Source organism: Lactuca virosa, chromosome 5 (genome assembly GCF_052849685.1).
Source record: "Lactuca virosa cultivar CGN04683 chromosome 5, Lactuca_virosa_CGN04683_v6, whole genome shotgun sequence".
In the NCBI taxonomy this organism is placed as follows: Eukaryota; Viridiplantae; Streptophyta; class Magnoliopsida; order Asterales; family Asteraceae; genus Lactuca; species Lactuca virosa.
This window is the reverse complement of record NC_136430.1, coordinates 288628292-288700380: the sequence shown is the minus strand read 5'-3', so window position 1 is coordinate 288700380 and position 72089 is coordinate 288628292. Positions and strand designations below refer to the sequence as shown.

Here is a 72089-nt window from a genome sequence, read left to right as displayed (position 1 = left end):
CGTGAACTCCAGGTCAAAGTGTTTCAGGCTCGTTCTTTGTACTATAGATTCAGCAGATAAGCCCCGACACTTATCCCTTAAGTGTACAAGGCTCAGAACATTCAAACAGGTTCCAAATTGTGCTAAATGATAGCAGGAATGAGTTTGACTTTCAGAGAAGTGTTAGACTGAACAGGATAGAAAATTTCGGGTTGTCACAATTGGGTATCTCAATATAAAAGATTTTAAGTGGACTTTAAACCCATCCCTACAGCCGCCTTGTGCACAAGATCTCTTGCTAACCCTTTGGTTATATGATCGGCTAAATGCAACTGAGTTCTTACAAACTCCACAGATATCACACTAGTCATGATGAGCTCACGAATCATGTTATGTCTAACACCTAAATGTCTGGACTTTCCATTGTACACTTGACTATAAGCCTTAGCCAAGGTTGCAGCACTATCACATCTAATAGAAATGGTAGATATCAGTTTGGACCATAATGGAATTTCATAAATCAAATTCCTTAGCCACTCAGCTTCTTTACCAGCAGCAGACAATGCAACAAACTCAGACTCCATGGTTGAGTTAGTAATACAAGTCTGTTTCTTAGATGCCCAAGAAATGGCACCTCCTCCAAGAAGAAACACCGAACCACTTATAGAGGAGCGATCCTCTAAGTTGTTAATCCAGCTGGCATCTGAATAGCCTTCCAAAACAGAAGGATATCCACTATAAGTTAAACCATAATTCATGGTCCCTTTCAAATACTTGAATACTCTACTTACAGCTTGCCAATGATGTGAACTAGGATTACTAGTATATCTACTAAGCCTTCCCACATCATATGCTATATCAGGCCTAGTACTAATCATGGCATACATTAGACAACCAATAGCCCTTAAGTATTCAAGTTGAGACACTGGAGATCCTTTATTAGGTAGAAGCTTAAGACTAGAATCTATAGGAGTGCTAACAGGAGAACAATTCTCAGAGTTAAACTTCTTCAATATCTTCTCAATGTAATGAGATTGAGAAATTGAAATCCCATTGTTTCCTTTTCTAATTCTTATACCAAGAATTACTTCAACCTCCCCCATGTCTTTCATTTCAAAACTAGATGATAAGAATTTCTTGGTTTTATCAACTTCACCTTGATCAGTACCAAAGATTAACATATCATCAACATATAGACAAATTATAACTCCTTTACCATAAGAATCAAATTTGCTATATACACATTTGTCAGCCTGGTTTAATACGAAACCATTAGACAATATCACATCATCAAACTTTTGATGCCATTGTTTTGGTGCTTGTTTCAAACCATATAATGATTTCTTCAACTTACACACCTTATGTTCATTACCAGGCAACAAACCCTTCAGGTTGTTTCATGTAAATTTCCTCATCTAAGTCACCATTCAAGAATGCAGTTTTCACATCAATTTGGCGAATCACAAGATTATGTATAGCTGCAAGAGCTAACAATAATCTAATAGTGGAAATTCTAGCAACAGGAGCATAAGTATCAAAAAAGTCAATGCCTTCCTTTTGCCTAAAGCCTTGGATAACCAATCTGGCTTTATATTTATCAATTGTGCCATCCACCTTCATTTTCCTTTTGAGGATCCACTTACTACCCAATGCCTTGCAACCAGGAGGTAAATCCGACAATACCCAAGTATTGTTATGCATGATAGAATCAATCTCATCCTGGATTGCTTCTTTCCAGAAATGAACATCCCTGGAAGCCATAGCTTCACTAAAAGTCTTTGGATCCTCCTCAATATTAAAACAATATTGATGTTGACATATAGTCTCATTCCTTTTTCCTTCAACTAGATAAAGTTGAAAATCAGATCCAAAAGACTTGGCTTTTCTTGCTCTTGTGCTTTTCCTAGGTTCAGGTACAGAACTTGCACCACCAGAAACATCTTCAGCTTGAGTAATACTCTTGCTGGAAGATTGATGAATCATGTCCCTTGGTCTAGGTATAGATGTAAATCTTTCTTCATCAAAGATAGCATCTCTTGACTCTATCATTGTGTTTACAGACACGGAGTCATTAGATTCTAAAACATAGAATCTACATGCTTTGGAATGCTCAACATATCCAATAAAGATACAATCTACACCTCTCTCACCCAATGTTTTTCTTTTGGGTTCAGTGAGCCTTACTACTTCTCTACAACCCCAAACTTTGAGATAACTCAAATTTGGTACCTTTTTACACCAAAGTTCATAAGGAGTATTCTTACTCTTTTTATTTGGAGTTCTGTTCAATATGTAACATGCAGTTAACATTGCCTCACCCCAAAACCCTTCACTTAATCCAGAATAGGACAACATGGAATTAACCATTTCTTTCAAAGTCCTATTCTTCCTTTCAGCTACACCATTTTGTTGTGGTGTATAGGGAGCTGTGGTTTGATGTATTATTCCATTTGATTCAAAATAAATTGGATCATAATACTCACCACCTCTATCAGTATGCAATACCTTTATTAATTCATTTTTATGAAGCTCAACTTGTTGTTTATAAATTTTAAATTTATCAAGTGCTTCATCCTTAGAATGTAGCAAATAGACATAACAATATCTAGATGCATCATCAATAAAAGTAACAACATACTTTTTGTTTCCAAGGGAAGGTGTTGCATTGAAATCACATAAATCACTATGTATAAGATCCAACACCTTGCTTTCCCTAACAACATCTTTGAAAGGTTGTCTAGTGATTTTAGTTAGCATGCATGTTTTACATTTTTCATTATTTTGCATATCAAAAGTAGGAATTAAACTCATTTTAGACATATCTTTTAATCTCTTGTAATAATTGTGTCCTAGTCTAGCATGCCATAATTCATATTTATTAAAATTATTGTTAGTACTAGTAGAAGCCATGAAAACAGAATTATCAATAGAAAGATAATTAATATTAAGCCTAATCATTCCATTACATACATAGCCAAATCCTATAAAAGAACCATGTCTTGACAAGATATACTTGTCACTTTCTAACACTTGTTTGTAACCACAATTATTTAATACAATTTCAGACACGAGATTCTTACGAATCCCTAGAACATATAAAACATTGTTCAAACACAAACATTTCTGAATATATTTAGAATTCTGCATGAAAATAGAAATCTGACCTTGTTGCTTTTCTGGATCCTTGGATCCACTTGGTCCAGCACCATCCTTGTTCACTTTGCGAAGACGACAATCTTTCTTGAAGTGACCCGGTTTGTTACAATTCCAACAAACCAACTTAGCCTTCTTGTTGGAAGACTTGTCATCCTTTCCTTTAAACTTCCTTTTTCCATTAGACTTCTTGGGATTCTTTGAACTTTCTCCTTCCACCATGTTCACAAAAGAGGAACCAACTTGGTTCTTGCCTTTAGCATTGTTGTCAAGTTCTTGAGTCCTTATGGACTCTTCAATCCTTAAATGGCTTCCAAGTTGAGTCAAAGTCAATTCCTCTTTGTTATGTTTCAGATTGTGTTTAAAATCCTTCCAGGAAGGGGGCAGTTTGTCAATGATCACAGCCACAGAAATGGCTTCATCCATTTTCAAATTGTGTTGAGCAAACTATCCCAAAATCCTTAACATTTCATGGAATTGTTCCATAACAGGCCTGGAGTCAATCATCTTGTAACCCATAAAGTTACTAACAAGAAACTTCTTACTAGAAGCATCTTCAGCCATGTACTTGGATTCAAGAGAATCCCACAGTTCTTTTGCAGATTCGAAATTTTGATAGATATCAAAAAGAGAGTCAGACATACCATTGAGAATATGACCACGACATATGTAATCATCATTTTCCCACTTTGATCTTCTTCTTGTTGCCTCCAAAGGTTCATCTTCAACAAATTCTGGTAAGACTGGCATGGGTGTACTCAGAACATACACCACTTTCAGATTGGTAAGGAGAAACTTCATCTTCTTCTACCATCTACGAAAATCTTGCCCTTCAAACTTGTTCAGTTTTTCAAACTTACTTGTCATTTCCTTCACAGAATCACCACTTGCCATGATTACAGAATGCTTTAATCTTTGTTAGAAAATCGGGAATATAGATAATCTTGGATCAGTGAGAGTTGTGAAACACTTTCAGATTAAAGCATTTCGAGGGTACACTCACAATCTCTAATCGGATGAAACTCACTGTTTTTCTAGAATGGAGAATGAAGAAGATGTTATGAAATCTGTACCCAAAATGAACCCCGAAATTGATCATATAACAGAAACTAACTTCATGTCCTAAAACTGTCATATGGTAGTTACAGGAAAACAGCTTCCTTTCCAAAAACGGTCATATTACCTGTCAAAACTAACATAAAACCGGGTTTATAAATGGATCACAAAACCGGGTGTTTTACAAAATTATGGGATTTCATGTCCTAAAACAGCTCGACCACAGCCAGGGGTTGCCGCCCCTTGGACCCCGCTCGCAGGGGCGCTGCCCCCGGGCCCCCGTTAGTTCAAGGGCTTCCCCCCTAAATAGCAGTACACTTTCAACAATGACAAAATCAAACAAATGTGCACTCCGCACCATACTAATTTGTTTAATAATTGTCAAAGTGACATTGATCAACAAATTAACCCCATTACACTTAAATAATATTAGTGATATAAAATCACCAACAACACACATATCACATAACATATCCTGGGCCCCGCCCCAGCTACATCGAGTCAAGCTCGGCATCGGCTATCCCGGCATCGGGCCTCGCCCAGCATCGAACCCTATTCGGCATCGGGCCCCGCCCGGCATCAAGCAGATCTCGGCATACATATACATATCAACATCATATAACATGGCATATATCTTTAACATGAAAACGTTCCTCGGGCCCCGCCCAACATCAGACCGAGATCCGGAACATACTAACATTCTTCGGGAACCGCCCAGGTATCGAACCTAAGCTCGGAACACATAACACATAACAAACACATGCAAGAATCACAAAGACATCAAGCATACAAGCATACGAACGTTCCTCGGGACCGCCCCGGCATCGGATCGAGATCCGGAAAACATATATCCTACTTCGGGCCCCTCCCGGCATCGGACTGTGGTCCGGAACTACTACTATCTAAATGGGCAGGCCTTGGTGCCTTAGACCCATTCCTACTGGAGAAAACTCACCTTGCAAGAGTGGCTGCTGAAGACTCGAGTGAGAAATCCCTGTCTGCTGCTCCGGCGACTCCCCGGCTATCAGTTCCAATTTAACACTTAATCAGAATCTACTAATCCTTTCTTAGGGTAAAATGACCTTTTTACCCCTGACCAAGATCAAAGTCAAAATCAAAGTCAAATTCAACTCCAGTCAACCCTACTCGTCGAGTCTTCTCCCAACTCGGCGAGTTCATGAACAATTCAGACTGTGATCAACTAGGTCAACTCGGCGAGTCCCTTAACAGACTCGTCGAGTTCTTGCTGTCTTAACAATCGGGACAACCCGCTTCTACTCGTCGAGTCCTTCCCTGGACTCGGTGAGTTCCCCTGTCTGATTGAGCCATCTCAATGGATTAAGCTCCTACCATTCAAATCTATGTTCCTAAGTTCGTTTGCTCACTGGAAAGGCCATTCTAAGGGTAAAGTTTCCAACTTTACCCATTCATAACTCTTCTTAAAGGGTTTAGACAAAACCCTAATTCCTTTAGGACATGAATCTTGTCCAAAAAGCCTTAGAATCTCAAATCCACTCATGCAACCCTAGATCTAAGGTCCTAGCATCTGTTGGACACATAAAGCTTCGAACTTCCTTCCATGCATGGTCTTTTAGGGCTAAAAGGACCATAAACTTGCACATATACTTGCATGGGGCTTCCATGGTCATAAAGTTTGCACCTTTATGCCATGGAACCCTTCCTAGATCCTAGATCCTAGATCTGAGATATGAGCCACTTGGGACGTTCCAACCCCAAGGACCAAGGTTCTTGACCCAAAATCATCATAATATGGAGATAACTAGATCTAAGAAAAGAATGATCAAGTTGGGAGCTTGATTACTAGAATATGCAGTAAATGAAGTGTAACTCCTGGATCTACTTCTTCCCCTTTGAGTCTTCACTCTTCTACTTCTTCTACAAGCTTCACAATGCACAAAACCACTCAAAAATGGCAAGAACAAGCTCCAAATCACTCAAGGTGGATTAGGGTTTCGATAATAGGGTTTGGGGGGGTGATGGAGGCTGGGGTGGAGGCCAGTTATGATACTTAAATAGGGTGCAAGTCCTGAAGATTAGGGTTTCCTCCTGATGGACCTACTCGCCGAGTCCAGGATTAGACTCGTCGAGTAGACCATTTAAATATGCGACCAATCTGGCACCTACTTGACGAGTTAGGGCTACCAACTCGCCGAGTAGCTCTTATGAAATGAACATTTTAATAATTTAAATACGTACCAGGAACCAGGCGTTACAATTCTCCCCCACTCCGAACCCTTGCGGTGCTACCATTGCACCTTCACCAACTCCACCTTCTTGTTTCTCAGCTCCTTCGTCTTGCGATCTAAAATCGCCACTGGTCTCTCGATGTAGTTCAAACTGTCATCCACCTGAATATCCTCAAGGGGTACCACTGCTGAATCATCCACCAAGCACTTCCGCAACTGGGAAACATGGAAAGTGCTGTGGATCTGGATGAGTTCTGCAGGAAGGTCTAACCGGTAAGCAACCCGACCCACTCGGTCCAAAACCCTAAACGGACCAATGTACCGGGGGCCCAACTTGCCCCGCTTCCGGAACCGAATGACACCTTTCCAAGGTGACACCTTCAGGAGGACCATGTCGCCCACCTGGAACTCTAAATCCGAACGCCTCTTGTCGGCATAACTCTTCTGCCGAATCTGAGCAGTCTGAAGCCTGCTCCGGACCTGCTGGATCCGCTCTGTAGTCTTGAGTACGACCTCAATACTTCCCATGACTCTCTGACCGATCTCACCCCAACAGATTGGGGTCCTACACTTCCTCCCATAAAGCATCTCGAAGGGAGGTCGGTCTATACTGGCGTGGTAACTGTTGTTATATGAAAATTCCGCTAACGGAAGATACGTATCCCAACTGCCACCGAAATCCAAAACACATGTGCATAGCACGTCCTCGAGAGTCTGTATCGTCCTCTCGCTCTGCCCGTCGGTCTGAGGGTGGAAGCGATACTAAAATGGAGACGAGTACCCATCTCATCGTGAAATCGCTTCCAAAATCTAGAAGTGAAATGGATGTCTCGGTCTGATACCACCGAGACAGGCACTCCATGTCGTGCTACTATCTCACGTACATATATCTCGGCCAACTTCTAGGCCGATATGCTCTCCTGGATCATGATAAAATGAGCGCTCTTGGTTAACCGATCCACGATAACCCATATCGAATCTACTCCATGTGCGGTCCTGGGAAGCTTGGTAATGAAATCCATGGTGATATCCTCCCATTTTCACACGGAAATGTCTAGCGGCTGCATCTTGCCGTGTGGTCTCTGGTGCTCAGCCTTGACCTTCCTGCAGGTCAAGCACCTCTCCACATACCATGCTACGTCCCGCTTCATGCAGGGCCACCAGTAATCAGGGCTAAGATATCTGTACATCTTCGTCACCCCCGGGATAGATGGAGAACCTCAACTTATGGGCCTCATCCATCAAAACCTGCCGTACTCCGCCCCAGTACGTAACCCAGACTCTCCCATGCAGGGTCAGCAACCCTCGGCTGTCATAATCAAACGAGGCCACCCGGCCTACAATCCTCTCACACTTCTGGTGCTCTTCCTTCAGACCCTCAACCTGCGCCTCTCTAATATGCTCCAACAGTGGAGTAATCACCGTCATCCTCAGGCATGTCTCTAATCGGGACCGCTACTACATTGCGGTTTAGGGCGTCGGCCACCACATTGGCCTTGCCCGGGTGGTAAACTGTGACAACCGCAAATTTCTGGTCAAGTCAAAGTCAAATAAAGTCAACGGGTCAAACCGGTTCACTCAACTAGCTCTTGTATGTTAGGGCTTACTTTAAAAATTCTAGTGAACAATCCTTGATGTTAATACAAAATATCATATAGAGGTTTCATATGTTCAGGAAATCTAACCCTAAACAGGGTAACTGGTGTAACGACTCGATAAAACACTATTACATACCCTTCGGGAGCGTATAACACTCATAGCGAGGCATAATGAGGTCTACAAACCTTACATTACGAGGCTAATCACTAACGAAGGTCACAAACAAAGTCTCTCTCAATCTCTCTCTCTCCCAAATCTCTCTCAAAATCTCTTTTTACTTTTTATAATCACTCGGGACATCCCGACCCTTAACTTAATCAAAAACCACTCGAAGCGGGAAGATTACTTGAAAAACAGCCATATAGGGTCGAAGCCCCTCTTAGAGCCGAACCCTCTTAGAGGCGAACCCTCATATTCAGATTCGGCTGATCCATGAGGTACCTCAAACTCTTGTGATCAGTGTATATGGTACATCGGACCCCATAGAGGTAATGCCGCCAAATCTTAAGGGCGAAGATTACAGCCCCCAGCTCTAAATTGTGCGTCGGATAGTTAGCCTCGTGAGGCTTCAACTGTCTCAAGGCATAAGCTATCACATGACCTCGTTGCATCAGTACTGCTCCCATACCTGTGATCGAAGCATCACAATAGACTACAAAGTCATCTACACCTTCTGGTATAGTGAGAATCGGTGCCTCGCACAACCGCTGTCTGAGCGTCTCAAAGGTTGCCTGCTGCTCAAGTCCCCAGCGAAAAACCATCGACTTCTTGGTCATTCGGGTCAACGGGACTGCAATCTTGGAGAAGTCCTGGATAAATCTCTTGTAATACCCTGCCAGACCCATGAAGCTCCGAATCTCGGTTAGAGACCTCGGAATCTCCCACTGCATCACGACCTCTATCTTGGCCGGATCGACCAAAATACCCTTCTGATTGACAAGATGCCCAAGGAACTGCACCTCGCGCAACTAGAACTCACACTTGGAGAACTTTGCATACAGTCTCTCCCTCCTCAGTGTCTCTAGCACCTCCCTCAGGTGCTCCTCGTGCTGCTCCTGAGTCTTGGAGTAAACCAAGATGTCATCAAAGAAAACTATTACAGACCGATCCAACATCGGTCTGCACACGCGGTTCATGAGGTCCATGAACGCGGTTGGAGCATTGGTGAGCCCAAACGACATCACCACAAACTCATAATGACCATAGCGAGTCCTAAAAGCTGTCTTCTGCACATCATCATCCCTGACTCGCATCTGGTGATAACCTGACTGTAGATCAATCTTGGAGAACCAAGATGCTCCCTGTATCTGATCAAACAAATCATTTATCCTCAGGAGTGGGTAACGGTTCTTCACTGTTACCTTTTTCACCCGGTAATCGATACACATGCGATGCGACTCGTCCTTCTTCTTTACAAACAGGATCGGGGATCCCCATGGTGAACTGCTCGGCTTGATGAAACCCTTGTCTAGCAGCTCATGCAGCTGCGTATACAACTCCTGCATCTCGGGAGGAGCCAACCGATATGGTGCCTTGGCTATCGGAGCCGCACCAGGAACCAGGTCAATCCTAAACTCGACCTGTCTCTCCGGAGGTACCCTAGGTAAATCCTCTGGGAATACGTCCGGGTACTCTCGCACTACCGGTACATCATCAACGGTCGCTTTACCCTTATCCCGGGTATCCATGACATAGGCGACATATCCTGCGCAACCCTGCTGGAGGTGGCGCCTCGCCCTTGCTGCTGAGCATAAGATCGGTCCGCGCTGTGGCCTCTCGCCCTGAATCACTAGCTCTCCCTCACTAGGAGTACAAACCCTAACTAACTGTTGCTCACAATCAATCACGGCCCCATTGGGGCTCAACCAATCCATACCCACTATGACCTTATTCCCACGCAGGGGAATAGGGACCAGATCAACTGAAAAAGGCTGATCGAATAACAGTAGTGTACATCCTCTATGAACCCTCGCAACCCTGACTGTCCTATCATCGGCTATCTCTACATCAAGTGGGCAATCCAGCTCCTCCGGAGCTCTACTAAATCGCTTGGTAATTGCGAGCGACACAAAAGATCGAGTAGCCCCCGAATCAAATAGTACCAAAGCTGATATGACGTTCACTAGGAACGATCCTATAAATAAACACATAAAACATGAGCGACAATCAAAATAAATAAAGAGATAAGGAGAGAATACATACCCGTCACAACATCGGGAGCCGCACATGCCTCCTCTGCAGTCAGCTGAAAATCCCTGCTCCTCGTTGTGGGCGCCTCAGCCCGGCCCTGACGGCCATCTGTAATCCTCATCGTGGCAGGAGCTGGTGCCACCACCTGTCCCGCTGCTGCTAAACTCGGGCACTGGGCCTTCTTGTGGACCCTCTGATTGTAATGGAAGCAAATCAGATCTGAAACTGTTGTGGTGGTGGTGCTAGCTATACAATCCCTACTCATATGACCTATTCGGCCGCACTTGAAGCAGCCTGAACTCCCCGCCCTGCACGCCCCCTCGTGCATCTTGTCGCACTTGCCACACCGGTTGCGGCCCTGCTAGCTCCTCGATCTGTGGTCTGACACTCTGGGCTTTTTTCCCGCACTCACTGTCTGCACCCCCTCGGTTTTCCTCTTCCTCTCCATCTCCAAGTCTAGCTCCCTTTCCCAAGCTCTCGCAATCATATCTTCCAGCGTCTTGCAGCTGGAACGGCTCACAAACTGTTGTATGTCGCTCCTCAACATCTCGTGGTATCGGGCCTTTTTCATATCCTCGTCCGCCATGTACTGCGGAACAAGAAGGGCCTTCTCCCTGAACTTGGCGGTGATCTCTGCCCCAGTCTCAGTAGTCTGTTCAAGATCCTGGAACTCCCTCGCTAACTGTTGCACCTCGATAACGGGTGCAAACTCGGACCTAAACCTGGCCGAGAAATCACTCCAGGTCATAGCATCCAGCACTGTATCATCACCAATGGCTCTCCCAACCTCTTCCCACCAATCACGTGCCCTGTCCTTCAAAAGACAAGACACTAATCTGACCTTGTCCCCCTCGGGACATCTGTTGGTACGGAATGCGTTGGCAACATCATCCAACCATCTGCTGCTAGCAATGGGGTCCGGAGCCCCATGATAGTTGGGAGCTCCACATGCTCTGAACTCCCGGAAAGTAAGTGTGCGCGACCCCATCATGGCCGTTATCTCAGTGCGGAAAGCGCTCAGCTTCTCATCTAGAAGCTCCAAAATACCCTCCATGACCGAACCAAAGATCACAGGAGTCTGGTCTAGGATAGTACGTGTGATCTCAGACGAGATGAACTCCCTCGTCTGCTCGTCAAGCTGCCCGGCTCCTGAGCCAGAGCCTGATCCCTCACCAGTGCCTGAAGTGCCAACTGGCCTAGTGCGTAGCGTCACCATACTGAAAATACACCATAACAAACATCAGTATACTCATCATAACTCGAGGGATCTCACATTCTACAAGTTCCCTGGTCTTATCTCAACCTTCCTTGATTCGAGTACTGTGACATCCCCATTTTTCACGGTCAGAAAAGACCGATTTTGTTTATGCTTTATAAAAATCAGAGTACTTCTTTTAATAAAAATGTTGCGGAATTTGTTCTCAGTAAAACATGATAAATACGTTATCAAAGCATTTCTGAAGAAATGTATTTTTATTCATTTTAAAAAATTAGGGACGTCATTGTCAATACAGAAACATAAGCATAAACAGAACTTACATTCATTTACACTAGTGATCTACACCTCTTTAATCTCTCAGTGTAATGTAACTTCGTATCAGCACTTGTGATTCAATTAAGCTTGAGTGGGTCAGGTTGGGAAACCTGGTGAGTACATAGGGTTTTCAACCCACAATAATATAATTATTATGTTTAAACATCAAACAATCAACCCAATCACCCATCCTCATTATCTTCTTTACTCTTAAGGATCTACCCTAAGAATTAGCTATTCCTCATTTATTCATTCCTAAGGATCATCCTAAGGAATCGGCACGAAATCCATCGTTGCCAGGGTTTACTCAACAGGCACTAAGTCGCATAGTCGCCAGGGTTTAGGCACTAAGTCTCATAGTCGCCAGGGTTTATACAACAGGCACTACGTCGCATAGTCGCCAGGGTTTATACAGCAGGCACTAAGTCGCATAGTCGCCAGGGTTTAGGCACTAAGTCTCATAGTCGCCAGGGTTTATACAACAGGCACTAAGTCGCATAGTCGCCAGGGTTTATACAGCGGGCACTAAGTCTCATAGTCTCCAATGTTCACTCATATCATCTTTCATCTCTCATCATTCATTTACCCATGTTTTACCCAACATATTCATAGATATAAAATACATATACAGTTTAAATTATTTAAAACATGTATAAAATCTTTCACTCAGCATAGACAGCAAGTATTCAGACAATATGCACACATAGCACGTAATTTATATTAAAATACTTCATATCTATGTGTAAGATGAAAGTAACTATGCACTCACCTGATAAGGTGGTCACTCGGTACTCGGACAACGCTTCGTTAATCTTAAAACAATTTCCCTCAGATAAAACCTAGTATCATTACCACTAGAGTTTAGCCTAACGTTAACCGCGACTAATTAATAGTCTAGCTATTATTACTATTATATAAGCGTTAAGAAACACTCTTATATAACTCATAATAATAGCCCAAATAATTATTTTAAGGTCCTAATAATGTTACTATATTAAAACATAAGCTATACTAAAGATAGGGTAGGCATAGCTCACTTACAGCGGGTTTTTCGCAAAACCGGGCTTCGCTGGAGCAGCGTTCCCAAGCCGAAAGGCTCTTTTCTCGGGACTCCGGGAGCCTCGGGGCTTCCTTCGGGTGCTAGGGGGTTTACCTAGACTTTAGGGGGCTTAAGGGAGGCTAGAGAGAGAAAGTAGAGAGTGAAAGTGAAGTTGGAAGGTGTGAGAAATAAGGGTTCCCTGACACCCTTTTTATAGGCTGGAAATCACCAAAACTCATCGAGTTGGCCTCCAACTCCTCGAGTTTCATGGCCAGGTGTCACCATCTGGTGGCTAGCCTTGGGGAGGAAGCAACGGCTGTGATCGCGCCACGTCACCCGATTTCGCACAACACCCTTCCGACTTAGAAAAATCATAACCCTTGCATATGAGCTCCGTTTTCGACGTTATTTTTTCCACACGTAGATAAAAACAATATCTACAACTTTCATTTAGACTCCGTCGGCTAATTCTCGACCGATCTTAAATTTAACAGTAGGAGGAGATTAGACTGTTAAATAACCGTGAAAAATTCGTAACTCCTTCATACAGACTCCATTTTCGTATGTCTTTTTACCATTGAATTTCTATTAATGAGATCTTCAACTCTCATTTAGGCCGCGTAAGCCAAAAACCGCTCGAACTAAAATTCGAGTTTCGGGTCGTGCACTGCTAAGCCAAATCTTAGAAAATTCATAACTTCCTCATACGAAGTCAGATTTGGGCGTTCTTTTTTTGTATGTTCTCGATTTAACGTATATTACAACTTTTGTTTAGATCACTAAGGCTAAAAAGTCCTCTATCATAAATTCACTATTTATGTCTCCCGGTGCCGTGCCGATTTTGCCGTAAAACTTCGACGAGCCATAACTTCTTCGTTATAACTCGGATTTCGGCGTTCTTTATATGTACGGAACCCTTGTAACATATACTAAAACTTGGTTAAGATTAATCCTTCTAAATAATATTCCATCAAAAACTCATTTTTGATGCTCATCGTCTCTAAATTGACTAGCCCGGATCTGCGGGCGTTACAAGTACGGATCCTCTGTTTTCAGTAGTACGGGCCCATACTACCTTCCACATCTATCCGTACTTTCCTCAAGAAATGTCTTGACTCCACCAAGTCCCTTATACTACTACTGCTGATCTCATGCAAAACTCATCCTAGGCTTGCCCTAGGGTGATCACCAACCCACTCTCCGCTATCAGCTGCATACGAAGTCCCTGCTTTCTTCCCCTAACTAGCTCGCGAATACTATTACATATCACTCAGACTAGATAATTCTTCGAATGAGAGATCCTACCCCACAACGGTTGGACTCAAACAAGAGTTGCGAAATAGGGCTAGACCTAACCTTCTGAAATTATTTAGTCCTTGCAATATGTAACTTAACATATTCGTTCACTAGTTAGTAAAAGATAGCTAGAACTCCTAAAGCACAAATCAAGCAGCATTCGAGCATTGAGTACACATAATCAAACATATACTAATCAGGCTATCATACTAACTAATATGTACTAGCATACAATTCATAGAGCTGAGATACATATACCAGGCACATAAGGAATCCTTCATAGATCCTTAGTCCTAAACTAGCATACAGTTCTCATAAGCTGATAAACGTAACATAACATGTATGGATAATTTGGGAGTACTTACTTGAGCTCGGCTGATTGCATCCACCACACCCTTTTCTCTTTTCAAAGTTCTTTTCTTTTTCAAAATTATATTCTTATTTCAAAATTATATTCTTATTTCAAAATTCTTTTTATATTATAAAAGTGATTTTCTTTTGAAAATTTTCATACCAAGTCCTTAGTTTGAGTCCAGACACACCCGAGAGTGTGCCCGAATCTCTCAAACCAACGCTCTGATACCCACTTGTAACGTTCCAAAAATACGGTCCAAAAATTTCGTTTTTAATCATCATTAAAGCATAAATCATCCATACTCATAAATAAAACCATGTATCAGGTATCACAAAGTATCATATTATCTGTCACATGTCAAAATCTCATATCAGAATATCAGAGTAAAATTCCCAGGCTGAAGATTGTGGTGTGTGCCATGCTATCATCCTGAGACCTTCCCCTTGCTAGTGGAAGTACCTGAAACCAAAACTGAAAACTATAAGCACGAAGCTTAGTGAGTCTCCCCAACTACTACATACCATACACATATCACATAACATATCCTGGGCCCCGCCCCTGCTACATCGAGTCAAGCTCGGCATCGGCTATCCCGGCATCGAGCCCCGCCCGACATCGAGCAGATCTCGGCATACATATACATATCAACATCATATAACATAGCATATGTCTTTAACATGAAAACATTCCTCGGGCCCCGCCCGACATTGGACTGAGATCCGGAACATACTAACATTCTTCGGGAACCGCCCCGGCATCGAACCTAAGCTTGTGTAACATCCGGATTCCCAGGTATCTTATTTTAAGTATTTATATTGAATTTTAGAAAGGGACTCGGCGAGTAGGCGCTCAGACTCGCCGAGTGGGATCGCGCATTTCTGGTCTGATTTAGTGAAGGACTCGACGAGTCGATGCGTGGACTCGGCGAGTCCGCGCTGTTAAGTGAAACCCTAATTCTCGGGGCCTGTGCCCTATTTAAAGGCCTTTATAGCCTCCATTGCGGCCACTTCCCCCCTGAGAAACCCTAGAGAGAGAGAGCGTTTGTCGTGCTAGAGGAAGGCTAATTCACCATTTCTTGAGTGTTTTAGCAAAAGAGAAGTGGTTTCCAACAAGAGGAGGTCAAGGGAGCTGTGGATCTAGAGTTTTCAAGTTCAGATCTACACTATTGAGGTATCAAATCGAACTTCCCTTCTGTTTTGGGTTAAGATCTATGATTTAGGGTTTTCTATAAACCCTTTTAAGGCTTGGAAGGTTGAGGTTTTGGTCCCTTGCTGGGTTAGACCTCAGATCTGGACCCATAGAGGTCCAGAGAACCTTTCCCATTCTGCTTTAAGCTTGTTCATGGAGGATTGGAGACTAGGTTGCCATTTTTAGAGCTATTTCTCCATTTATGTCTTGATGTGGGTTGCATGCACGTAAAGGTTGCACCTTTACGTGACCTTTGAGCACTTGAAGGCCAGATCTATAGTTTAGAGAAGCAGATCTGACCTCATAAGGTCATTTGAGAGTTGTTATGGGAGCAACTCGCCGAGTCCATAAGTGGACTCGACGAGTCGAGTCGGGGTTGCCCCGCGATTCGTGACAGGTGTAACCCGACGAGTGGAAGGATGACTCGACGGGCCAAGAGAGGCTGAAAGGATTCAGAGGACCAGCATGAACTCGCCGAGTCGCCCTTGTGCACTCGACGAGTCGGGTTAAAGTTTGACCGTTGACTTTCGTTGACCTTAGGGTTCTGGTCAAGACTGATTCAAGAGAGTTCAGGGAAGGGTAGAATGGCCTTCTACCCAATCTGTAAAGATGAGGCTATGAGAGAATATTGATCGGGGATGTTATTTGAATAATAGGAGGAGGCTAAGTCGGGACGTTGAGCACGAGAGTTTATCCGACTTCATTGAGGTGAGTCTTCTCACTATACTGTACCTGGAAGGGTACCTATGTGTGACCGGAAGGTCTTGTATGCTATGATGTATATGCTATATGCGGTTATGTGATATGTGTAACCGGAAGGTCTTGTATGCTATGAGATGTATGTGTTATATGCGGTTAAGTGATATGTATGTGTTATGTATGTTATGTATGGTAAGGACCGGAAGGTCTACCGGGATTCGGGACGGAAGTCCCCTGAGACACATGGATCGGAAGATCCTATAGAGTTATGGCCTGGAAAGGCTTATGTGTGGTATGTGGTATCTTGGGGAACTCACTAAGCATTTATGCTTACAGTTGTTGTGTTATGTGTTTCAGGTACTAGCGAGGATCGCGGGAAGGCGCCGGCATGATCCGTACACACTTATAGAGTTTATGTTATTAAGATTCTGGGGACATGTTTTGTTATGACACAGTGATACATTATGTTTTGTCATTTTCATGTGATTGAAAGTATGATTTAAAAATGAAAAATTGTTTTGAAAATTCACGTTGTTACAGCTTGGAACACATAACACATAACAAACACATGCAAGAATCACAAAGACATCAAGCATACAAGCATACGAACGTTCCTCAGGACCACCCCGGTATCGGATTGAGATCCGGAAAACATATATCCTACTTCGGGCCCCGCCCAGCATCGGACTATGGTCCGAAACTACTACTATCTAAACGGGCAGGCCTTGGTTCCTTAGACTCGTTCCTACTGGAGAAAACTCACCTTGCAAGACTGGCTACTGAAGACTCGAGTGAGAAATCCCTGTCTGCTGCTCCAGCGACTCCCCGGCTATCAATTCCAATATAACACTTAATCAGAATCTACTAATCCTTTCTTAGGGTAAAATGACATTTTTACCCCTGACCAAGATCAACGTCAAAGTCAAAGTCAACTCCCATTCAACCCTACTCGTCGAGTCTTCTCCCAACTCGGCGAGTTCATGAACAATTCAGACCATGATCAACTAGGTCAACTCGTCGAGTCCCTTAACAGACTCGCCGAGTTCTTGCTGTCTTAACAATCGGTACAACCCGCTTCTACTCGTCGAGTCCTTCCCTGGACTCGGCGAGTTCCCCTGTCTGATTGAGCCATCTCAATGGATTAAGCTCCTACCATTCAGATCTATGTTCCTAAGTTCGTTTGCTCACTGGAAAGGCCATTCTAAGGGTAAAGTTTCCAACTTTACCCATTCATAACTCTTCTTAAAGGGTTTAGACAAAACCCTAATTCCTTTAGGACATGAATCTTGTCCAAAAAGCCTTGGAATCTCAAATCCACTCATGCAACCCTAGATCTAAAGTCCTAGCATCTGTTGGACACATAAAGCTTCGAACTTCCTTCCATGCATGGTCTTTTAGGGCTAAAAGGACCATAAACTTGCTCATATACTTGCATGGGGCTTCCATGGTCATAAAGTTTGCACCTTTATGCCATGGAACCCTTCCTAGATCCTAGATCCTAGATCTGAGATATTAGCCACTTGGGACGTTCCAACCCCAAGGACCAAGGTTCTTAACCCAAAATCATCATAATATGGAGATAACTAGATCTAAGAAAAGAATGATCAAGTTGGGAGCTTGATTACCAGAATATGCAGTAAATGAAGTGTAGCTCCTAGATCTACTTCTTCCCCTTTGAGTCTTCACTCTTCTACTTCTTCTACAAGCTTCACAATGCAAAAAAACACTCAAAAATGGCAAGAACAAACTCCAAATCACTCAAGGTGGATTAGGGTTTCGATAATAGGGTTTGGGGGGGGGGGGTGATGGAGGCTAGGGTGGAGGCCAGTTATGATGCTTAAATAGGGTGCAAGTCCTGAAGATTAGGGTTTCCCCCTGATGGACCTACTTGCCGAGTCCAGGATTGGACTCGTCGAGTAGACCATTTAAATTTGCGACTAATCTGGCACCTACTCGACGAGTTAGGGCTACCAACTCGCCGAGTAGCTCTTATAAAATGAACATTTTAATAATTTAAATACGTACCAGGAACCAGACGTTACAATATTAAATAACTAATTTAAAGTAAAAGACATTTTAACCCTTTAACCAACTTTGGGTCGGTATTCAGTATTTACGACTCATAATCCTCACGATGTTTATATGGTTTTCTATTGGTATGTGACTGTTTGCTCAGTTTATTTTCAATCCTTCTAGTTTTGAGTCCAATTGTTGATGATTGGTTGGACTCAAGGAGCATTTGCTTATCTGTCAAACCATATTGTTTATGTATGTGTGTTTGTGTATAAGAGGTGGTAGGGGCATAATAGATAGAAGTGAAAGTAAGTTGATATTTCTTGCATCCCTTTTTTGATGTTAATATTGATTTGTTTGTTATACCAACATACTTTCACTTCCTCTTATTATAGCATTTTACTTTAATAAATTTACTTGATTATAACGTTGTAATCTATATTCATAGTACAAAGCCTTTTTCTGAAATGCCCCAACCATTACTCGTGTATCGCATGAAAAGGAAGGGCACACAGTGATTCTTCATCTACTTTGTATTGTTTTTTCCTACCAGGGGGTATTTACTTCTATTTAGTTTTCTTTAAGTCCTGCGATCCTCATGGTTTAAATATTTATAATAGAGCTCCTATTGCTAAGGATGAATCGAGTACAAAACCACTTGTTTTCCCCTACAAGTTGTTATGGGGTCTGATTAAAAATATACTATTCTGTGGAGCATTTATATCAGCAATATTTGATGGTAAATAGTTATTAATTACTCATACCAAATGAGAAAAATAACTTCAACTTATGGTATATTATGGTTCCTACCAATAGTACAGGGGCATTTCTGTCAATATCTTTTTTCCCTTTTAAATAATGTATTTTTCCCATCTGATTTTGACTAATTAAAAACATATTGTTAAGACATGTTGTTGATTGAAAACAAATCATTTGTATTTTATAATTTTATTGCTTATTTATTTTTATTTTTTCAGATTTATGTCCATGTGTAATAGAATTACATAAATAGTCCATGTGTAACATAACTACATAAACATGCATAGAACATAAAGAAGAGTATGAAGAGAGATAGAAAAATGAAGAGAAAAGTAGAGAAAAGATAAAGACAGAGACAAAGATAGTGTATGTGCAGACTATGGAAAGAGCCTGAGATGAGGCTAAGAAAGAGTACAGTAGAGTATGAGAAGAACTTGAGAAGAGGCTAATAAAGAGTATGAATTGGTATTAGAGCCATAGTTTAAGTTAATTATGTTTGGGTGTAGCCATTCCTAGTCTTTAACTGTGGAAGAAGCAGAGATTATGAGTTGGTTTTATGATAAACCATGCTATGAGATTAAGTACTCGGCAGAAGATATGTGAAGATAAAGAACCTGAAAGTTGAGATAAGAAGATTGACCAACCTTGAAGATTTGGTTCTAGTATGTTCATTTGTGAAATAATTTAAGAATGGGCTCTCTAGTTAAAGAGATGTCAAGAGTATGTAGAAAGAATGATACCATTATATCATGAAAGAAAGATATGTTATAGATGATGTGTCGTTGTAAATGGACAACAAATAGAGTACATATCCCAAAGAAGAAGAGTTGGTGAAGGTTAGATAATGGGGAAAAAAAGAGGGACAGGAAGAGCATAAATAGTAAGAGGGTTGTATACCCAGAGAAAGAAAAGAAAGATAGAGAGATTCTATCTAAGAAAGAGTCAAAGAGTCAAAGAAGTGTACTTATGAGTACAAGAGTAGATTGGCATTGCTTGAGAGAAAGTAGTCATGTAGAGGATAAAGTCCATTGTTAAATGGAAAGTGTATGAAATAAGATGAGTAGAGCTTGCACCATGTCACTGATGCTCTAGTGATAACACTGACCAGAGATAGATTGGAAGAGAAAGAAGATAGATGTGTAGATAGAGAGAAAGTGGTGCAACAAGTGTCATGATGGACACTTAAGTGAAAAAGAATGTTAGTAAGAATGTTCCATTATGCTATGTTAAGAGCTAAGGAACATGAGAAGACGGGTCAAGACTTATGAGGAAGTAAAAGATGTAGAGTAAGAGGACACTTTGTTAGTGTGCCCACAAGAGAGAAAGAAGAGGAGATGTAGCTCCTAGGGTGCGAAAAGTAATTTCAGCCTAATCTCAACTTCTTACCATGACATTTCACTATTTAGCTTACGATTATTAGTTGGTAAGTTTCAGGAGTCTATATGTGTTCTTGTAGCTTATGTGGTATGTGTTCATGTAATATGTTTATATGTTCAGTTTTAGCATCCTTGTTCTCGAAAGGGGTTAGAGGAACCAATTGAATCAATCTTGTTCTCGAAAGGGACAAATGGAATTGGTTTACAGTCATGTGCTTACATCCGTTGATATTTAATATTTTCAGAAACTTCAGAGATAGATAAATGTCGTCATAACAAGAATCGAATAGAATGATATTTTTCTCTTTGAAAACAAACTAATCTTTCATTTAAATTTTAAGATCAAAACAATAGCAGACAAAACGTGAAAATTATGAGCCACAACTTGTCAAATATAGGAGTTTAGAGAAAACTGAAAAAATGAGTTTCTTTTTTAAACAAAATAAAAGAGTAAATGTTTAAAAATAAAATCCAAAAATATATTTTAATCGTTTGGCACACATATTTTATTATTTTCCACGGTTCAAGTAAAATCCCAGCAGAACCTCGACGGCCAGTCGGCCACTGCACTGCAAAGACCCTTTCTCTCTCTTTCTGTTGTCCCCAATCTTTCTTCTTCAATCACCATCCTTGCTAAATTAGGGTTCCAAATCTCAATCCTGTAATTGATTTCTTGGGGTTTGAGGTTTTGAACTCAGCATCAGAATCAAACAGTAACTTCTAGATCTGCATACAATTCTTGGATCGATTCGACTCGCAGTTAGTCAGATCAGGTAATTCACAATCCTTACTGTTCATGAAGTATCATACTGATCATTGCTATCAATCTTAATTGAGAAATTGAAAATTTTCATCCTTAAATCACATCGGAACATTTCCTCTGTAATTTCATAATCCGTATGTTCCTCGTTATACTTGGATTACTAACCATTTTGTTATTCGTTGCAAGTTCATGAACTTAATCATACTGTATACTTTATGATTGTGTTAGATAGGGAATTTGAAAGACTCTGTATTTGTTATTATCAACAATTCGATCGATTTCATATTGCTTATGGTTAAACATGCTAGTGATGATTCATATTTTCAGCATAAAGCTTGTGCTGCTTTTACTTTTATATATGTTCTTTCAAAAAAAAGCAATTTTTATGGTTCTTTTCCCTATAAACACAAGTTCAGGGTATAAAAATCCCGAAATTTACATTTGATAATCATGATCTAAAACCATATTGGTTTGGCTATATTCAGAGATTCTTATAAACATCGGGACATTTGAAATGGAGTTATCAAACAACATTGCTACAGCCTTGATGAATTCCATGAAAAATGCATCTGATTGGGTGACATTTGCATACGATGCGCCTTTTGCTCGAGCTGTTGTTTTTGGAGTCCCCATTGGAGGTAGAGTTTCAAATCAATAAATCACAAAAGCTCTTATTCAAGCAATTAATACTGATCATATATATACTTTTGTTATAGGACATTTGTTTGTGGAAGGTCTATTACTTGTAGTTATTCTCTTCTTACTATCTCAAAAGAGTTACAAGCCACCTAAACGCCCTTTAACAAATAAGGTTTAATTCCATACTTTACAAAGTTGATTTGCAGTTATATGTATTTTGATGAAGACAGACATTTGATAAATGATAAATGTTTGTAGGAAATAGACGAATTATGTGATGAATGGGTACCCGAGTCTCTTATTCCACCTATAAATGAAGAGATGGAAACGGAAGCTCCAGTATTGGAGAGGTACGTATGTATGTATTTTTAAGAGTATATGAAATAAAGTGAGAAATGGTTTGTTTATTATTGGTTATATAAGTTGGATTACATTCAGTGCTGCAGGACCACATACAATAATAAATGGTAAAGAAGTGGTGAATTTTGCTTCTGCGAATTACCTAGGATTGATGGGAGATGACAAGTTACTTGTGAGAAAACAAAACTACCCTTTAACCCTTCTTACTTTATTTTACTATGATTCTTTCATTTTCAATTTCATTTTCATTTTCATTTATGTAAATTTAATAATAATGATTAATCGCAGGAGTCATGTACTTCTGCTCTCGAGAAATACGGTGTTGGTTCCTGTGGTCCTCGTGGATTTTACGGAACAATTGGTACAATTACAAATACCCAAATAAAATAATCTAGGGTTATTTTTGTCTTTCTGACGATGAAGATGAGAAGGGCATTCACGTCTTTTGCACACGTCCCTATCTCATCTTTTTTTGGTGTGATAAAAAGTGTCATTTTTGTTAGAGCCTAATGCATGCCAAACACAGTACAACTTGTTTTGTTCTGTTGTAAATGTAATTTTAGGAAACCACTACAAAAGTGACATTTTTTTTTTTTTTTTGTTATTTATGTAGATGTTCACCTTGATTGTGAAGCAAGAATAGCGAGGTTTCTAGGAACGCCTGATTCCATACTTTATTCTTATGGACTTTCGACTATGTTTAGTGCAATTCCAGCATTTTGCAAGAAAGGAGATGTTGTTATTGTGTGAGTATGAGGTCAAACATGTCATTTCTCATATTTATCCAAGTTCTCGACAAATAGCAAAGTATTATCTAATAGTAAAACTTGGGTTTTTACAGAGATGAAGGTGTTCACTGGGGCATACAGAATGGGTTATATCTATCTAGAAGTACAATCATATACTTTAAGCACAACAACATGGAGTCCTTACAAACTACACTTGAGAAAGTCACCCAAGACAACAAACGAACTAAGAAGTTGAGACGCTACATCGTGGTTGAATCTGTATATCAGGTATTTTTCTATTCTATTTTTATTTTTCTTTTTATTTAAATTTGATATTAGATGAATAATAAAAGCTGGTAAAATCAAATGTTTTACAGAATTCAGGTCAAATCGCACCACTTGATGAGATAATCAGGCTGAAAGAGAAGTACAGATTCCGTGTTTTATTAGATGAAAGCAACTCTTTTGGGGTTCTTGGTGGATCTGGTAGAGGTTTAACTGAACACTACAATGTTCCCGTATGTTCAATCTCTTTCTCTTATAATGAGACTAAATGACCATTTTACCCTTACATGTCAAAGGAAAGTCTTTTTTGTTGTTTATTATTTTGTTGTAGGTTGAGAAGGTGGATATAATAACAGCTGCTATGGGACATGCATTGGCCTCAGAAGGTGGATTCTGTACAGGAAGTAATAGAGTTATCGATCACCAAGTACTTACTATTACTACATCTTAATCCTTCTCTCAAAGGGCAAATCCGTAATTTTAACATGAAATAATCTTGCCACTTATTATGACTTTATCTTTGTGTAGCGGCTGAGCAGCTCTGGTTATGTGTTCTCGGCTTCTCTCCCACCATACTTAGCAAGTGCTGCAATTACTGCGATTGATGTGATAGAAGCAAACCCTAAACTTCTAACAAAGTTAAGGGACAACATCAAGACATTATTTACAGGGTTGTTGGGAATACAAGGATTAAAACTTGCAAGTGATATACTTTCACCTATTGTGTTCCTAGTATTGAAGGAATCTACAGGGTCTATGAAGAGTGATCTTCAGTTGCTTCAGGATATTGCTGATCGGGTAACATCACTTGTACTTATTTGAAATATGAAAATTGAAAAGGTTATTTTTTTTTTTTTTTAATTATTTGTGATGGAAATGGGATTTTGTAGGTATTGAAGGAACATTCGGTTTTTGTGGTACCTTCTAGAAGATCGACACTTGATAAATGCAAGCTGCCTGTTGGGATTAGATTGTTTGTGTCGGCTGCTCACACGGAATCTGATTTAAGGAAAGCATATGAAGCACTGAAGACTGTTGCTGCTTCAGTACTCACGCCTCAAAACTGAATACCAAATTGCAGGAAATTTCTTCTTTTTTCCATTTTTTTTCATAAAAAAAACCATTAATTTATTTGATAGTTTATTGTATCATTCTTGACATATCTAATTGATTTTCTTCATAATTTTGTTTCCTTATTGACACTTAGCTTCTTTTTACGCCAGCTGGAATGAAATCTTAATTTATTCGTTTATATTTGATTGAGAGTTTTGAAGTTATAATTTAATTTTTTTATTTAGTGTAAGTTACAATTTTCGTCCCTGTGGTTTGTTGATTTTCTGGATTTGCTCCATTATTAACCTTTTTTGTCATGCTTTTAGTCACCAAAATAGGAACCCTTAAGAATTAAGAGTTAATAGATAGATGTTAAATAACCATTTTTGTCATGCTTTTAGTCACAAAAAGTACTTAAAATCAAGTGTAATCTTCACAAAAAGAGACCAAAAACACATATTTTAAGTGTCACTAAAACAAAACATGCTGAATAGGGAAAACTCTTTTCATAAAGCTATTGTTTATATTAGAAACCGGCCAGAATGATACCGCAGAAACTTTATTTAGGGAATCAAAATTTTTTTTACACAACTCAAGGAGTTGAAAATATCTCTGTAGAGAATTAAGCAAGAAAACAGATAATGTAAAAAAAAAAAAATTAATCAATAATGTGCGTAGTTATACCCTGTGTGCTGTCCCATGCCATTGAAAGCAGCAGCAACACCACCATTGATCTTGTCCATAGGTCCTTGTACTTGCACTTGCACTTGACCTAGCATCGTATTGTTTCCATATGGTTGTTGCCACACCTGTTGTTCCTGCACAAGAAAACTTTGTTTCTTTTCCAAGTCAGCAAGTTGGACATACGGCGGAGGTGGGACCATAAGAGATGCTGCAAAAGGATCTTGTGGGTCCACTTTCTGTATGGGTTCGCTGGGTGCAGGTAGTGCCAACACTGATGTTGTTATTGCAGGTGTTACAGTTCTCCTCAACCCAGATACAGAACTTCCATTATTATCATATATATCATTCAACATTACCGGATCAATAACACCCGTATCAACCTTGTGATTCGATAAACTACTAGCGGATTCCACCAACGCAAGCTCCCAATCAGATTTTCCATTTTCATTTATCTTTGAAGAACAAGGCTTACTTTCAGAAAACAAAGCAAGTACTAATGTGTTTGTGTTTGTGATTGTGTTTGAGTTTGTGTTTGTGTTTGTGTTTGTGTTTCCATGGTTGTCAACGGGAACAATTTCATCTTTCAGATCCAACAGGTCACCGGTGGTTTGTGGTGGTGTGGTGGTGGATGATGGTCCGTTTTCTATGGCTAAGTTCTTAAGCCTTTTCTTTTTTTCTCTTATAAATCTCTCTAAGGTTACCAAAACTTTATCTGTAATCTTTAGAACTTCGGGAAACTCCGAAGCTCTAGCAACACCTAAATTTTTTGACCATTTGTAAAAGTCAAAAAGCTCGTCGATTGTTTTAGCTGCACTTACGTATTGATCAAAAGTTTTGACACAATTGGCGTATTCCATTTCGGGTAATCGATCAAGTAAAACACCTAAAGCCTCCCATATATCCGCATAAATCCGAAAACTTTCTCTCAAAACGAGGTGAAGTGCAACAAGAATCATTTTGTTGGTTTTCGCACTTCCAGCTGGCCTACACAATAATCCACGATCAATAAGTCGAAGAAGTTTATTCAATCTTTCCAAAACCCTATCGGGTTTCATCTCTTTAACGGGTGTAACTGCTTTTGATTCTTTTCGTGAAATCGATTCGTAGTATAAATCACCATAAGATTTGGATTTATGACTGATTCCATAACTGTGATCATCTCTAAATCCACCATATCTTTCTTCAAAACGCCATTTATCGTTGAAACCACTTAGTTTTCGTTCAAACGCGATGAACTCAAGCTTCTGATCGAGGTACAAAGCGTAATTTTTCACAAAAGCGGAATGATCCCAGTAATTAGAAAGAGCTTCAACGCGAAAATCCGACATGTTCAATACTCGTGTACCTTTTCGGCTTGCGAACATGATCTCTTGACCGAAAAGTGGGGATCCGTCTACTAACAATCTGTGTACAAGCATCAATGCCTTCAATGCCACGACCCAATCGCTTGTTTTGTTCAATCGTTTTGAGATGTTGTAAACACACGCGCTTACGTATCCTCTTGATTGGGATATGAGGTGAAGGATTTCTCTTATGTATTTTTCTTCAGCTGGCTCAATGTCATGACCTGTTGCTTTCACTATCAGCACCTCGAGATTTGGTGCTACATTGCCTGCAACTTTCGCTAGGCTTATACTAGTTTGGTCTTTCACCACACCAATCGCCTTTCTAATTGTGCTTGAAGACATCGAAGCAATAATATCACCTCTTTCCTTGGATTTATCTCACTGATTGTTCTTCTGCTCTTAATTAAACAGCAAGTCTGCAGAGAAATCGAATGAGATATAACATGTTTGCAAATCAAGACAACACTGATTAGGTAAATCGACGCGTTTTTTTTTTTTTTTTTGCAGAGAAACCTAATCGAACAATTTATGGAATTATCAGAAGTCATAACTACATTATTCAATTTGTAGCATCTGTAATCGAGTGAAATACAGTAATCAAAATTAATCAAATTGAACGCGAAGTTATTTGCATCTCTTTGTTCGGGATGGAGAAATTGTGAACACGATCGATTAACAAGATAAGTTACGTTAAAATTAACAAAATGTCAAAACACGAAGCAATTTCTCAAAATTATATACGGTTCTGTACGAAATCAACGTCAAAACTGTGATTTAGGTCTCAGATTACGATCATTCGTGTTAATTTGAGCTACAGGTGATGATCATGATCACTTCTACAACGATTCGCAAATTACGATCTAAAATGATCACATATACTGCATCGTATATACGAAGTGAAAGAGAGAGATGGATGAGAAACTTACCGACAATTGTCAGAGAATTTGATGCTTGATTAAGAATGGTGGAAGAAGCTCCGATCTACGAGAAAAGTGAACGCTTTACAAAACCAAAAATGGCGAATGTATTGTATGGGCAACTTTATGTATGAGTGGTATGACGAGTGTTCCTTTTTTTAAACATCTTAAACTTTTTCAATTCGCCCCTTCAAGTATTCTTGAGTTTCTTAAAACCCCCCTGTGTATTTGACCTTTTCCACCAAAAAGGCAAAAACCGTTATTGCTCATTACTAAAATTTGTGTGGATTCTAATTTTCTTCTGTTTGACGACCAATTTATTTGTATCTCTTTTGAATAAAAACGCGTTTATTCGCGTTTCATTTGCTATTTAATAAAATTAAATTAAAAATAATTTTGAGTTTTGTAAATTTAATGTACGGGTTTAATATTTTTATGTCGAATTTAAATAGAAATATAGTTTTGAATCATTCGAGAGTCCAAGTTTGATTTTAGTCTAACATTTGCGCATGACACTCAAGCTTGTAGCATTACTTTTAGGGTCTGGTTTTTTTCGCTAATGTTAGAGTAAATTTTAAATTTGGTCCCTTTGCTTTACAGTTTTTGAAGGTTTTTTCCAAGTGTAATTTTTGTTGCAAATTTGACATAGTGGTTTTATTTCCAAGTGTTATTTTGTTCATGGAGCAAACCAGGAAAAAGTATACCAAAAGAACCAAATTTGTAATTTAGTCTTAGTGTTGTAATTATCTTTAAAAATATAATTTTCAGATTATTTTACAATTAAGATAGAATATAACCATTTTCTCCTTGGCCTAACGATATTTTCTTGGTTAAGTTTGTAAATAAGTAATGCTTTGAATATGAACATAAAACTATACTATTTTTAAATAAGATTCTACTTATAAAAATAAATTGTTTGGGGAGGTTTAAGTTATTTCAATACAATGTATGCAGAGTATCACTACTCATGTAAAAATGTAATTATTTTTCACATTTTTGTTATATGCTTGAAAACAAAAGTTCAAATTTCATTATCACAATAGTTATATAAATTTTCTTCAAGTTTATTCAATAAACCATTATGGTTGTGATGTTTAAAACTTTACAATCCAATATGTAACATCTTGTATTTCCGTTTTGGATATACCCTAGGGATAGTATTGTAAAGAAATTTAGTTAATAAAATTTATTATTTGGTGTTTAGATAGTTAATTATATAAATTATTTAAAAGATGTAATGGGTGAAATGCGTAATTTAGATGGGCAAAAATTAACAATTTTGTTGGATTTGACTTTTAAAAGTCAAAGAGAATTGACCAAAAGGAAATTAGATAAGAAATATGTCCAACAGTTCAATTAATGAATACTAAATTTACTAATTTAACAGAAAGGGGTTTGTCTATTTGTTGGATTTAATTACTAAATCAATCAATTAAAAGGAGTTGGGAAGTTAAAACTTAAAAATAAAATGGGAATTAACGATATATTATTTATAAAAGATAATTTATTGTTAAAAAAATGTATGTGGTTAAAAGGAATTTTTATGATTAAAGATGAAAGACCTTTTAATATCCAGTACTAAGTTAAATGTTTAACTTTTTTATAAAATAAAATTATAAATAATAAAGGTATGGAATTAAATAATAAAAAGGGCCTAAAGGTGTACGATGAAAAAATAGGAATTTAAAAGCATTTATTAGCATGTGATGGCATCATAATATTAACCAACTTAAATTTAATTAAAAGATGCATTTCAATTTGACAAAAATAATTTGGTTGACGATTAAAAAAAGGGTTAACGGAAGATCAATAAAAATAGAAAAGAAGGACAAATGTAAAACTTAGTTGCTCTCTCAAACTGGAAGTTACATGAGTTAGTTATTTAGAGGCCTTATATGGTATTTTGACTATTCATTTTTATTTTGATTATTTAAATATACTTTTAAACTTTTAAGAATATTTAGAGTTTATTATTCTCCACCCAAACCACCAAATTCTCCACATGGTAATGATAATAATAATAATAATAATAATAATAATAATAATAATAATGAGGATACATCTGATTAAAAACAAGTAATAAAAAGAGTTGATATCAACAAACACAATGTCAATGTCAATGTCAATGTCACCACCAAAACCTTTGTATGTGCTAATAAACTTAAAACACAACCTTCTTGACAACATATCTTCAAAGATTTGCAGTTTCATCGAAAAACTTTACACCATAATTCATCATCATCTTCATCTATAACACCCGATTCTAAATGTCTCACTACAGACCAGGTATCAATCACTGCCTCCTACAACTCCTTCCTGTACCTAAGTAACTCTTTTTTTCCTTTTCCTTTTCCTTTTTAATAATAAGAGGTTTTGGTTTTAACTTTTACCTCTGTGTTTGATCAGTTGTACTTGTTGCGCCAGGTGTCATGCTACTGGGCCCCGCCCCATTCTCAAGTGGAGGCGATGTCCCCCATTTCCCTTCTGACTCTTGCGGCTCCAGCACTATCACACCGCCATCTGTCAATCCTAATGCAAATTGATTCGCTTCTGTCGGATGTGCAGCAATCACAAGCGGATACACCCGTGAACTACAAAACAAATTTACAACCTTTTTAGTCAAAATTTACATTTTTCATCCCTCATTTCTTCTGTTTTCTTCCAAGGGCAAAATGGTCATTTTACGTATAATACTCACTTTGGATTTGAAGGCAAGTAGGCGGTGGAACTGATACGACATCGCAATCTGAGAGTTGAGGCGGTTAGAATACAGACGCTTCCATCTTCAAAGCCCACGTAAATCGATTGGCTATCGCATGAATAAGTAGCATGTGTGATTAAACCACTTGTTTCTTGTGGGACCCACTGTAGTGTTTTATGTAAGTCAACAAGTCAAACCCACTAGCTCAAAAAATTAAAAAAAAAAAAAGTTAAAAAAAAAAAAAAAACAAACCTGCTTGAGGCGTTCAAGTTTAGGTGCTTCATAAATAGCTATTTGAGTTTCATGAACTGCTAGCAAATGTGTTTGATCATTATGGAATTGCACACGTGTGTCCACTATAGGAGCAGCAACTCGTCCAGCTGGAATTTGTAAATGTTTACTTGTTTGTTTCTCCCATCCTTCCGTGCTCCAAACACATAACTTTATATTTTATAATAAAAAAAATCCATTAAAACAAATATATACAAATGGAATGAAAAGAATTTGAAAGTTGTTTTTGTTACCTGAGAATCGGCTCCGGAAGATACTAGAACATTAAGAATGTTAGAGAAGGCCAAGCCTGTTATTCGTTTGTTATGCCCTTTAAGCTTTGTTTTAACCTGTTTGTAACAAACAATCATTAGTTTGTTTTTCAAAAGATTTAAATAAATACGAACTTAGATTTAAATATTTATTAACATAACAAACTACCTCATCGATTCGGACATTGTATATCTGAATAGAAGAATCCTCCATGCCTATTGCTATAATGTTATTGTCTTGTGGATGGAATGCCAGAAATGTGGCGGCAGGTGGTGGTGGCATGAATGTAGTCATTGTCTGCATATACATGAAAGTGGTAAGTAATGCATGAAATAGCAATGTACTTTCAAAAAAGATGAAAGTAGGATGCTATTAAAAAACATGTGACCTTAAATGTCATCATATTGAACAAAGAAATCTTTCCACCAGATGCAGACATAACATAGGAGTCGTTTTTTGAGAGTGCAAAACATGGAACAGCTTCTTCAGGGTTTGTAGCATCACTAATAACATTAGTCATCAAAATACCACTTGTAGGTTGCCATAATTGAGGGACAACATTCGCAGTAGCCTAAAAAATATTTTTTAAAAAATAAGTTATGTTCACAATTTATTTAATTGAGAAAAAATAAAATAAATAAATAAATGAATACCTTCCCAGATGAATTCCGGTCATTTCGTTGCCATTTCCATAGTTTATGAACCGCATTGGCTGCTAGAGCCAATATTGCAAGTCCCGAATTTGTATAAATCAATCTTGAAACCTGTAAAAATATGTATATAAAATAAGAATTGTTGTGAAGAAAAGAAACAGTAGAAGAGATGGAAATGACGAAAATACCCTCATTGCTGAAGATGTTGTATCGGGAAGGCGTAATGATCGACATTGTGCGGGTTCGGTGATTTCTGTTAGTTTCCATATCCGTGATTTGTCCATTGATTCGTCTACAATTCTAGGCTTCACATCAACCAAGCTTCGACTGTCACCACCATTCTACAATTTTGACCAATTTTAAAAAAGTCAAAGTCAACATATCATGATTACAAATATTATAATATATTAATATGTGAAAGTGAAAGTAGGTTGTTATTTAATATTTCTTACCATTGCAACCATTGATGGCATTGGTGGAACTCTATCCATGATGCTTGGTCCAGCAGACGGATTAGCAGCACCAAACGTACTCATCGGGGAAGTCTAACAATTCCACATTTCATCAGTCAGACAAAATGACCATTTTACCCTTTGAAACAAATTTTTTATTTAACAAAAATCTTGATGCCATTTTACATACCTTCACAACAGATGCAGATGCAACTCGTGAAGGGTCAAAAGAACGATTCTCCATGGTTCTTAGCAGCCTAATCCCATCTGGATTTGCTAAAATTTTAATCCCATTTTCGTTTGTTGAAACAGCTAATAAAATCCCTTCTTTGTTAAACCTTATGCAAGGAGAAGCCTGAAGAATGATTTTTTTTAAGATATAAAATTTTATATATAGAAAAAGAAAAAGAATCGGATAGGATAGGATAGGATAATTACAGGTAAACCACCCTCAGCATCAATAGTTGTTAATAAATTAACACTATCCATATCCCAAAATTTAATTAAAAATTCATCACCAGCAGCAAGAAAACGGTTTTTTGTAGTATCAAATTGAACAACACCAACAGATCGTTTTCCAAGACCATTATATGTACGTTTCACAGCTCCTTCACTTTCATTCCATTCCACTATGTATGATTCACCTTCTTTATTTGTCCCACATGAGAATAACCTATTCAATGTTCTAATTTAGCATCGTAGATCAAAAGGGCAAAAAAGGAATTTTAAGAGTTTTAAAAGTTATAAATTAAAACCTAGTTCCATCTGCATTGTATGCCATTGTTGTTGATGAATGACCTGGCGCATCGTAGTCAACTCTTGAACCCATGTTGTCGTATAACCATGCTTTTATTTTTCCATCAGTTGCAGTTGAAAAAATAAACTGGTGTATAAAGAATAAAGAAATTAATTATGTTTTTAAATTTGAGGAAAAAGGAAAAACAATGGAGGATAATTAAAGGAAAGGTTATATTGTATTTATACCTGAATGTTTTCTTTGAAATGTGGACATACGGAATATACAGGGGCTTCATGACCTTCAAATGTGTACTGTTTTGCCCCTGTTACTGCATCCCAGACCTATTATAAAGATGTTAAATTATATATTATTTAATTTTAATTTTAAATAGAAAAGGGTAATCAAAGTTTGTACCTTTATTGACCTGTCTTCTCCACAAGTCACAATGCAAAGTTGTTTGTTTGGATAAGAGAAGGCAAGATCATTGACACTCCCCACATGAGCTTCAATCTGTACAAAAAAACAAGTCAAAAAGATATCTTTATATCATTTATATGAATCTAATATAAAAATATAGGCACCCTTTAATTTAAAAAGAAAAAGAAAATGAGAAGTTATATAATAATAAACCTCCAAGTGGTTTCGAAGATCATCACCACCATGGTAAGAGTATATCTGCACCACATGCTTTGAGTATGCAACACCTGTATCAATTATCAAAGTTCATGATGATGATTAAATCTCTAATTCTCAAGGGCAATTTGGTAATTTGGATATTAAAAAATATATATATATATATATATATATATATATATATATATACCGAAAAGGGTTCCATCAGGGCTCCAAGTTACACGGTTGACTGATGCGGTATAGTCACTAGACAAAGCCGCCTAGCACAGACCAAAGTCAAACAGTCAAGATTTTTATTTTTATACAATGTGTGTTTATTTGTTTCTTATTTTTATAAATTTTAATGAAAGTTAGAATGCAAACCTGCAAAGGCATTGAACAAGCACCAAGATCCCAAACCTTGAAATTTTTATGAGCAAGTTTCTCTCTACTACCTAATTCCCATATCATGACTTCTCCAGTACTTGTTCCAACTGTAGTTAGTTAAAAGAAATTTAAATGATTAACAGAGTAAAAAAAAAAATGGATATTTATTTAACAAATGAGAACTAACCAAGAAGCAAAATTTGCTGAACTGGATGAAAATCCATGCTCTTGACTACTGAACCCTGGTTTAGTGTCATCACTACAGCTTTAGGTAAATCATCAGATGAGTATGAGCTTTGACCATGGCTTTGACCACTGTAGCCAACAGGTAAGATATTCACAGGCAGATGATTCACCTGCAAACAACACATAGATGAGTCAAATATAACTCATATAAGGTAAAAATATAATCTTGAAAGAGGGAAAGAAGCTTACTTCCTCAGATATTCCAAATGTTCTTGTTCTCTTCAATACATGTTCAGAGTCAGCTGTTTGATAGTCAACAGCAGGATTATTGGTTGGAGGCGTTCTGGGGCGCTTTAATAAAGCTGAAAAAAAGGCAACACTATCAGCAACTTGAAGGGCAATTTGGTAATTTGGATAACTGGAGAAAATTATGTACCAGAGTTATTTGGTGGATTGAAACCAAGAGGACCTGCAGAAGCTGATGGATGAGGAACGGGTGAAGGATTTGCCATCCAACCAGCAAGTGATGTTGGTAGGGTTGCTGGTGTAGGCTGAAAAGGCTTCATATACAAACACAAATATATTATAAAAATGAAAACTTTATATAGAAAAAAAAACATCAATAAACTTGTTTAAGTTTTCACTTACACCATGAGCTCCCAAAGGTGGAAAGCCTGCAGGCTTTGGTACAGAGCCCATTAATGGATTATTTACAGGAGATGGAGCTCTTGCACCATTTGGCTGTGATTGACCACAAGAATGGTCAACAAACAGAGTTTTAATGTCTGGATTTGGCTTAGGGTTTTTGCACAGCTGATGTTGCCAATTCAGACTAGAAAACAAAAAAGAAATGTCAAAATGGTCAAGAAAAGTCAACCCCAGATACTGCAAAATGGAAAATTCTGTACCTTTGATTGATAAGTGTACGCAATCTTGAGTTTTTTAAAGTTGGAAAGTTTAGCTTATCACGAAACAGAGGATTTGCTTCAATCAGCTTTTTAAGCTCACCCAACATTATACCTCTGGCTGACTTTGTGTCTCCATATTTTGATAATTGCTCATTGTCCCTGTACATAATGCATTTTTTTTTATTAGAAACCAACAAAGTTTTATAAAAAATATGGAAAGAGGAACTCTTTCATACCTAAAATTCTCAAGAGTCAAAAGCTGTGTGATTTCTTTAAAAAGATCTTCATTAAAAGCTGAAAACACTTTCAAGTCCTTCACTAGAATTTCAACAGCTTTAGCACGATCCTTCCTACAAAATGAATCAATTTTAAGGATTTACACATCATTTCAAGAAATGAAAGTTTTTGGCCTTGTCTGTTATTAATTCTATTTCTGGTTTGTATTGCATAACCATTAACCACTAGCCAAATAAATGCCAAAGTAATGAAAGAACTGAATTTTAATAAAAAATTATACAACATACTTATCTAGAGCTTCTAGGTACTTCTGCTTTCGTATCTCAAAGAAGATCTTCATTGAATATCTGTTATCATCCACTTTTGTGAATCCTGAAAGATACTTTTCCACCTCATCCCACTCGCCATTTGTCACCATTTCTTCAAAGTAACGAATGTTGAAGAAAAAGCCTGATTCTTGCTCTAACCTAAACAATTAAACAAACAAAATAAGTTTTTCTTTAAATTGTATGCATGAATTTAGCAGCAGAGATGTAAAAGAAAAGGGGAAACAGAAACAAGCTAACAAATTCTTAAACCCTTACCTGTGAACAGTCTCCTTAAACTTCTCTTCATCTAAAAACTGAAGTATTAAAAACACAAGCTCTCTACTAAGGGACGACATCGCTTTTCCCTTTTCCCCAAAAGCTGCAGAAAATTAAGATAAAATATGAAGTACATAATTAATATAAAACGACAACCACAAACCCCTCAAAATCGTCATGGATCGAACAACAATAGTTCAACCTTTATTTCCGTGAAATTCAGCTAAATAACTCAACAAGCAAAACCCTAACGAACAGCTCCAATTCTTCGTTCAACAAAACCCGGAATTTCCGTAAACATACAGACTATATATGCATACAAATTCATCTACATCCATGTATGTATAATTAAACATATATAATTATGCATAGATACATAATAACCTACATGTATCGTCACTAGGTTTGTGAAAATTATGCAAGATTAGAGGTTTCTTACCTTCGAATTGGATGATGAAAGATTACTGAAACAGATCTGAGGGTTTGTAGAGAGAGAAACGAATTCCCTTTTACTGAAAATATTTCTTCTCCCTCTTCCTTTAGGGATTTCAAGAGAGAGAAAGCACAGAGAGAGATGTGAATCGGAAAACAAAGACACACGATATAAATAGTGGTGAAGAATACGAGTAGTACGAGATGATAGGGTAAGAGTTGATAAGTAGATTCGCTTATCATAAGAAGCAAGTCATCTTATCAACTGAGAGGTTATACAAATACAAACCTCTATAATAATCATTTCGCTTCTTTATTTTTAATTATAAGTTAATATAATTGTAATGTGTCTAGTTTTTTTTGTGTTTGAAAAGATGACTTTTTTTCGGGAAGAAGTTATTTAAGATATTTCAGATTAAATTTATAAACTGTTATTTAGATTAAAAAGTAAGATCCGGGCAGAAAAAAATTATTATGAAATTTCAAAAACAATTCTTAAATCCGGTAAAAAAAATTCTAAAATTTTAAGAAAAAAACTTTTTTTTACTAAAATATAACAAAAAGCTAAAAAAACATACCAAATGAGAAATAGTACGATGCAAAAGCTTAAAATGTAACTGAAAAATCAATTATATTTGTCCTTTCAAAATGGATATTTGGAACATGGGTAAAGATAGTTTTCACAAACATTTTATGCAAAAAAGGGAAGAAAAAAAAAACATTATATATTACCATTGGGCTTGGAATGCTTTGTTCCCCACTCTGGTTGTTTTTTTAATAAAGTGTAAAAAAAATTGATCAAATATATTTAAGGATAAAAAAAATTGATTAATGTATTTGATAAAATATATTTTATCCAAACTTGTATGTTACCTATGTATTTTTTATCTATTTTTACCAGATACTATATGATTGAATTGGCAAATGTCTCTATATCAACATTGAGTTGGGTTACATTGTGGCAATCCAATTGGCATTTTGGTCATAGTAACAAGTCCATGTGAATAATTCTGTTATAAATCAAATTTCTAAACGTTTAGAACCCTAAAAATGAACTCAACACCATCGTGCATTACCATGAACCAGCAACACCATCCATCTAGGATCCACCCACAAACCAGAAAATAGTAATTGACTACCATGAACCATACATCATTAAACAACTATCATTGTGTCCATCTCAAACCTATGAACCTAAATCAAAATAAAAAAGTATCCACAATAAATCTTCCGTTACCACCATCATAACAACTGATATCAAGAACAAAGTAGATGAACAACACCAACCAATTTCAATAACTAAACATATTAGGAAAAACTATTTGGTTTCAGTTTCGATTAATTCAAATGGATTCAAAGAACACCACCAGAGAACTAGGTCGTCGGAACTCGGCGATTTCACCTTCATCGCTTGTATCCAAACACAAAGCTCGTTTTCTATTATTATAATGACAAATTCAAGTCAAATTGACAACAACGATCGAGATGTATGCAAAGGTGAAGGTGAAAATCGAAAGCCACACGACTAAAAGAGCACATGTTAGGGTTGTTTGTGATGAAATTAAGGCGGTGATTTTTTCCCATTTTTTGCTCACACAAATTGATAGCTTTCTCGGAAAATACAGAAACTGGAGAGAAAGAACAAGATTAAAGTAAGTGAATCGTTTGATTTGGCTGGTCTCAAGGATTTGTAGAGAGAAGTCTAAGAGATTGGAGCATTATATTATATTTCAATAAAGCCGCTAATTTTTTTTTTCAAAAAAGGTTGTCATTATTAAGAAACAACTTTGATAAAAACCGATTTTAATGTTAATATGAAATTTTTTGCCAACTTAATTATGGTGATCGGTAGAACCAGATAAAAAATACATTATTTGTATAATTAACAGGTAAAATATAAGTTTGGTGACATAGACTATCAAAAAAATACAAAAAGAATCTTTAAATTGTAACATATACCATGTTTTAGGTGAATTTTTTTTTTTTGTGTATATATATATATATATATATATATATATATATATATATATATATATATATATATATATATATATATATGAAAATATTATATAAAATAGCAATAAATATTAGTTTTTATGTTTTCAATAACAATTTTTTCTTAAACTTTGTTAGACCGGAGGGTGTGGGTGGGTGGGAAACTCCCCTCACTTTTGTGGACCACAACACCCTTTCATTCACTTTCTTTTCCTTCACCTAAACCCAATGAATAGATGGGAAACTTCCCTCACTATTTTTTTATATTTAAAAAAAATGTATTTCCTACAAATATTATATTCATTTTGTAGAGAATTAAAAACCATAAGTTTTGATATATTTTTTTTTAATTTTTAGTAGGTATATAATTTAATAAATATTAAAAAAGATAAAAAAAAAAGTTGGCCAATAAGAATAGAAAAGAAAATGAGGGAATGAACTCCTCACCTCCTTCCCTCACCATCTTTCCCTCGGTCAAAGTGTGGTGTTCAACTGAGAGGGAAAGCTTCCATCACTCTTTCCCTCGCTCACACCGTCTGACCTTAAGCATACTAATGTAGTATGGAAACGGAAATAGAAAAATTATGATTATTTGGCGATTAAAAATATATGTTTATTTTATATGAAACATAATAAAAATTAAATTATTAAAAATAAATAATTAAATAAAATAAAACTAAAACCAAAATACGTCTTTATTTTATATAGACATATATCGCCTAAAATAAAAATCAACGTGTTGTCCTACTGTTTAAAGTATACAATGCTTGATTCACACTTTGTTAAAAAGCGTATACCGAATAATAGTTACATGTCCAAAATATTTTTATAAAAGATACAAAATATAAAGAATTAACCAAAAGCAAATTCATCACTATCATATGTAATAAATTTAATAAGTGGCTAATAAAAATAAATTTAGACAGACGCCGCAACGAATTAAATACTACTACTATTAGACAATTTAAAAAGAGATACTGAATTTTGGAAAATAAATAATAATCCCTTCAATGAACGTTTAAGAAAAACCATAGCTAGAGGTTCTAATTTCGATTATTTTTGGGTGTTACTAATTTCTATTGTGTCAAGAACGTTTAACTAAAACCATATCTACATGTTCTAATTTCGATTATATTTAGGTGTTACTAATTCCAATTGTGCCATGTTCATTTTTAAAGCAACTTGCTTTATCTTATTTCAAATATAAGGGGGTGAACCAAATCTTATGAAATTATTTTACCAGCTCTCAAAATATTATGATTTTCGAAAAAAAATTCTTAGACAAAATTTCATAATTGGTCTCTGTGGTTTACAAAATATCTCATAAGAACTTTCAATGAACGTTTAACAAAAACCATAGCTAGAGGTTCTAATTTCGATTATTTTTGGGTGTTACTAATTTCTATTGTGTCAAGAACGTTTAACTAAAATCATATCTACATGTTCTAATTTCGATTATATTTAGGTGTTACTAATTCCAATTGTGACATGTTCATTTTTAAAGCAACTTGCTTTATCTTATTTCAAATATAAGGGGGTGAACCAAATCTTATGAAATTATTTTACCAGCTCTCAAAATATTATGATTTTCGAAAAAAAATTCTTAGACAAAATTTCATAATTGGTCTCTGTGGTTTACAAAATATCTCACTTTAAGAACTTTCAATGAATGTTTAACAAAAACCATAGCTAGAGGTTCTAATTTCGATTATTTTTGGGTGTTACTAATTTCTATTGTGTCAAGAACGTTTAACTAAAACCATATCTACATGTTCTAATTTCGATTATATTTAGGTGTTACTAATTCCAATTGTGCCATGTTCATTTTTAAAGCAACTTGCTTTATCTTATTTCAAATATAAGGGGGTGAACCAAATCTTATGAAATTATTTTACCAGCTCTCAAAATATTATGATTTTCGAAAAAAAATTCTTAGACAAAATTTCATAATTGGTCTCTGTGGTTTACAAAATATCTCACTTTAAGAACTTTCAAGGAAAACGTCACGCCATTGGTCCATGTGGTTTGCAAAAGTACATGAAAGGTCATCCTGCCATTAAATCTAACTTTTCAGCTGTTAGATTTTAATGAAAAAGACAAAATGTGTATAATATTTGTTTTGATTCAAATAATTTTAGTTATTTATGGTTTTTTTAATATTTTTATTTATTTTGATTCAAATAAATAAACTTAAATTCGATAAACCATGTCGAAATCGTTTTTTCTTTATTTTTTTCTTATTTGTGAATTGAAACGTTAATGTTTTTTATTTATTTATTTTATGTTGTTACGGTTCATGTTTTTTTTTACTTGGATGCTCCATAGTTAATATCGTTAGCAACTTTATGTTTGCATTTATCATTATCATTATTTCACCTTTTGTTTTCTATTTTTTTTCTTATAATTTTAATTATTTGTTATTCTTCTATTGTTTTTATTTATTTTGATTCAAGTAATGAAAAATAGAGAAACAAAAAACAAAAACTCAAACACCAAAATTGCAATATACTCTATAATATTAATAAATACATATCAACCTAAAGGGTTGTTTGATAGGTGCTGATTGAGTTAGATCTGACCGAGTTAGATCCCCGATTGGGTATGAAGCTCTCTAACTGAATGTGTCTCTGATTAAAACAGGTTATTTGATTACATCTCTTATTGAATGTTCTAAATATTAAATATGAACAATTTACCATTCTGTTATGTAATTGTATCATGAATAATTTTAAATTAATATGTAAAATGGTTTGAAACTTGGTTGGTATTCACATATAAACACACATACATGTTCCATATTTTTTAAAATTTGTTGCTATTTTTCTCCTCACCACCAAAGCTCTTCTTACTATGTATCATGGACCCGTAGACAAAGTTGAGGAATATTTTGATGGTTTAGGAATCATAATACATGAACGTGTAAATACTCCATATCACTTTATAGACATTCTCGAGGGTATAATAAATTCAGGTGACAATGGTAACTATATTAGTTTTATAAATGCTATTGTTGTTGTGGTTGTTGGTTGCTTTGTGGTTGTTGGTTGCTTTGTGGTGTCGGCATCCTAGGACGAGGATGTCCAAACCTGGCATTTGTCCACCAGGTGGAGGGATTTCAAGTCAAGCAGGAGGAAGCGGACCAGACATATGGTAATAAATGAACTACATCTTGGAGCTTTTAGACATCGCCATTTTTTTAGATCTGTTAGGGTATCACAGTTACAACTTACAAGTTACGGAGGTTGAGGTTGAATAGAAAAGCAGAGGTGGTCAATGCTAGAGAGGATGGTGGTGGAGAAGGTGGTCGGAGGCTGAAGCGGATCAAGAGGGCGATGAAGAAGGGGAAGGAGAATGAGAAGGGTAAATAATGGCAAACATGTATTTTTCTCTCAGTCAGCAACATTTTGGGGATGAGTAAGGGCTCTATGGACTGAGTAAGAGCTTTTAGTGGTGTTATCAAACACACTGATTAGAGCGGAGTAAGAAATGCTCTCTTATTAGACTCAGTACTAGGTTTATCAAACAAGTCCTAACAAGTAAATATAAATGAAAGTTAAATCTAAAGACCAAATTTTTTAAAAAAAATAGTTTGACCATCTATATAAATTAAAAGAAAAAAAAAATAAACTTCAACCATAAGACCGAGGTGGAAGCGAATCAAGAGGGTGAGGAAGAAGGGGAAAGAAAATGAAAATGGTAAATAATGGCAACCGTGTATTTTTCTCTCGGTCAGCAACATTTTAGGGATGAGTAAGGACTCTGTGGACCGAGTAAGAGCTTTCAGTGGTGTTATCAAACACACTTGTTAGAACGAAGTAAGAGATTATCTCTTATTAGTCCCAATAATATGTTTATCAAAGAAGACCTAACAAGTAAATATAAATGAAAGTTAAATCTAAAGAACAGATTAAAAAAAAAAAAGTTTGACCATCTATATAAACTAAAAGAAAAAAATAAACTACAATCACAAGTTTTTACAAACAATCGTAAACCAATTTTCTAGGTTACTCTATATTCATTTATCAATGTCTCATTTTTACTTTGATAATTTTTAGAAAAGAAAGACTTTTCTTTTAGATTTAATCTAATTTTAGAGGAATGCTAAGGTGTACACAACCTCACGTCAAAGTGTTTGTTGCAGTGGACCCACCATGCTTTTTTGTCTCAAAAGTTGCGTGGATCCAAAATCTCTCTCATGAATTTAATTTAATCTAGAAATTATTTTATATTTTTTATCGGAAATTTACTTATGGATATATTTCCAATTTTGTCATTTCTTCGGGTTGACGCAGTTAACTAAATTGAACGATATATTAAAATAAATAAATTCTTATGACAATTTGGATTAATCTATTACCACTTTTGTCCATTGTTCTGAATATATGTTAGATAAGTTTCAATAAATACGTAATTTAAATATTATTCATGTAATACAAAAATAGATTATGTACGATAGATCTATATACTTATACGAGTCACGAGTAAGTCGTGATTATAAAACAATCTGTGAAGATGCACAATAAAATGTATCAAGTTCATGAAACGCTTTTTCCATCTAGTTTTAAGTTTTCATTTTTTTTTCCATATAAATATGTTATTTGAGACTATCTTTAACGTATTAATTGCAAAACTATCCGTTATTTGATAAAAAATAATATTTTGTAAAAATATATATTTTTATAATTTTTTAGAATGGTTTTGGTCCTACTCCTAAATCTATTCATTTGTTCACAAAAGACTTGATTACTTGAACCGTTAACCTCTTGGAAATGACTAGAAGTCATTCAATATTATAACTAATTAAAGGTATATTTGGAAAAAAAAAATTAAAAACTCTTAAAAACCAATCTAAATAGCTTTTAAAAAGAGTAAATGAAACGTCTCAAAAATAATGACATAAAATTTTCGTTTTTAAATTAATAAATCGTTAATACATATCATTTCCACAAAATCAAAGTAATCGAGATTTATCAAATCAGAGTAAATTACAGAATGCAGAAACATGTGGTGTGTGCTCTGCAACCATCCCGAACTCTTCCATTTGAAAATCTGAACTACCTGAAACATGAACTGAAAACCGTAAGCACAAAGCTTAGTGAGTTCCCCAAGATACCTCATACCATACATAACTAAGCACATAATAGGCTCCATCCAATGAGTGTAATTGGCCCCGCCCACACTCGCATAACGGGCCCCGCCCACTGGGATACAGGCCTCGCCCAACATACAAACACATAATCCTGCTAACACATGCGATAATCACAAAGATAACAACATACAATACAGTCGTCGGGTTTTGCCCGACATCGAGCCCCGCTCGACATACATACCAATACATACACATGCAAAAGTCACGCAAACAACTAGCATCCTATCATAATAAACCATGGGTCGCATTGGTGCCTTCGACCCGCTAAACACAGTGAGGAGACTCACCTCGCACTGCCGAGTCACACAGATAATCCCTCACTGCTGGCTGACAGGTCCTCGAACTATCAATATCAAATAACATTCAATTAATAATTGGATTCTCATCCAAACCATCAGACCATTACTAGGGTAAATGACCAATTTACCATTTACCTAGTTTGGACCAGGACTTAAGCCCAAACCTAATAATCCAAAAAGGCTCATATACCAAGTTAGCCATCCAAGGCCCAATTTTCCAAATTGGGCACAAATCTCATTATAGGCATTCACAAATAATTATCAGCCCAAAACCTGTCACACCCCCAAACCAGAACGGCGGAAACGTTCGGGGGCGGAGGACGTCATGTACAGTATCGTAACAATGCATAATAGTAAAACAAACAACAACATCATCCATTGCATTAATAATATAATTTAATACAAGTGTGTTCTGTGTATAGTTTGAAAGACACCAAAATATGAATCAAAATAAAAGACGAGTCTCGAATGTGCTCCGTCTTCTCAAAACCTGGTCATCGGTACCAATCTACTGGTGACCTGAGAATACAAGTTATTTTGAAAGAGTAGATCAACATTTAAGCTGGTGAGTTCATAAGTATTTTAGTGTCAATTGTTTGTATAAGTTTGATGAAAGTGTTTGTAAGCATTTGATGTAAATGTTTGTAAGTGTTTGATGTAAATGTTTATATCTCCTAGAAAATCCTATATTTTCTACTTAATGAAATGTAGTCTTCTACCAAGACCCGACTGTTCTGTATGTTTGTTCTTTTGTAAAAGTGAGTGTTTTTCCCAAGTATGACTATCATTACCAGAAAATAGTTTACATTACCGTTTATGTGAGAAGATCACAATATGAATGTAATGGGAAAAATGACGATGTACAGTAGTATTGTATATAGTAACTACAGATGTACTAACTACCTTAAACTAATTGTTTAATTAAGGTAAAATGTGATGAGATTATAACCATACTTGATTGACTAGTAAAACATGACGATCAAAGACGTCGAAATGGTATGACATTCGTCACCCGTAGACCTACAGGTCCCACTGTAGCTAGCAGCAAGGTGTAGGATGGTCAATCCCGTATAGATCTATACACAAATTCACGCTCTCCCTCCAGGAGACTCTGGTTACAAAACGTGACACATCAGTACATTGTCGTGCCATGAAGTAGTGGCTCACATTAATGTTATATTTTCTTGTATTTGTATAGTATGTTCTCTCTGTTCTAGTGTATAGTATGTTCCTTCTGTTCTTGTGTGTAGTATGTTCTTTCTGTTTCTCGTTATAGTATGTTCTTTTTGTTTCTCGTTATAGTATGTTTGAACTGACTCATGTATGAACTGACTCTTGTATGTTTCATTGTTCTAGAAATAGTGAGTAGTAATCCTCTAAACTATACCTATTATAGTTTACTAGTACTGTTGTTTGAATGACTGATCATGTTTGTACACCTTTGCTACCCAAAGGTATTGAACTCATGGAAGAACTTTTATATTTATACACATATACATAATATATAACTAAGATTTAAACGACACTCGGACAAACAACCGATACCCTAAGTCCATAACCAAACAAGGAACAGGAAATAAAGCGAGTTATCAGTCCTAAGCCTTTTCAACCTTATTTATATAACTATATCTATATAGACATGATTTTTACAATATATAAGTTTAAAAGAGTTTGATAAAGAGTTTAGCATATAAAAGAGTTTTAACCATTTGAATGGTTATAGATGACTTGATGTCAGTTTATAAAATGTTTTGAAATAGTTTGTTTGATAACGCAGTTTTGAAGTATAAGAAATCCACTTGTTTGATAGTTATTAATCACATGTGATTGATACAATAACTATAATGTTTTCTACTTGTATCCCCCCCCATAAAAGCATTTAAAATCATTTAAAAGATAAGTTAGGGGTATGAACTCACCTGTAGTGAGTGGTTCGAATGTAAGATCGATATAGGATGCTAAGTGTCAAGTGAAGTCTCGAGCACAAACGGATCCTATTAAGCATATAATGACACATATATGTATATAATTAGTGTATATAACAACTAATAATGATGTTAGATTAGATTTAATAAATTGTTGCTATTCGTCTGAGATGACGAGAAACATTATTTCATTTCATGCATTGTTCAGACAAGGTTTTACATATTCTTTTAATGATTTGAATGGTTCAATTTCTGTTTATAAGAATGGTGTTTTTATGTTTGAAGCTTTGCCTTGTAATGGTGTGTATGAAACAGTGACTTGTGTTGATAGCTTAGAAAATAGTGTACTTAATATTGACTTGTCTAATAGTGTAGACAAGGCATGCTTGTGGCATTGTCGTCTTGGACACATTAACAAGAAACGCATAGCCCAACTCCAAAAGGATGGAGTGTTGGAATCATTTGACCTAAAATCATATGATATGTGTGAATCTTGTCTTTTGGGAAAGATGACAAAATCACCATTCACAGGGTCTTGTGAAAGAGGTGAAGGTCTGTTGGATCTCATACACACAGATGTGTGTGGGCCCTTCAGATCAACTACAAGAGATGCTAATCGATTCTATGTGACTTTCACTGACGATTATAGCAGATATGGATATATCTTCTTGATCAAGCATAAGTCAGAAACTTTTGAAAAGTTCAAAGAGTTTAAGCATGAAGTCGAAAATCAATTGGGCAGAAAGATAAAGATACTTAGATCCGATAGAGGCGGGGAGTATCTTAGTATCGAGTTTAACGACTATCTGAAAGAATGTGGGATAGTCTCACAATTGACTCCTCCTAGGACACCACAGTTAAATGGTGTAGCTGAGAGGCGTAATCGAACCTTGTTAGACATGGTTTGTTCTATGATGAGTCGGGCTTCACTTCCCATTCACTTCTGGGGGTATGCCTTAGAGACAGCCGCCCACATTCTCAATCTTGTCCCTACAAAGAAGGTTGCCAAAACACCTCACGAAATGTGGACAGGGAAAGTTCCCTCGTTAGCACATATTAAAGTCTGGGGTTGTGAAGCTTTCGTAAGACGAGAGACTCACGACAAGCTAGTAGCTAGAAGTGAGAAATGTGTTTTCATTGGTTACCCAAAGCAGTCTTTTGGATATTTGTTCTACAGGCCTAGTGAGAACGTGGTCTTTGTAGCACGAAGAGGAGTCTTTCTTGAAAGAGAGCTCATATTCAAAGAGGACAGTGGGAGCACTATTGACCTTGAAGAAATTTAAGAGTCAGCCAATGAAGGAACCTTAGATGACACTAGCACTCAACCAGAGGAAACAGTTCCTGTTGAACCAATCGATAACTCATTACCTCTTAGAAGATCCACTAGGGTGAGTGTGCCACCTGAGTTGTATGGTTTTCATATTACTTCAGATGGTGACACATTCATAAGTGACAGAACACTGGTAAACTTAGATGAACCAGTCACTTATAAGGAAGCAATGGCAGGCCCAGAGGCTTCCAAGTGGAAAGAGGCAATGGACAGCGAGATTAAGTCCATGTATGACAACCAAGTTTGGAATTTGGTTGATAGTGCACCAGGTATTAAGACAGTTGGGTGCAAATGGATCTTCAAGAAGAAGACAGACATGGATGGAAATGTGCACACATTCAAGGCTCGACTGGTTGCAAAAGGTTTCACTCAAACCCCAGGGGTTGACTATGATGAGACCTTCTCGCCAGTGGCTAAGATTAAATCTATTAGGATATTGCTCGCCATAGCTGCCTTTCATGATTATGAAATCTGGCAGATGGATGTCAAAACTGCTTTCCTTAATGGGAAGTTGGCTGAAGATGTTTACATGAGTCAGCCAGAGGGTTTTGTTGATGCAAAGTTCCCCAATAGAGTGTGCAAGCTTGAGAAATCCATTTATGGATTGAAACAAGCATCTCGCAGTTGGAATCTTTGCTTCCATGAGAAAGTCAAGAGTTTGGTTTCTCTAGAAGTGAAGATGAGTTCTGTGTGTATATCAAGGCTAGTGGGAGCATAGTAACTTTGCTGGTGTTGTATGTCGATGACATATTACTCATTGGTAACGACGTTCCAACCTTGAAAGAAGTTAAGTCTTGGCTTGGAAAGTGTTTTGCCATGAAAGACCTTGGAGAAGCTGCCTATATTCTTGGGATTAGAATATTGAGAGATAGAAAGAAGAGACTAATTGGACTTAGTCAGAGCACATACTTGGATAAGGTACTAAAGAGGTTTAGTATGGAAAATTCCAAGAAGGGAGAGCTACCTATCCAGAGCAAAACCAAATTGAGTAAGACTCAATGCCCGAGTACAGATGTTGAAATAGATGACATGAGTCGTGTACCTTATGCTTCCGCTGTCGGATCGATCATGTACGCTATGTCATGTACTCGCCCTGATGTGGCATTTGCTTTGAGCATGGTCAGTCGCTATCAGGGAAACCCAGGTAGAGCTCATTGGATAGCAGTTAAGAATATACTCAAGTATTTGCGAAGGACAAAGGACTGGGTCCTTGTGCTTGGTGGCAGTGATACTTTGAGAGTAGATGGTTACAGTGATGCCAACTTTCAGACGGATAGAGATAACTTCCGTTCTCAGTCTGGCTGGGTGTTTTTACTGAATGGAGGAGCAGTTACTTAGAAGAGTTCCAAGCAAAATACGGTGGCTGATTCTACTTGTGAATCAGAGTACATAGCAGCAAGTGAAGCGTCGAAAGAAGCAGCTTGGTTAAGGAACTTCATCGGGGATCTCGGAGTTGTTCCAACCATCCAGGAGCCTATGGAACTGTTCTGCGATAATGAAGGAGCGGTTGCCTTGACAAAGGAACCGAGAGATCATGGTAAGACCAGACATATAGACAGAAAGTACAATTTCATCAAACATAGAGTTGAAGAAGGCCATCTTATAGTAAAGAGGGTGTCATCTGAAGATAACCCAGCAGATCCCCTCACAAAGGGTCTGAGTAGGGCTAAGCATATTCAGCACGCTCGGAGCATAGGACTGAAAGATGATATTAGTTTTAGTAGTTAGATTAGTTTTATTCTGAAACTTGTAACAAAGTAAATGTAATTGACTTTTGGTGATTAAATAATAAAGTATTATTTATAAGTTTGGTTTCTGCCTTTTGTCAATTGTTTATTATTGTGTTTCATTTTTTCATGTTTTACTTCCCGAATAATAAGATTATTCAAACTCCACAGTCACTCATACTTTTGGAAGTAAGTAGTGAATTAAGACTGTCATGAACTGGATTGTAGATTGTCTAAGGATAGACATGGCAATAGAATTGCTGCAACGTTCATGAGTACTCAGAAATAGAGATTTGAGTATTGGATAAACCCTCGCTCAGAGTATCACTTCATGGAATTCATCACGAGTAATACTGAGACGATAATATCTTATAATCTTGAAACGAAGATATATGAGTTGCAATTTACAAGTCGGTCATACATTGGTGATACGAAAACGCATCAGTAACTTGGTGTTATAAAACGTATTGTCATGTATAATTTGATGAGTAAAAGATACAAGCATATGAGTCAACGTTTATTCGTTCCTTTTGCCCTAAGCGGAAAAGCGATATATGTGGGCCCCTCGATGATTTGGTGTTGACTTATGTGCTGGGCCCAGCCAGGACTAAATTGATGTGTTCGATTAGAAGTCCTACATCATCACAAATCAGGAATCGGGAAACATAGATTCTGGACAAAGAGATTGATTACATTCCATGTCTTATGTCTAGGGATATCTAGCAGAACGAAGGATTATATGATCACTTATCTTAGGACACGTAACTGATTGGGTCAGAGTTCGGCAGCAGCTTTTTGGAAGCTACAATTTGCTGGTCAAATTTAGAAGGCATACTAGCAATTATAGTTACAGACTTATCCAAGTGGGAGACTGTTGGATTAGGTGTCTAAGCCCATAACTATAATTGGTATGTACTTGAATTGATAGCAGCACAGTCCTTTTGGATTGCCCTCAACCTAGCAACTGGACAAGGAAATTATGAAAGGAGAGATATTAATTTATAAGATTAATAAATTAATATATATATATAAATGATTTATTAATATGTTAATGGATTAATATATTAATTAGAAATCATTATGTTTAATTAATTGTTAGCCAGAAATTAATCAGAATTGATTTTGGGGTTAAAAGAATTAATTATAAAGTGCAGGGACTAGTTTGCAATTAACTGATAGTTGAATGGAAAGATCCAGAACTCCCTTGGAAGGGGGTGGACGAAAACCCTAGGGGAAACCCTAGAGAATTCGTCCAAGGGGTCCAAGATAAGGCCTTGGGTCGTGCTTAGGCCCTAAGCAAAGGATAACTAGGGTTTTCCCTAAACCCTAGTTCCCTCAACTATTTAAGGAGCCTCCTGGCTCACATTTTAGGTGACTCATTCTTTGGAAGAATACCTTGGCCGAAATTGCATACTCTCTCCCCTCTCTCTTCTTCTACTTTCCTTCTTGCTAGTCATTGGGTGTGATTCCATTAGAGGCATTACACTTGTGGTGCTAAAGCTTCCAAGAAGATCAAGATCAAGATCAAGGGAATATCAATTGTTTGCTATAACAATTGAAAGGTATGTAAACCCTAAACCCTAGTTTGTTAATTTCGAAATTAGCCTTTCTCCTCTAGGGTTCTTGTTTTGCAATTCAAAGTTATATGTTCAATAGTTAAAACATAGATCCAAAGTAGGTTGCATGTGAACTTAGGAATTGTTTTCTAGTTTATTTGTTTTACCTAAAACCCATCATGAGTCTTGGTTGTAATCATGTGCTTCTAATGGATAACAAGTATATAGAAATGATACTTACGATTTGGAAGCTTGAAGGGGGTGATTACGGCCCAAAGAACTAGTGTGTGTTCTTGGTGTTCTTGATGATTTGAAGATCTAACCCAAAAGAGATGAATTCACAGATGAAATCATAGGGTTTTACTAGATCAAGAAGGATATCAACTAATAAAGAAAGAATCACTTACAACTTTGTCGAGAAATGGAAGTGATCTTGATGATACTCGAGAGAGAAATGAGAGTTCTTGACTTGGAGATGTGATAAGTGAAGAAAAATGAAGAAAAATCATACTTAATGAGAAGAGTTCACGGCTAGACAAGAGTTTACGGCCATAAACTCTAGTTTGCGGCCGTAAACTCCTTGTGATGGAGTTTTCCGGCTTGAATGCTACACAATGAACTCTAGTAGATACTTCCTAACACCCAATTCTTGAATGTACTAGGCTTAGAACATTCAAACAGACCCTTAACAATGCTAAAAGATAGCAGAAACAAGTCTGACTTTTGATTGAATTGAATGGATTTACAAGATAGAAATTCCGGGTTGTCACATCATCCCCCCGTTAGAGAGAATTTCGTCCCGAAATTAGAGTTTAAGCAATTACATATAATTAAGTAAAAAGATGAGGATATTTCAGTTTCATTTGATCCTCGCGCTCCCAAGCGAATCCAGGTCCCCGCTTGGCATTCCAGCGAACCTTCACTATCAGGATACGGCTCTGCTTCGTTTGCTTGACCTCTCGGTCCATGATCTCTGCTGGTTCTTCCACGAAGTTGAGGCTCTCTTCAATCTCGATCTCGTCGAGTGGGATTACAAGAGTCTCGTCGGACAGACACTTTTTCTAGTTCGAAATGTGGAAAGTAGGGTGTACGTTACTAAGTTCGTGAGGTAGTTTGAGTTTGTAAGCTACAGGGCCGATTCTAAAGATAATCTCGAAAGGCCCTACGTATCTTGGATTTAGCTTCCCACGCTTTCTGAAGCGTATCAAGCCCTTCCAGGGTGAGACCTTCAAAAGAACACGGTCACCAACCTGGAATTCCAAAGGTTTCCTTCTCTTATCTGCGTAGCTTTTCTGTCGGTCTCTAGAGGCTTTCAATCGTTCACGAATCTGAACGATCTTCTCTGTCATTTCCCGTATGATCTCCGGACCTGTGAGAGTGCTTTCAGGAACTCGTCCTTTAGCTAACTGTGTGTCACCCACCTCAGCCCAGCACAGAGGGGATATGCACTTTCGGCCATAGAGGGCTTCAAATGGAGCAGCCTTTATGCTCGTGTGATAATTGTTATTGTAGGAGAACTCGACAAGGGGTAAATGAGTATCTCATGCCTTCCCAAAGTCTATCACACAGGCTCGCAACATATCTTCCAAGGTTTGAATAGTCCTCTCACTTTGTCTGTCGGTTTGCGGATGGTACGCTGTACTCATGTCCAGCCTAGTTCCTAGGGAAATTTGTAGCGACTGCCAGAACCTTGAAGTGAATCTACTATCTCTATCAGAGATAATGGATATGGGAACACCATGCAGTCGTACGATCTCCCTAATGTAGGTTCTTGTTAGTTTCTCTATCTTGTCACTTTCTTTGATAGGCAGGAAGTGTGCGGACTTTGTTAACCTGTCTACGATCGCCCAAATGGTATCGAGACCACCCGTTGTCTTGGGCGACTTGGTTATGAAGTCCATTGTGATCCGCTCCCACTTCTATTCAGGTATCTCTGGTTGTTGAAGTAAACCTGAGGGTTTCTGGTATTCGACCTTAACCTTGGCGCAAGTAAGACACTTACTCATAAAGGTAGCAATCTCTGCTTTCATGTTAAGCCACTAGTATACCTTTTTGAGGTCAAGATACATCTTATCTGAAACTGGGTGGACGGAATATCAAGTGTTGTGCGCTTCGGTCATGACCAAATCTCTGAAACCACCGTGCCTCGGTGTCCAGATTCGATCCATGAGATATAAGGCTCTGCCACCCTTGACTTCCAAGTTTTTATCCATCCCTCTCAGGGATTCACCCGCCACATTTTCAGGTTTCAAGGCTTCAAGTTGAGCCTCCTTAATTTGTGTGGACAGATGTGAATGGATAGTCATAGTCAATGATTTGACTCTACGACCAGAGTATTCTTTCCGACTTAGGGCGTCAGCTACTATGTTGGCTTTGCCGAGATGATAACAAATTTCGCATTCGTAGTCACTGAGTAGCTCGACCCACTGTCGTTGTCTCATGTTGAGCTCCTTTTTGTCGAATATATGTTGAAGGCTTTTGTGATCTGTAAAGATAGTGCTTTTTGTACCATACAGGTAGTGTCTCCAGATCTTCAGAGCAAATACCACTGCTCCTAACTCAAGATCATGTGTAGTGTAGTTGACTTTGTGTGTCTTTAGCTGTCTTGAGGCATAGACGATGACCTTTCCTCGTTGCATAAGAACACAGCCAAGCCCTTGGTTGGATGCATCGCAATAAACCACAAAGTCTTCTATCCCTTATGGGAGGGATAGTATCAGTGTGCTGCATAAGGCTCGCTTCAGCGTTTGGAACGCTTTTTCTTGTTTCTCTTCCCAGTAAAAGGCCACGCCTTTCTGGGTCACTGTAGTAAGCGGTTTCGTGATCCTAGAGAAGTTCTGAATAAACCTGCAATAGTAGCCAACGAGGCCTAGAAATTGACGAATTTCTGTAGGCGTATTCGGTGCTGACCAGTTCTCAATGACCTTTATTTTGGAAGGGTCCACGTGAATTCCCTCTTCGCTAACCACGTGACCCAAGAATTCGACTCTTCGAATCCAAAATTCGCATTTAGAAAACTTCGCATAAAGCTTCTCCGCTCGTAATGTTTCTAAGACCTGACGCATGTGTTGACTATGCTCCTCCTTACTACGAGAGTAGATAAGTATGTCATCGATGAACACAATGACGAACTGATCCAAGTATGGATGACACACCATATTCATTAAGTCCATGAATACTGTGGGCGCACTGGTTAATCTGAATGGCATCACTACAAACTCGTAGTGTCCATAACGAGTTCGGAAGGCTGTCTTCAGAACATCCTCCTCTAACACTCATAATTGGTGATACCAAGATCTCAGATCAATCTTTGAAAAGTAATTCGCCCCTTGCAGTTGGTCGAACAAGTCGTCTATGCGAGGTAGAGGGTAACGATTCTTGACGGTAATCTTGTTTAGTTCTCTGTAGTCGATGCACATACGGAACGATCCGTCTTTCTTCTTCACAAACAAGACTGGTGCTCCCTAGGGTGAGAAGCTTGGTCTAATAAAGCCCTTGTTGAGCAGTTCGTTAAGTTGACCGGATAGCTCCTGCATCTCAGCTGGTGCTAGACGATATGGCGATTTGGCTACTGGGGTAGCCCCTGGAACTAAGTCGATTCTGAACTCGAATTGACGTTGTGGAGGTAATCCTGGTAGTTCTTCTGGAAAGATGTCGGGAAAGTCGCATACTTCTGGGATGTTCTTTATGTCTTTCGTCTCTTGGCTCATATCGACAACATGAGCAAGGAATGCATGACATTCCTTTTGTAAGTACTTCTGAGCTTGTATACTCGAGATGATACAAAGGTTCGTGCCGGGTTTGTCGCCATAGATAACTAGAGTTTCGTTAGACGGTAGATTAAGACGACCGGATTTCTCATAACACATGATGTCGGCACGATGAGAACTCAACCAATCCATGCCGATAATGACGTCGAAACTTTTAATTGAGACCGGCATGAGGTCGATTGGAAATGAATGGCTATCTAGAGTTAGGGTACACCCTATGTATATGCATGCATATGAGTTATCGAGGAGAAACGTACAGTGAATGGTTCTTTAAGTGCGCGTGATTGTTGTTTAAGTAAGTATGCAAATTTCTGGTTCACGAAACTCCTCTCCGCTCCACTATCAAATAGTATGCATGCATATGAGTTATCGAGGAGAAACGTACCAGTGACCACTGTAGGGTCTGCTATCGCTTCCTCGTGGCCTATAGCCAAAACTCTTCCCACTCCGCCGGCATTCCCTGCCTTCGGGCAGTTCCTCTTGTAGTGACCCACCTCGCCACATCCGTAGCAAGCCTGACCCACACCAACGCCGGGGACTTAGGTGATTGGCCTTGCCGGAGACTTGCAGAAACGGGCAGTGTGCCCTTTCCTGTTGTAGTTAGAGCACTGCATTTCCCGGCAAGGTCCGTTATGGTGGAATCTGCACTTGTTGCACTTGGGCAAGCTTTCGGCATACTGCTTCATCGGCGCAGTAGTAGTAGGTGTTATCGCAGCATGAACAACCACGACCTGCTGCTTTTTGGCAAAGTTATGTGCCGCTTTGTTCTTCTTGTTATCCTAAAACATCCGCTTGTTGTCAGCGGCCTTGGATGGTTCTGGGATGGCCAGGGTTGTTGTCGTTGTCGGGGTGCGGACTCCATGATCAATGAGCCGTTGTGCCAATCGCTTGGCACTGTCAAAGGTAGTGGGGTTTGAAGCTAAGACATTCCCATGAAACGGAGGCACTAGCCCCTAGATAAACCTCTCGACCTTCTTTCCCTCAGTAGGGATCATTCCCGGACATAGTGCCACCAGATCGCTGAACCTGGCAGTGTAGGCAACTATGTCGGAGCCCTTCATGGTTAGGCTCCAAAGTTCCTGTTCCAGTTTCTGAACCTCGCCCCTCGGGCAGTACTCTTCAATCATGAGCTCCTTTAGAGCTTCCCAGCCCATTGCATTTGCCACTATCAGGGTTAGTGACTTGACATGGCTATTCCACCACGTCAGGGCTCTGTCCGCGAAGGTGCATGCAACAAATTTAACTTTGCTCCCTTCCGTACAGGAGCAGATCTCGAAGATCGACTCCGTTTTCTCGAACCATTGCGAGAGGGCAATGATTCCACCAGTCCCGTTAAAGGTCCTGAGCTTGCAGTTGATGAAGTCCTTATACGAGCACTCTCTAGAGCGCACTGGAGCATCACCTTGAGTGGAATGCATAGTTGTTCCATTCCCGCTATTACCACTAGCACTGAATTGAGCTAGGGCTTCCATAATTGCCGCATTCACTGCAACTTGGATAGCTACTGGATTGTATTGCGGAGGAGGTAGTGGAGTTTGATTTGGAGTTATCGGAGTAGTGCGCCTGTTTGATCTACGAGGAGTCATCTTGTAGCTATAATTTCACAAATATGAAGATATTGGTAAGCATTCGATAGTGAGAAAATGAGAGTGGTCCATGGACTAACTCACCATAGCCCAACAAATAGATGAGAGTATGATTGAAATAGAGATCTAACAATAGAAGGATGAAAGCATTTGGATAAAGATTTCCCATGAGATTAGATATCTGTCAATAATATTGATATTAAAGATGCAACGAGTTCGGGAAAATGACCTTGGAGTAGGTCTTACATCAAACAAGAATAAGAAAATTTTGACAGCATAAAGACCTAGCAGACTGAAAGTTCAAGGTCTTAAGATAAACAGGAAATTTATACTAGAGTCTATACATAGACCTAACCTATATCCAAAAGACAGAGTAGAGTAGACTCTACTTGCGACGAGAACCGCTCGGATGAGCCTTTGATTCTGCCTGATGACGCTCCATTTTCAGCATACGCCTTTCGAACGTTGCCTGTCATGCTCGAAGTTCCCTGACTTCAGCTTGAGTTGTAGTAAGTTCTCTCTGCAGGGCCTCATTGTGGTCCAGAGTTCTACCATGAGCAGCTTGTAGATGACGAATGCGGACTGTATTGACTCCCGCATCGGCATCAACTTCCATGACTCTGTTGATGGTTTCCCTACCCTGCTCGTCATTCCGAGCAACCCTGCGAACCAGAATAGGCAGGATTCTGTCTGCTGAGCCTCCCTCACTCATATTGTAGAAGCTTCGGTTTCCATTGTAGGGTAAGGGTTGACCCTGTTCTTGACTCCATCTGCCTAAGTTCTCCGCCCACAAAGGCGTCGGGCCTTGAATAGCCGAACGAGGGTTAGGATTTGGGATTGGACCCACTAGGGGTAGATCATTGACTTCTGGCTCTGAGTCAGAATCCTCTGGAAAGTTTTCTGCGAAGTCATCATCTAAAGGAATTGCATGATTCTCTTATGGCTCTGCATCGAGCCATCCACCATTTCCTTGATTGGGAAAGTACGAGTCGTCGGGGAGATGGAATCCAACCATGTTATCTACATGAGAATAGGGGTAAAAGAAATAGTTAATAGACGTACTACTTAAGATAATTATAGGATGATCCTGACCAGTTACTCCAATATTTGCGTAGTGCATAGCAATCATATGTAACTAAGATAGGATAGACCTTCGAATAAGTGACCCTAACTCTAAGTCCACAACCAAACAAGGAACAGGAAGTAAAGCAAAGATCACAGATTCTAAGTCTATGACACATTAGTCACACATAACCTTAGCGTATCCACTCAGCAACTATTGACATACTAGTAAAGACCTTTTAGTTTGCACATAAGTAATTATAGTAACACAAAATACTCCTATAGTATTTTAAGTTTATGTTTTGTTCTAAAGTTTTCATTGTAGTAGTGTTGGTAAGTTTTTAGACTTGCTGCAACACCACAACCATTCCTAGGCACATGTTAATCACTTCTCGGAAAGATATAGTTGATCTGGCTATATCACTCACAGATCTGATTATATGTCCCCAAGCCTAATTGTGCTGTCCAACAATCGCAATACTTTTGTTCTGCTCTAATATGACAGTGATCCTAGTATGAATGCTTGTATGTATACTTTAGTTAAATATTTTATTATTTAAAAGTATAAACTCTTGGTCAGAGTATTTTAATCCCGATGTGTTTATAGTTGTATATCTTTTATGGGTTGATATACTCAATTCACTATAAACAAAACTCTGATACCAATCTGTCACACCCCCAAACCAGAACGGCGGAAACGTTCGGGGGCGGAGGACATCATGTACAGTATCATAATAATGCATAATAGTAAAACAAGCAACAACATCATCCATTTCATTAATAATATAATTTAATACAAGTGTGTTCGTGTATAGTTTGAAAAACACCAAAATATGAATCAAAATAAAAGACGAGTCTCGAATGTGCTCCATCTTCTCAAAACCTGCTCATCGGTACCTGTCTACTGGTGACATGAGAATACAAGTTATTTTGAAAGAGTAGATCAGCATTTAAGCTGGTGAGTTCATAAGTATTTTAGTGTCAATTGTTTGTATAAGTTTGATGAAAGTGTTTGTAAGCGTTTGATGTAAATGTTTGTAAGTGTTTGATGTAAATGTTTGTATCTCCTAGAAAATCCTATATTTTCTACTTAATGAAATGTAGTCTTCTACCAAGACCCGACTGTTCTGTATGTTTGTTCTTTTGTAAAAGTGAGTGTTTTTCCCAAGTATGACTATCATTACCAGAAAATAGTTTACATTACCGTTTATGTGAGAAGATCACAATATGAATGTAATGGGAAAAATGACGATGCACAGTAGTATTGTATATAGTAACTACAGATGTACTAACTACCTTAAACCAATTGTTTAATTAAGGTAAAATGTGATGAGATTATAACCATACTTGATTGACTAGTAAAAAACGACGATCAAAGACGTCGAAATGGTATGACATTCGTCACCTGTAGACCTGCAGGTCCCACTGTAGCTAGCAGCAAGGTGTAGGATGGCCAATCCCGTATAGATCTATACACAAATTCACGCTCTCCCTCCAGGAGACTCTGGTTACAAAACGTGACACAGCAGTACATTGTCGTGCCATGAAGTAGTGGCTCACATTAATGTTATATTGTTCTTGTATTTGTATAGTATGTTCTCTCTGTTCTATTGTATAGTATGTTCCTTCTGTTCTAGTGTATAGTATGTTCTTTCTGTTTCTCGTTATAGTATATTCTTTCTGTTTCTCGTTATAGTATGTTTGAACTGACTCTTGTATGTTTCATTGTTCTAGAAATAGTAAGTAGTAATCCTCTAAACTATACCTATTATAGTTTACTAGTACTGTTGTTTTAATGACTGATCATGTTTGTACACCTTTGCTACCCAAAGGTATTGAACTGATAGAAGAACTTTTATATCTATACACATATACATAATATATAACTAAGATTTAAACGAAACTCGGACAAACAACCGATACCCTAACTCCACAACCGAACAAGGAACAGGAAATAAAGCGAGTTATCAGTCCTAAGCCCTTTCAACCTTATTTATATAACTATATCTATATAGACATGATTTTTACACTATATAAGTTTAAAAGAGTATGATAAAGAGTTTAGCATATAAAAGAGTTTTAACCATTTGAATGGTTATAGATGACTTGATGTTAGTTTATAAAATGTTTTGAGATAGTTTGTTTGATAATGCAGTTTTGAGGTATAAGCAATCCACTTGTTTGATAGTTATTAATCACATGTGATTGATACAATAACTATAATGTTTTCTACTTGTATCCCCCCCCCCCCCATAAAAGCATTTAAAATCATTTAAAAGATAAGTTAGGGGTATGAACTCACCTGTAGTGAGTGATTCGAATGTAAGATCGATATAGGATGCTAAGTGTCAAGTGAAGTCTCGAGCACAAACGAATCCTATTAAGCATATAATGACACATATATGTATATAATTAGTGTATATAACAACTAATCATGTTAGGAAACAACCTTAGGGACTAGGAAACACTTGGAATGAAGTGTTACAATCACATATGATTGTATAAAGGGTGTTCACGGTCACACAAGGGTGTGTTTACGGCCAAGATGTGTTCACGGCCAAGGTGTTTACGGCCAACACATGAAATAGCTAGGGTTTATGGCCATTACTTGAACGGTTCACGGCCATGACATGAACTAAGAAGGGTTTACGGCCAAGGGAGAGTTTACGGCCGTAAAGTCTTGATGTTCATGCTAAAATGGTTGATTATTGGTTGTAATCATGTGCTTCTAATGGATAACAAGTATATGGAAAGGATACTTACGATTTGGAAGCTTGAAGGGGGTGATTACAGCCCAAAGAACTAGTGTGTGTTCTTGGTGTTCTTGATGATTTGAAGATCTAACCCAAAAGAGATGAATTCAAGGATGAAATTATAGGGTTTAACTAGATCAAGAAGGATATCAACTAATAAAAAAGAATCACTTACAACTTTGTCGAGAAATGGAAGTGATCTTGATGATACTTGAGAGAGAAATGAGAGTTCTTGACTTGGAGATGTGAGAAGTGAAGAAAAATGAAGGAAAATCATACTTAAGGAGAAGAGTTCACGGCTAGACAAGAGTTTACTGCCGTAAATTCTAGTTTGCGGCCGTAAACTCCTTGTGATGGAGTTTTCCGGCTTGAATGCTACACAATGAACTCTAGTAGATACTTCCTAACACCCAATCCTTGAATGTACTAGGCTTAGAACACTCAAACAGACCCTTAAAAATGCTAAAAGATAGCAGAAACAAGTCTGACTTTTGATTGAATTGAATGGCTTTACAAGATAGAATTTTCTGGTTGTCACAAAACATGATGGCCCAACAGGGCCCAAGACAACCAATCCCAAAAGATGGCCCAAACTGAAGCCCAATATCGAAATCCAATCCTGTTGAGTACATGGGGCGTACTCAGCTGTACGCCCATCGTACTCACCCAAAAAGCCAAATCCTTCCTTAAGCACTTAATGCTTAAGACCAAAAACCCAAACCACACATCTACTTCTTAATAAACGTCTAGAACCATAAAGTCACTGACTTGGTGACTTTGCATGCCCCAAAAGAACCCAACTTCATGATATAGCATTATACTTTCACTAAATGGACACAATCTCATGCATGGCGGATTCCAAACCCTAAAGGAGACAACTTTATGAATCTAGAACCTCAGAAACACCAAGAGTGGCAACTCATAGCTCCTGGAGTGGTATCAAATCACTAGATCCCATTCTTGGGGCCAAAAAGGAACCAAAACTCATATGTAATAGATCTAAGCCATTAATGAACAAGTTCATAGCTTTTTACCTCAAACAAGCTGGAAATGAAGTAGAGAATCAGGATCCACAAGCTCTTCCTTGATCGACAACCTTGCACCAAACTCCATCTTCTTGAATATGAACCAAACACACCAAGATGCACACAATGAGGTCAAAAACACCACCATGGAGGCTAAGGGACGATTTCTAGGGTTTTGGGGACTTGGAGGCTAGTAAAGAGGCCAGCCCTAAAGACTTAAAGTGCTTATATAGGGTACAATGTCACACCCCCGAACCAGGACGACGGAAATGTCCGAGGGCGGATGACGTCATTGTATAGTATCATAACAGTTGAATATAAATGAAACATAGCAACCCAAACATCATACATTAAGAATACAAGTTTAATATTGTTTACAACCATTGTTTGTTCAAAAACAAATTACGAATAACTGATAGATGGTAAACATGTTGCAGATTTCCTGCTCTCAAAATGAATCGGGTACCTGCTTACTGGTTCCCTGAGAATACAAGTGATTTTGAAAATGTCAACAATGAATGTTGGTGAGTTCATAAGCATTTTTGTATGAAAAAGGTTTATAACTGCTTTGTTTAAAAATGTTTTTATATGATTCCAGAAAATCCGATATTTTCTATATGTGAACTATGGTCTTAAACCCTAAGACCAGAAATGTAAGAAATAGTGTACTGAAAAGTAATATGTAGTTTTATATTTTTATAAAATCGGTGAAGTGTAAGCTTCCCGTAAACCAAGATAGTATCGTTAATCCCTATATGAGTTATTATAACCATGCTTAATGTGACTGTTATGCCTGTACGACGTTCTTCAGGCATCAGAATTCATAGATATTTGTCACCCTAGACTGGTCCGTCTAGCTGTAGCGAACAGCTCAGGTGTGGGGTTGTCAATCCCCGTATAGATCTATACACAACTATCTCGCTCTCCCTCCAGGAGACTCTGGTTATAATTCATGACTTAAAGTGTACGCTAGGTAGGTACGGTGAAGAGAGAGAGAGAGTGTGTCTCACTAGAGCATTAACAGATTTACACGAACTACGACTCCTTTCTCTTGTATCATGAAATAATTACACTATTGGAAATTTATGACATGAGTTTATGACATACAAACTATACCATTAATAGTTTTCCTTGTATGTTTTTGTATAAACTATTTATATAAATATATAAATATCTATTTGTAAGGTTGTTGAAACATAATATTCTTGGGTTTTAATCCATCAAAACAGTGACGACAAAATAATATGCGACCATTTTTACTAGAAGAGTTACTTTTAGTAAAAATCTCCAAGAATTTGTAGTTTTGTACATCTCATATTTTACCGGTTGAAATTTTGTATTACAAAATAGTTTGTGTTTGTCAACCTTACCATTTATCCCCATATCACGATTTTTCTAACATCAAATGTTGACTGGAACCCTTTTTATACAAAATATTTTATACCAATTTCAAATAGTAAAGATGAGACATGAATGTATTCAAAAGACAACCATGCTTTTGACTTATATGTATGTATGTTTGGTTATCTTTGTGTATATCAACTCATACACATGATTTTTGAGTAATCAAAATGGTGACAACCACATGATTCACGATTTTTATGTAGGAGACAAGTAATATTTACTTTTTATACAAGAATTGTTTCATATTCAAACAAATAGACATAGTGCATGCAAATGTCCAAAGGACAAACACGTTTTGACTTATGAAACCTTATGAGTCACGATTTTATGTATATATGTAAGATGATCTCAACATTTTATGCACATATTATTCCATAAACAAGTGATGCATGCAAATATCCAATGGGTAAACGTAATTTGACTTGTATCCCCCCTAAAAGCATGTAAAACTCGAAAAATTGGGGGTATGGAGCTCACCTTGGTTATTTTCGTGTGTGGTAGGAAGGATGATGAAGGAGATTTCGAGCCTAGGTTGGTGGTGATGAACTTGAAGAGCTTCTTGGAAAGGTTGGTGTCCTAGGGATCTAACACACAAAAGATGTGTGTAAACATGAAGAACTTGACAACAAAATGTATAAAAACACTTAGGATTTATGAAGGAACTTACCAAAGACTCCTAGAACCGACCTTGAGTGGTGATACTCGAAGAAGGTGACTTTGTTTTGAGAAATAAGAGAAGTGAGTGAGCAAAATCAAGTGGCAAGAGTGGGATAACCCACTCTCGGCCGAAACCCTTAAATAGAGAGGGGGAGTGGCCTTGGTTGTTACTTATTGGTCATTTGGATGTCTAGTATGGGTACTTGGTGGTTATTTAAGTGCCATGAATGGAGACATGATGGTTTGTTGTATGTATTGCATGGTTGTTTGATGGGTAATGGGTTGTAAAGCAATGAGGTGTCACATGCATGGCAAACTCTTCGGTCTTACACCCAAATCGATTTCACTAGCTCAAGAGTGGGGTTTTCGGTTCTAGGGTGGCCGAAAACACCCTCCATCCTCAAAGGGTTTTCGGTTTTTGGGATGGGTATGGGTTCTCGGGTTTGGCATGGCCCAATAAAAAGGTTTTCGGTCTAGGGTTGTTTGGGCCGAGAACTTTAAGGTCAAGGTCCATTTTCGATTCATGTAAGATGCATTTGATCTATTTTGGTCTTATGTATTTATGTGAACCCATATAACCTCATCATTTTTGAATTACTAATCTATTGCAACAAGGTTACATAGAGAAATTGTTTGTACATGGATACAATCTCGACCCTAAATTTGCTAATTGTGACATACAACATCTTAAATTAGGGTTTTGACTTACACATCGTACGCCCTGCGTACTCCGCGTACGCCCATTATACGAGGCCTCACACTCCCAATTCTTCCTTTGTAGTATGCTAAGCGTACACCACATTACGCCTCGCGTACCATCCTTCGCACCGGTTTGCCCCGCATACTCCCTAGGTACGCCCCGCGTACTAGGGTTTCCTCTTAAACCCTAAAGAACTTTGAAGGCCATAACTTCCTCATTATAAATCTGATTCCGACGATCCTTATATTCACGAAAAGGTAACAAGAATCTCTACGCTTTAATCCAGTCATACTTGCCTTACAATATCCCGCACAAACATCCAAATTCCATAAAAGCACGAGCTGAAATATTACCAAAATACCCTTTGGCTCTAAAACACTAACCGAAGACCCGGATCATCCAATTTACATCATCCACCTCCAAATGAGTCAAGATCTCAATTCTTCAAGGGTCCTAAGTCTGCTAATACCCAATCCTTGATCACCACCCCGAAATAGGAAACGATCTGAAACATGGTGTTACAACTCTCCCCCACTTAAATTAAATTTCATCCTCGAAATCATTCCTTACAATCCATGGCACACCAGACAACCTGAGCAACACGGCCACAACCCCGAGCATACCACAGCCTTCCCAAGGCAACCGAAACCAACCCTAACAGGGCTCTCCAATCCAAAGATGAACGAATTATTTCTCAACCTAAAATAATCCCTTGCAAAACAGCGACGTCCACTCAACCTGAAATCTGAAGTCTCGAGATGGTCTGACTCCCTGACATACCACCCATACTAAACCATTGCTAAATCCATTCCACTTATCTCCCAACTGGCTATTCAACTCTTGATAACTTGAGTTTCCCACTAGAAAACAGAATCACATACAAATTATTGTTGCGAGACACTTATACTTGATAGAAGGCTCAAATAATCCTTCAAGTAGAAGACTCAACCCTGCAACGGTTAGCCTCAGAAGAGAGCTACACAACAGGGTCAAATCATATACTCTGAGATTATTTAATCCAAACTGCAAGTGACCTAACATATTCTCTGAACAACAAGCGACTCCATTCACGAGTTCCAAATCAATAATACTGCCTTGACTTATCTTGATGCCCTTCACAAATAGAACCAATCCAAGACACGATCGCAAGGGCTTGATTTACCATCAAAACTGAATCCATTCCTTACCCCTGAACCCTTTGATTGATGCCCACGGCATATAAATACCCCAATCTTATCCCACTGAAAAGAAAATCCTACACATAAACACTCGCGATTCCCAACTCAAGATCTCCCCCAAAAACTAACCTAATACTTAACTCATAACCCAAGATCCACGAATCTGCACTTGTATTTCACCCAAAACCTTCTGATTCACGACAACCCCTCACTAGATCAGGATATAAAGGTTCCCAAACCATCGCTGAGACTACCAGTCTTGCACTCGGTCCAACCACCAGGTTCCCAAGAGTCCAAATAACAAGGCTACCCAGCCTATAAACCCTTATGCGTCACACACTGACCACCCACTAAATCATGTAACTCAAGATCCAATACCTTGACACAACGGTATCTACCAGGTCCCACCTGTATTGCTATAATCACACGGGCCTTGCCCACGGGTCCCACCCAACTATACCACGGAGCGGCCTTGCCCACGGGTCCCAACCATCTAGAGCTACACAGGACCAACTACGCCTTGCACCCCAATTGTCCTTAATCCTAAAACAGAGAAATACTCCTTGACAATCCTAACCGGCGTGCCCAAGGCACGAACTGATTCCCCCTTTGTGCTCATGACCACCTCCAACGATAGTCTACCTCGAACTGGTGAATGCTACGATTACATCGCAATCTTACAACACTTCTAACCAACCATGATTACCACCCATGGCCTTACCACACCCTAACCATCACAACCCCACGCATCCTGAGCCGAAAACTGCATCCAACTGCATCCAATCAGGTGTTCGGGTCATGCTTCGAATTCCAGAGCCCTCAACCTGGACTCAAGCACAAGCCTGCCATGTTGGCACTGACAGATCCTTCATCCAACCCTTGCTTGTCACTAATGAGGTTCAAAAACTTAGCATATTGTTCACTATTGAGATAGTGACATTCATAATTATTAGAGTTATCATTGGGATTAACAGATTCAGACTGAACAGAGGAAGAATTACAGAAAAATATTTATTTTGATTATTAAACTCAGATTTGGGTTTATAATCTTTGGGATAACCAATAATTTTGAAATATTTTTCAACTGTGTCACCTTTCAGGCCACATTTCTTACATTGAGGAATTTGATTTTTACCTTTAACTTTCTTTTGATCAGAAAATTTAGAAACAAAAGCGGAAGACTGGGGTTTATTATTACCAGAAGAGTTAGAGTTAAAACCATGTTTTTGATTTGACTCTTCTCGATAAACTAAAGAAAAAACAGTTTTGACTGTGGGAAGAGGCTCCATTAATAAAATATGACTTTTAACTTGGTTATATGAATCATCTAAACCACTTAAAAATTGCATTAGTTTCATTAGTTTTGCACGATTGTTAAAACTAGCAACAACCTCACAAGTTCTAGTGAGGTTAGTAAGACCATAAAATTCTTTCCAATATCACTCAAGTTTATTAAAGTAATCAGATAAAGAGAGGTTGCCTTGAGTAAGAGAATTAGTTTTCTGATGAACATTAAAGATAACAGATCCATCAGTTTTATGGTATGTTTCAGACAGATCTTTCCAGATATCCTGGGCATTCTCAGAACATGGATGATTTGCATATATATTTTTTGAGATAGACCCAAGAATCCAGGAACAGGTAATAGCATTAGCACGCTCCCACTTAGACTCTTTAATTGAGTCATTAGTAGTGTAACGCCCTGTTCCGAATCGCTTTCTTAATTCGGGACTGTGGCCTGAAGATGGGTTATCATAAGGCTTAGGGCCTTTGGAAAGAGAGATATAGACCCATTTAGTATGGATAATGTAATTGAGGTGATCCGGGAATTGGGTTGTGTCGTGGAGCCAATGGAGTATATCGGTAAAGTGGCAGTTCAAGCTCTTTATGAATTTTGGATTTTCTTTTGGTAGGTTTTGAGGCGAAGATAAGTTGATATATGTGTAGAGCTTCTCGCCACCTTTCCGTGGATATAAAGAACGTCAAAAATGGAGTTAAAACGAAGAAGTTATGGCCGTTTGAAGTTGGAGTGGTTCGGGTGAGTGATCGTTGACTTGTTGACCAAGTTCATTTAAGGCTCACGACGTGAGCATTAAGGGCTCACGACGTGAGGAGCGCCTGATGCTCCAAAACCCTAATTTTCGGGGTATTTAAAGGTATAAGATGATTAGGGTTGCTTCTCCTCAGCCTCTTTCACTTCCAACACCTCTAGAAACCCTAATCTCAGCCCCCATTGAAGTTCTTGGTCATTTTGGTGTTATTCAAGAGATTTTGGAGGCTTTGAAGCTCATTAAGGAGAAGAAGATCATTGGTGGTGCATTGGTTATCTTCTTGGCTTCATCATCAGCTAGTTGTGGAGCTTTTGGACCTTTGTAAGTCTTCAAGTTCATGTCTTTCCTTTCCTTGCTTGCTAGATATAAGTTTCCATGCATTTTATGGCTTGTAATGTTGGTTAGCATTCATGGAATCCATAAAGTTGGCAACTTTATGGATCATGGTGGTACTTTAAGCCTTATATGTTCTAGATATGGACTTTGGTCATGGTTTTGGACTCCAAGTTTGAGTCTTGGCCCTTTTTCCTTCATTTTGATCTTGGTTGGTGTTTAAGTCATGTATTGGACATATGTGACTGGAAAGCTTCAATTTTTATGGTCCTTGGGGTCAAGGAAGACCCTATAAACTGTCCCATGTTAAGGATTAATGGATTAAGAGCTTAATGCTCATTTTTGAACTCTTTGATTGTGGGCTAGCTTGGTATTGGACTTGTCTTTTGGTTTGGGCTCATAATGGACTAAGGATTTTAGAGTAATGGATTTCTGGTTGGGCTTGCCTTGCTGGGCTTGCCCTAATGGGCATTGGTTGATGAATTGGGCCTTAGTGGGCCTAATGTAGTAGGCCTTGATTGGGCCCAATGGGTTGGACTTTGGGCTATCGGAAAATCATTGATTCAGAAAAGTAATTGGCCTTTGGGGAAAGGCCCATGTAAGGGTTTGGGCCCAATTTGGAAAATTGGGCCATTGATGGATATTTATGGATTTGACAGTTTTGGGCCTTGGTTGTGAATGTTGTTGGGCCAGGGGTGAAACAGTCATTTCACCCCAAGTAAGGATTATTGGGTTTTGACTAAGTGTTATTTCGGTACTGATAGCTCGGGGAGCCGAAGGATCAGCAGTTCGGGTAATTGCCAGTTAGCAGCCAGAGGATTATCCACGGGACTTCAGTAGTGCGAGGTGAGTTTCCTCTTGTTTGTATGGGTCTACGGCCACAATGCCAGCCCATTTAGTTTATGCATGATAGGAAGACCCGGGGGTTAGCCCTTGGTCTCAGTTATGTCATATGTTCCGGATTACGATCCGATGCCGGGGCAAGCCCGAGGAATGTTTGTATGCTTGGTGTCTTTGTGATTCTTGCATGTGTCTGTTTGTATGTTTCTGGACTTCGGTCCGAGGCCGGGGTAAGCCCGATGAATGTTTATATGCTATCGGACTTCGGTCCGATGTCGGGCGGGGCCCGAGGAAGGTTTATCTGTATGTTATTCCGGACTAAGGTCCGATACCGGGGCAAGCCCGAGGAATGTTTGCATGATAGATTATATTTGTTGTCTGTGTGATACTTGTATGTGCCTGGTAGGGAGGTGAGTGTGGTTGAGGTCCCGTATCTCATCACTAACTGAGTCTGGACGGGGTTCCATGACTCATCAGTAGCAGGACATGGGCGGGGCCCAAGTTAGGTGAGGCCTTAGGACAGGAAATACATTTAGAGTATGTTTTCTTTATGTTCTAGTATGATTATATGATATTGTTGTATGTGTATAGCGGGTGGGCCCAGAGACAGGTAGGGCCTAAGAGAAACAAATCTGTATACCGAGCGGGGCTCGATGCCAGGCGGGGCCTGATACCGGATAGAGTCTGATGCCGGGCGGGGGCCCAGTATATATGCTTGTGTGTATGGTATGTGGTAGTATGGGAAACTCACTAAGCTTCGTGCTTACGGTTTTCAGTTTTGGTTTCAGGTATTTCCAGTTGCAAAGTGAAGAACTCTGGATGATTGCATTACACACACCAAGATGTTTTTAGCCTGGGATGTTTTACTCTTATATGTTGGTATGTGTTCAATATGATACTATGATTTGATACGATGACTTATGATTTTGAATGAATGATTTTGATAACAATGGTTTTATTAATGATTTAAAACGAAATTTTTGGACCGTATTTTTGGAATGTTTCAAGTAGGTTTTGGAACAGTTCCATTCGTGAAACCAAGTTTGTTGCGAGCTTTTAAAGCTCTAATCATGGAATTAATTCAAACCCCAAAATTTTCAGTTCCTATGAGTTTGAAATTAATAACACTAGTTATAGTGTTGTGAGAGGGATGAACATACAGAGGATCATCAAGATCAATGGGGTCCTTCCTAGAATTACTACCACCAAGCTCTACAAGACCAATCATTATTTACACGAATAGAGAACAAACCAAAAAACACACAAACAACAGGAGGACTGCGAACAAACCAAGACAACTCCAAGTTTGTTGGGAGCCCAAGGTTAGTCAACAATCTCTAAACAACAATTTCCAAGAATAGAGCAAGAAGATAACACAAAACAAGTAATATAGATGCAAAGAGGAAAGATCTCACAGCGATGAACGAAAACGCTTTATATCACGACTCAGTAAGGGCTTTTAGCCGCAAATACCAAGGAAAGAACAACAACTAAAGGCTCCTTTCCCTGTAACAGTTAACGGTCTTAATCGGAGATAGATGAAGTTAATTTGAGATTATTTCTTCCTTCAACTTCGCAGGAACAAGATGTTCTTGAAGAAGAGATTTATGCCCTTTTCAATGAACCAGTTTGCAGTTCGCAACAGAACTGCAAAAGAAACAGCACAACTTGCAGTGCTTTTGAACAGAAAACAAATCTAATCGACAACAGAATCCGAAACGAGAAACGATCATGACAGAGAAAACCCTAGATCGTAGAGCTGCGTACAATCTATAGTTTTGTCGCACAAAAAAACCTGATCGTTACAAAGAAACAAAATAACAAGGGAAACAGGAACGTCACCTTGTCAAAAGAAAGATCTAAATAACGAACGAATGAAAATCGATCAGAGAAATCGAGTGAACTGAGCAACCTTGTGCTCTGATACCATGACAAAATTATAAACATGATTTCCCAACATGATTAGCTTGATTTCAAACTAAACCAGAACGTTTACATGTACAAGTACATAAAAAACCTCACTACATAATTCCTATTCTACTCTCAATAAGATTCACATAGATATGGACAAATTACAATCAAAGGAGGAAACCCTAAAAGGTGAAACCCTAATCTGCCAAGAACATCAAACGAGAGAGAGAGAGAGAGAGAGAGAGAGTACCAAGATAATATCTATCTGAATTAACGTAAATAATAATCAAGCCAACATTAAATACATCGGGTAACAATGACCCGATAACCCGCATACAAACCCAAATACATTTACACAATACACCCTCCAACTTCTGAACAAATGAACTTGCAAACTAAACTGAACAAACATATAATAAAAAGAATAAAAGATTAGTTTGAAAATTACCTTTTATTATTTCAACACCACCACCTGCCATCACATGTTTTAGTTGAAGTCACCATCGAAGCCAACCTTCAAACACCGTAAATCACATGAGAACACCCATTACCAAACACCACCTCCACAAAATAAACTCGAGCCACCCTTATTCCATCTACCTGCTTCAATGGAAGACCATGAAAACTTCACCTAAAACTACCACAACCTCCACAAAAATCACCCACATGTTTCCCATCGCATAGCCGATCGTCGAACCCCTTTATTCCAACCATCGTCGATCTCAATTTGGAAGCATCGTCAGTCTGGATTTGGAACGAGGATGAGATATGTGAGATTGGAAAACAAGAATTAGAAGAAAAGGGGTAAAGATGAAAGTTGTCGGGTGGGCTGAGGTCTAGGGTTTGGGTTTTATTTATTTAATAATATAAATAAATAATAAATAATAAAATTAATTAAAAAGAAAATTTTAATGAGGGCATAATAGTCTTTTTAGGTCAAATAGGGACCAAATGAGAAACAAAAACAAACAATAGGGACGATCCGAGTTAAAAAATAAGTTAAGGATCAAGCGTGTAAATTACCCCAAACCACATTGATCATTCGTGTAATTTACTCTTTAAAAAATTAAGAAAATTACAAAAATAGTCAATTTCCTTAATTACTTTGTAGAAAATATAAAAAAAACTCGACTTTACAAAAATAACCATCAAAATCGCAGATGGATTAAGCTCATCTGCGATTTCGTTCATTGATCTGCGAATGTACAAGTCGGTAAGCACGGAAGCGCATTATGAGTTGTGTGTTCGCAAATTTTTTTTTTTTGTTTTTTTGATTTTTTCGGTTATAAACACCCTCACACCTCATTAAAATCGCAGATTAACTTAGTTCATCTACGATTTTGCGCACTTTTATTTATTTGTTTATTTATTTATTTTTATTACGAAATTGATATGGTTTGATTACGACACAACTATATTATATATAAAGTCTTAGCAAAAAATTATCACTTTAGTTGTTATTTCTTTGAAAATTTTGTTTAAAATCTCTCTAATAAAATGAATAAATATATGATTTGCGTTGTAAATGGTGGCATGTGGAAAGTCACGGAAACAAATCTTGAATATGAGATAATTTTTCAAAGAAATAACAACTAAAATGATAATTTTTTGAAAGACTTTATATATAATATGGTTGTTTCGTAGTCAAACCTTATCAATTTCGTACTCAAAATAAAATAAATAAATAAAATTGCGCAAAATCGCAGATGAACTTCACAGGAAATCACAAATGAACTAAGTTCATTTGCGATTTTAGTGAGGTATGAGGGTATTTATACCGGAAAAATTTAAAAAGAAACTAAAAAAAAATCCATCTGCGACTGTACAACTCATAATGCGTGTCCATGCTTTACCGACTTGTACATTCGCAGATCAATGGGCGAAATCGCAGATGGACTTAATCCATATGCGATTTTGATGATTATTTTTCTAATGTTAGGTTTTTTTTTGGCTATTTCCTGCAAAATAATTAAGGAAATTAGCTAGTTTTGTAATTTTCTCTTAAAATTTTAGCTTATAAATTATTTTTTAACTTGCTAAATATAACAACTTAAAAAGAATTAAAAAATTAGCTAACCAAACACAGCCTAAATATGAACTTTTATAAAACTATTGAACATAATACAAAAAAAAAATAAATTGTTAAGTTAATCATTGTACTTTACGAGTCACGAGAAAACTATAGTGATAAAAAGACGTGTGAGGAAAAGAGATGAAACAAAATACTTGTGAAAGTCTCATATAGGAATTCCTGAGTAGAACGTGATATATCACTTTGCAAATAAACGTATTACTTTGGTTTTAATTTTGTAGTTCCTTTTATGAAAAGATAGCATATATATCGTTATGATGAGTGTGGTCCTCTTAGAGTATATCGTGCTACTTACTTAAATGCAAAAAACAAAATACTCTCTATTGTCAAAATTCATAAATTTTCCACTTTTGGTTGTTCTAAAAACAATGATTTTAACTAAATTCTGATGTAATTTTATTAATGTATCCATTGAAAAATCATTAAAACAATAAAAAGTAATGTCGATAGATATTGTGATTTAACTTTTTAAAATTTTATATTATTAATTGGCATTAGGATATTTTATTATTGATTCAAGTATATCGACTAACAATGTTCCAAACCAAAATTAAGGTTAGTGTTAGCTTATAAGAGTGTCAAACTTGCGAAAAGAAGCGATAATTTCGATTGACTTTCTACCTTATGACAAGTTATTAAAGTTAGATGTGTAGGGAGTGTTTGACAAATGAGCTTTTCAAAACTTTTAACTTTTGTTTTTTGATAAAACGTTTGATTTACACAAAAATATTCGTTTGACAGTATGAGTTTTCAACTTTTAATTTAAACAAAACGCTTCAAATCTAAAGGTACTTCATGTATCGTTTAAGAAAAAAGATTGAACTTTTAGAATCAATTCTCATATATATATATATATATATATATATATATATATATATATATATATATATATATATATAGACACACACACAGTGCTGTAAAACTTGCCGAGTTGGCCGAATACTCCATACTCGACCTCTTACCCAGACGAATTATAGAATTCGAGTACTCATCGATCGGGCCTTTACTAAAGCGATCAGTGTTGTAAAATTCAGCAAACTCGGTGATTAATATATGTATAATATACTTAAAGATTTATTATTTAACACACACAC

At 37.7% G+C, this 72089-nt stretch overlaps 2 protein-coding genes and 1 pseudogene across 4 annotated transcripts; 1 reads left to right on the top strand and 2 right to left on the bottom strand.

The window, feature by feature from the left end:
• The first annotated feature begins 20952 nt into the window (after window positions 1-20952).
• On the top strand, window positions 20953-24470 carry LOC145114616 (long chain base biosynthesis protein 1-like). 2 transcript variants are annotated; one of them, XM_079050666.1, is made up of 12 exons: window positions 20953-21216; window positions 21692-21844; window positions 21923-22017; window positions 22104-22195; window positions 22284-22377; window positions 22494-22566; window positions 22819-22951; window positions 23047-23221; window positions 23311-23451; window positions 23550-23645; window positions 23747-24016; window positions 24109-24470. In XM_079050666.1, the coding sequence occupies exons 2-12, from the start codon at window positions 21721-21723 to the stop codon at window positions 24283-24285; spliced, it is 1470 nt and encodes a 489-aa protein (XP_078906792.1). In that variant the 5' UTR covers window positions 20953-21216; window positions 21692-21720; the 3' UTR covers window positions 24286-24470. The 2 variants fall into 2 exon arrangements, with proteins under 2 accessions (XP_078906792.1, XP_078906793.1); XM_079050667.1 differs by lacking the exons at window positions 20953-21216; window positions 21692-21844 and having other exon boundaries at window positions 22292-22377.
• A 324-nt stretch (window positions 24471-24794) lies between these two features.
• Window positions 24795-27337, bottom strand: LOC145110921 (putative clathrin assembly protein At4g32285 pseudogene; annotated as a pseudogene). The gene is made up of 2 exons (XR_013710119.1): window positions 27228-27337; window positions 24795-26717 (listed from the first exon to the last, which is right to left on the bottom strand). The product of XR_013710119.1 is annotated as a putative clathrin assembly protein At4g32285 pseudogene (transcript).
• Window positions 27338-29227: 1890 nt separating this feature from the next.
• LOC145114615 (topless-related protein 4-like) lies at window positions 29228-35804 on the bottom strand. Its single transcript, XM_079050665.1, has 26 exons — window positions 35660-35804; window positions 35221-35323; window positions 34924-35103; window positions 34636-34749; window positions 34400-34558; window positions 34140-34323; window positions 33928-34051; window positions 33741-33853; window positions 33493-33661; window positions 33303-33412; window positions 33130-33199; window positions 32937-33010; window positions 32721-32816; window positions 32552-32647; window positions 32323-32450; window positions 32006-32240; window positions 31758-31922; window positions 31568-31660; window positions 31304-31456; window positions 31116-31226; window positions 30851-31033; window positions 30631-30759; window positions 30444-30539; window positions 30172-30360; window positions 29917-30083; window positions 29228-29809 (listed from the first exon to the last, which is right to left on the bottom strand). Exons 2-26 carry the CDS (start codon window positions 35298-35300, stop codon window positions 29605-29607), a joined length of 3423 nt encoding a protein of 1140 aa, XP_078906791.1. The 5' UTR covers window positions 35301-35323; window positions 35660-35804; the 3' UTR covers window positions 29228-29604.
• Between the last annotated feature and the right edge of the window lie 36285 nt (window positions 35805-72089).

Coding starts and splice junctions, on each gene's coding strand:
- LOC145114616 (XM_079050666.1), top strand. CDS start 21,721: ATGGAGTTATCAAACAACATTGCTACAGCCTTGATGAATTCCATGAAA. Junction 22,952..23,046: donor AAAGGAGATGTTGTTATTGT/GTGAGTATGAGG, acceptor GGGTTTTTACAG/AGATGAAGGTGTTCACTGGG. Junction 23,222..23,310: donor TGGTTGAATCTGTATATCAG/GTATTTTTCTAT, acceptor AATGTTTTACAG/AATTCAGGTCAAATCGCACC.
- LOC145114615 (XM_079050665.1), bottom strand. CDS start 35,300: ATGTCGTCCCTTAGTAGAGAGCTTGTGTTTTTAATACTTCAGTTTTTA. Junction 35,104..35,220: donor TTTAAGGAGACTGTTCACAG/GTAAGGGTTTAA, acceptor TTAATTGTTTAG/GTTAGAGCAAGAATCAGGCT. Junction 31,923..32,005: donor ATGCTGAGGGTGGTTTACCT/GTAATTATCCTA, acceptor ATCATTCTTCAG/GCTTCTCCTTGCATAAGGTT.